Below are 71,518 nucleotides of genomic sequence, written 5' to 3' on the forward strand. Positions count from 1 at the left end.
ACGAAGCCGCTGACTTTCATGAGCAGCTGGTGACAGCGCCGACAGCCGTAGAGCCTGCTTCCCTCCAGCATTAGTTGTAGATGGGTTTACAGCCGGAGTATAAGAACAAACGAATAGAACAATCCTGTACCCAACACGGTGACGGAAAACATAAGGCTCACATCATCCCAGCACGCAGGAACTGGCTCTCAGTTTTGGCACAAAGGACAAACTAAGCTCCAGAGTAAGTCTGAGCACTGGATCTGCCCAGTGCTGCCCACCTGCAGGATTTACCAAATGCAGGCACACAGGCCAGGTACATAGGGCCACACAGGTGTCTGCTGGAGCTGGAGGGCTGACAAAAGAAAATCACGGAATGAAGTCTGTTGTTTCTCAGAAATCCTGGTAGTAAGTACAGCATAAACTCTATAGTGTTAGAAACAGGTGGAGCCCTGCACAGTAACACAGCACACAATGTACCACACCACCTCTACTACAGCAGTCTTTCCTGTTTTGTTCATAAGGGGAAGAACCCAATACAAGAGGCTGAAGTCTTACCCCACCCTGTACCCCCTTACTAGATGCTCACCTTGCAGATGGATTAGGAAGCTGTCTTCTGCTCCCTCCTGCCCTTTGTTTCCAGGTCTGTCTGCTCACTGCATTCCCATCTGCTTCTCTCCTTTTAAGACTTGCTCCCTGGGAAGGAGAAGCTCATCTCAAGCAACAGCCAGAGCTAAGAGCCTGCTCTCAGGGCACTTCATAAAAACCTATGCTCAGGTCCTGCTTCCATTACAGTGCATCACTCCTTAACAGCCGCATGGCAACACCCACCAGTCATCAGCAGGATTCAAGCTCCGTGTTAATGCACAGAATTAAGAGCCAACACGTTCCAGATCTCCTGTTAAGGTCAACCTTCACAAAACAGAGAGCCAATGAGGAACTCCAATAACTGACTCTTAGCTTTCTTTCAAGAGAAAAGCAAGGGGGAGGGGGGGGGGGAGAGAAAAACAAAAACAAACCAACCAGATGGTAAAGACAAATTGATTTTTTAAAATACATTAGTGACCTGCTCTAATATGAGTTGGCTGAAGCAGTAATGTAGGTAGCAAGTAGCTCATATGTTTTACGAAGGAAAGGAAAAAAGAAAATACAATACAGGATACGAATGCTTTGTGATTGCATTATAGAAATTAAACCTGAAAAGCAATAAGAATGGTGTTTTCTACATTCCTGTGGTTGATAATAAGTACCCTGACTCCTTAAGGACTCTCTCACAAAGAAGCCTTTACCTAGTCACACTCAGGTCAGTAAGGAGAAGCTCCAGTCAAGAGTTAGTTCTGATTCAGACAGATCACTTCCTCTTAGCAGCCTCTTCCAGCTGCTGGATCTGAGCACTCCAAAAGCCTAAATATGGCAACAGGCACTGGGCATAGCCAGTAGAGACCCAGTGCTGGCCAACAACAGGACAGTTACAGTCTCAGAGACAGGTGACAGCCATCTCAAACAAGGCCTTACAGACATCTCAACATGCTTTTTGTTGTTCTGTTTGTAGAAACATGCAGGATAGCAGAAACAATTGCTAACCAGCTTACAGGTGTGGCTAGATCTAATGCTTCAACACATATATCCAATGCTTCCATCCACTGAAGTCCTACATGAGGTTTTTGCTGGTTATTCCCGACCACGGAAACAGGCATACAGCAGTTGTGACTCCTTGGTGCAAGGAAGGGTACACAGAAAGATGCAACCTCCTTTACAACACAATGGGCATCTTTCCTGGTTTCCATCAGATGACAAACAAGTAACAAATTTTTCTGGATATGAGAAGTGAGGAGGAATAACTCACGCTGCTGCTTGTCCATATAATTGCTCTCAGGCTTTGTGTTCAACCACATGCTAGAACAAATAAGTGTATTGAGATCTATACCAGACAAAAGCTGTCACACAGCGAGAATTAAGCTCCTGTTCAGCCTGAAGCTGCCTTTTCTTTCCACAGGGCAGGAGTAACAGCAGCCCTATTTCCAAGGCAGCTGCTGGGCTTTTTGCTTCAGTTCTTACCCAGCCCCAGTGGCACACCTAGACCTCAGGATCCAGCTCTTGCAGGGCAAGCATTTCCCTCTCCCTTCTGATACTCACTTCAAAGATAAGACCATCTGAAGGCCAACACTAAAGGCCAAGTTCTGCTCTTGGACATACAATTTCTGTATTGGTACTCAGTAGAAACTGAACCTGTACAAGAACTGCTGGCTCTTAGATGACAGCAAACCAGTCTGTTTACAGATGGAAGGCCTTACACATGCCAACACAGGCACACAAACTCAAAACACATAGGAAACAAATATCAGTGTCACTGGATCACAGCCTGCATAGCCAACTACAATAACATTCTCCATCAGGCCTCTAACCTTTCTCCCTAAAGTACACAAACAGTAGTGCCATTATCCAGCCCAGAAAACCATCCAAAAAGCTTATGCATTCTAAAGCCTCAATTGTTTTCAGAATTTTACAACATGCTTTCCTGCTTTAGACAGTGATGCACAAATTACCTTCTCTTGCCTATTTTTAATCAAGTCCTGGCCAGTGTACAGTACAACCAAAGATCACATTTTTAGAGCTCAGAGGTGATTACAGCTGAGAAGGCAGCAGGTGGGTTTGATTCTTCCATCATATGCCCATTATAGGCTTCATAGGAGCACTACTGAATGGATAAGGCAATGACCTCCTAAGCCAGCAATTGTGACTCTGTGGCCCTTCCAGGGTGCCAGACAGTATCAAGTGAAATTATCAAGTGAAATGTTACTGAACTTCTCATACCTTTGCTCAAAGGCAGCAAGTCTGACTTTTATGTGTAGGGCCTTACCTACTGCAAGTAGACCAGTAGTGCTGTCCACAAGAGCAGAAGCTTTGGACAACACCATTAGCAACTTTTTACTTTTCAGCCATTGTGTTTTAGCATGCCAATAACATAGCATGAATTTACCAAATTCTATTTAGTCGCTGTTATCTTAGTACATGACAAGCTCCCAGCAAGTCCTCTCTAATCTCTTCTTCCTGCCAGAGGGCAAGGGTGAACATGGCAGTATTTTTGAGGATAAGTCTTCTGTAAGAAGCTGTCAGTAAGATCAGGATCTTGTACAAGTTCTGCCAGCAACATTTCTCTTTTTTCCTAAACCAAGCTGCCACCAACCCTACTCACAAAAGTAAAACATCATTAATTTTTCACAAGAAAATTGAAGTGCTATTTTCATCATTCTTTAAGTTATGCTTACCATAGAATTTTTTAACTATGAAAAAGAGCCAACCTGTAATGAAAGCAGTAATTTTAATTTAGACATAATATACATCAAATACTGTGGGCAGAACAGCACAATAAAGAAACCTCACAACAACAAAAAACACAAAAACAACAAATTGCTTTTTAGTAAAAACTTTTAAGAAAATACTGTGTTCAATAAATGACCTATATTAAAACAGATTTACAAAAGGGAGAACAACAAAACAATTATTTTGCACTTCTGTGCAGCTCTGGAGCTTTACATAAGTTGATTTCAAGATAATGAATGGTGCTAATTACAGCCTCAATGCTAGATGCATTGTTTAAAGTGAAGTGAATGCTGCCTCCCTTCTTACCAATAGTTGTAGTTGCCAATAATCCACTTTTTATCTGTGGGATTTTTTTGTTGTTGTTCACTTGATTTTGTTTATTTATTTCCAAGGAATTACTTTTAAATGTCGTTCATATATTTCTTACGAAGAAGAACTTTTGGTTCCACAACACTTCACTTCCTCCCAGAGGTGATTAGCAAACAGAGCTCCCACAGATACTTCTCAAGGAAGAGTCATCTTGAACATGACGTAACTCAGGGCACAAACAATTCTTGACAGCTCTCCTCCAAACAAAGCTTTTGAGCTCTCCTCCTGGTCAGCCAGCTGATCTCATATTAGCAGCTTTTCTTCCCCCAACATCTCAGTCAGGTAAGATCTGTCTGTTTACAAAAACGCAGGTCCAGATTACAGATTTCATTGCAATTTGGAGAATTATTTTTCTCCACATAACTATGCTTTCTTTGCACATACTAGTGGTAAGTTTCAATGCATAATCATCAGTTGATAAGTATTAAGTTGTCATCACTTTGTTGTCTGCAAAACAAAAATTCAGTTTTTCACTCAGTAAGGAATAGGAAGCATTTACCCCATGCAAAAAGTCAAGATGAGTTTTGCTTGTCCTGACTTGCACTCTTCCAGTTTTAGGATACAGCTCTCAACACACATAGTGTGTTGGCAGTCAAACAAAACCGTTACAATAGTAAAAGCTACTTGCATTCCAGCTATCAAACTTCTACCTTTACCACACTCCATAGCATATTACAGCAAAGCACATTTATTATGCACAAGTAGATAATAATCTTGCACAGCAAATTGGATGTGAAATTTGAAGCCATATCTTGCTACCATTCTGACAGAGTACATGAAAAGTATAAAGCTGTACTTCACAAAAGCTTCAGTATGTGAGCAGAAGGATTTGTTACACTAGATAGGACTCAAAAAGCTTTTATATTCAGCACTATTCCTTCTATAGTCTTGGCTTCTCTGCCAGGTGGACTGTGCCCATAGCCATTCTGCACAGAAGTAGTCTGGCACTCAGAGGTATATTCAATTTCCTCAAAACTGAATCAAAGAACAGATTTCCAAAACTGATGAGTTTTAGAGGAGACCTTCATATCTTACCAACACCACCTTAAGAAGGACCATCACTAAGATCTCCAAAGGCTTAAATTCAGTGTTTCCAATAGTTTGGTATTATAGTGGACTGGTTTGTCTCACAAACATAACAGAGCTTTGGAAGCAAGTACAGGTCCCTTGCTGAATCACATCCTCTTGCTGTCTGCTACTTCCCCTAGCCTAGTAAAAAAAGCTGTTTAGAAACAGAAGACTCACAAAACTCTAAGCTGCAAACAATTAATTTGCTCCTGACTTCATGGTCACTCCAGATTATGCTCTGCCATCCTGTGATCAACTTCCACTGGTTTCTGCACAGCAATTTATGTATGAACAGAACACTTCAAATGTGTTCAAACTTGATCAGCTCCCTTGCGCCATTAGCATTCTAAAGATCTAATACCAAGTAGAACACGAGGAATAATAGAGTCCAAGTACTCCATGGGTAGAATTGCAAGTGCTCCAACAGTTGTGTAAAAGAGCTTGGTAGTGACAAGCTAACTGGTGTACTTCTGAGAATAACAGATCAAAAACACCATACTGACCTTCTACAGCAGCAGATAAAAGGTGCAGAAGTCTGTTCTTTTCTGTAAGAAACACTGTCACAGTCTTTCAGAAATTCATGTAGATCTGTTGCTAGAAATCCATTCTGTTGATATTTCTGGAAAACATAAAACATGTTGCTTATAACACATGAGAAATTATCAGGCATTAAATGTTCTAAAGTCTCCTCTAGAATATGAAAGCCAGAAGCTATTTGGTTCATTAGTTCAGTATTGCTGTGAGAAGGAAAAAACATGCAATTTCATAAACACCACATATATATACACACACACACATATATATATAGTAGAAACAGAGCAACATAACAGTCATCATAAATAGTGCTGAATGTTACGGTGTTGAATGGTGAACAAGAATAAATACAAAGATGGTTAGAAATGCAATAAAATACTGATGTTTTACCTTTATGGTGTCATAGGCATCAGTGATGAGTGCAATGAAGAGACTGAGGATCATATATATAAACAGAATAATGAAGGAATACAGATATAACCGACTGAAAGTCCACACCAACATGCTTTTCTGCTGAATTTGAGCAAACGTTGCAAACATGTCATCACCATTGACCAAAGAAAACAAACACTCAGCTACTGTGTTCAAGTCTTCGAACTAGAAGATAGTGAAAACAAAGTCATATTAGAATTTGACAGTCACCCATCTAGATTAAAGGGAAAAGGAAAGTATTGTTACAAAAGTTTTTTGGTTTTTTTTTTTTTTTTAAGCAAAAAAAAGAGCCAGCCAAAACATTCCAATGCTGATATACTTTGTTTCTTTTCTGCACATTCAGAATAAAACATACACATCAGCAATAGTCATGATTATATTGCTACACAATTCTGAGCACTTTAACAACAAGAAATATACAGAAGACATATACCAGAAATATAAGATTTATTCTCAAGAAACACCCTGATACTCATCAGGTAAAGCAGCCAATAAGTTTTCTCTGTAATAAATTATATAGATTTTGCAATAACACCATCAGTCATTCGGAAAGACCTCTGAGCTATAGCTAGAAGACACAGCTACTGAATTACTGTCTGGATAAAATTATGGCTTCATTTCAAACATTCTCTCAAATATCTGATTCTTGTTCCTGAAGCTCAGAAGCTAAACTGTATGCAACAACCAGAGAAGTATACTTCCCCCTCTGCAAATAACTGAGTCTGTTATCAGTACCTTGTGAACTAAGACGAGTTATTGCACAGCGTTAAAATATTGCCATTGTCAATGAAGTAACATTGCTACAGTCACTTCAGTTGCAGTGCTATACTGAAACAAAGATGTCAAGATGCACGTGCTTGTAAGGAAAACATACTATTGCACAGGAACAACAGGTCTGGTTTACCTATTGGTCATTTTTATTCTTTTTAATTCTTTATTTTTAAACACATTACAAGACCCAGAAGCACATTACTATCTAGGAAGAGAAGGGGCATGGCATGGGTAATTCTTGAGCAACCACTGGAGTACTGATGCCAGAAAGAAGCCTGCTAAGCAGAGCTCCACTGTAAGCCCTCCAGATTGTCACAGCAAGCAAGCTTTTTGCTCTTTCTTCAAATCCAGTAACTGAAGGGAAGGAGCTACTGCAAAGAAAACCCTACCACGCTTGTATTTTTAAACTAAGGTTTTTGGGATCTCTAGGAACACGTGTAGAATGTCTCTCCTCTGTACATACACAGCTTGCAAAGGACAGGTTGCTCCACGAGCACACCCCACCAGACTCTGCACAGCACCACACTGCCTTCCAGTGGAGCACTGTAGAAGCATTCATAACCACCACCCAAAATCCTGCAGAACTACAGCTGCTTCCCTTGACAAAGGCCTGCGTAAGAGTTAACTTTCCATGGATAAGTATATTTTTAACTGTGCTTCCTTTTGCTCAGGCAACCAGCATTCTTGTTGCAGAGGACTGCAGGGAAGTAGGAAGAACAGCATTCGTGCTGTGTTTCTCATAGAGAAGTTAGTCTCTGTTGGGGCAAAGAATTCTACAACATATAGCATGTCAGAAATGCATTGCTAGCAACTTGAAATACATGCAGACTGAACATCTACATTTCTCAAAAGAGAAAATTACATCAAGTTTTAGGAATTCAAACTTGGGGTACAGGAAGCTGTAGCAAGCACTGCAACGTGCATCATTGTTACTACACAGTGTGCGTAATCAGAAAAAAAAATAAGATGTCATACATTTGTTACTCATTAACATAATTAGAATTTATCATGCTAGCAATCTGGTGTTCTTTTTTGCCCCATAAAGAGTTACACTGAGCATCGACCACAAAAATCCCAAATTTACAGTTGTTTTTTGCATACATTTTGAAATATATAAGCTTTGATACTGTACTCAGGTTTCTGACAAGAATAAATCCCTAGGCAAGCACTGTTTGTTTAAACTTGATATCAAACAAAACATACCCTCACAGGAAGCAAAGCAAACACAGAAAAGAAGTCATTCCTCCATTTGAGTCAAAATTTAGTGGCTGAAGTTACATTGCTTGTGAAAAGTTTAGAAAAGTCTGTGAGATTCCCAGAAATAACAGTGAATTTCATCCCAATTGCACTGGAATTGCCAGAAGAGGGCGAAAGAGAACACAGTAATCCAGCTCCAGCCTGAGCCAGATCCCACATAGATAACCCACCCAGGCACCACCACAAACGTTGCTTTGCAGATTACAGGTCAGTACAGTTTAGATACAGTGAAAGAAATAGTACAGACGCTTTGTCAGAAGCGGGTGACAGGACGTGCACATGGAAGGAGAAACTCAACAATGTTTTTTCATGTTGGAGCTTCTAAAAAAAATATATGTATACACATCTACACACACACACGAAAGAAACAGGTCTTAAATTCCTAACTAGAAGCAGTAGACAGAAATATACACATTTAGACCAGAAAGGAAATAATACTGCTGACATACCTTTTCATGATATGGTCCCAATACAATCCAACCACAGAAAGTATAGCCAAGATAAATCATCCCAGCACAACAACAAAACCTTAGCACTTTGGGCAATGATGCTTGCATAGTTAAAATGAGCACCTACAAGTTAGGGTGGAAGAAAGAAGGAGAAAAAAGCTACATGTGAAAGAGTCTTGAATTAGAGAAATGGATGTGAATACACATTTTAACCATTGAGTATTTTATTTCAGCCTTACATTGTAAGTTTGAAAATATCCCAGGTATCTGATGACTCCAACCCAGACAAATAAAGTTGATGTTCCAAGTAAAATGCTGCAGATATCGTAACTTGTGAGATTCTGAGGGATCCAAAGAGAGCAGGTGGTAAAGTTACAACAGGTATGTCAACTTGATGACTAGTCAAATTTCAGCAGGTCAGACAAATAAAGCAGGGCAGTCCAATATTGAAAAGATATTGCCACATCACAAAAAAAAAAAAATCAGACCAGAACAAGTTGCATTTTATTTAGTAAGATCACCCAAATACAGTAGTCCTGTACACAGAAGCACGACCACACCAACATTCTTGAAGTTTTGCCTAACGAAGCCTAGGGCCCATACTTCAGTTTTTGGCCCATACTTCATTTCTAAAACGAACTGAATATCTCAAATTTTCATTTTTAAAAAAGGTTAATGTGCACTGTTGTTAGGTGAACAAGTTTTAATTTCCTATTTAGAAATATATGAGCCAACATTTAAGTGAGATGTGAACTTCAGCTAACAGCTTTGAACAGCTTGCCAGCTGTTTCAAACTAGAACATCACTTTCACTACCAGCAACGTTTATAACCAATTCTAGTTGGTTTTAGCAGAAGGCTAGAATTGGTGACAATGAACTCGATGAGTATTTTGTGCTTAAGATTTCCCACCCTCATCCCCCACCTCACCAAAAAGCTGGACGTTGATACATGCTTCCTCTGAAAGCCACTCTGAGCATTTGCCCTTTGAGCATTAGTACACGAGGCAGCAACAGCACACTACCTCTGCTGTTTTTCCCAGAATACAGAGTTCTGTAAACACATGAATTGTTGACACACACTTTTTGCAATAAAGCTAGGAGCTGCTAGCTGGATAAAACACATCAATATCATCAAGCTCAGAGCAGGAGGGCAAAGACTAGCAGCTGACAGTGGCTGTATCTGTAGTTTGGGCAGACCATGTATCTAGCCCCAGGAATCAGACCTGTTCTATCTAAGGAGCTGACTTCCCTAGGTAATATGCACAACTACTTCTATAATTTTCTTTGGGTGCCCCATCCCTGGAGGCATTCAACACCAGGTTGGATGGGGCTCTGGGCAGCTTGATTTAGTGGGTGGCAACTAAATGATCTTTAAGGTCCCCTCCAACCTAAGTCATTCAATGATACAGAGAAAATAGAAAGCAAGGCTTTTAGTTAGGAACTGCCTACCCACAAGTTCTAAATCAGGGATTAGGGGATTTAGCACTGTGAAAATAAGATGTTTAGAAAGTTTAGATAGTCTTACTGAAAGAATTTGGGGAAAGGGAACTAAAAGCAGTTATTAGTCAGAATAGCACAAGACAGCATGCATTCTAATGGTTTTAATGCTCGCATATCCTTTTTGATGGATACAAGAATCCCACCATCACCCATAAAAAAGGAGCTCAGAGAAAAAAAAAGAGTAAGTCCATGGATTTGATGCTACATACAAATGTCTCAAATTATAAACACAAAGTCCCAGACAGCTGTCTGTGTTCCATTACAGCTATCAATGATGTAAGAGCTAACAAAAAGTAAACAAGATCACAAGTGACTACTGCAGCTCACTTTCAGTTGTCCTCAATTTTAAATATGTTACACTTGATTCTAGTGAGTCTAGTACTTTACCTAAAGCACCTCTCACCTTGGCTTTTATCTCCATTTTTAGGACTGACCCAGTGATTGTCATCACATCACTGATGATTACCAGGACATACCATCCATTTATGAACTCCATGCGATCAGTGTAACTGACACAACGGTTGTATTTCTCCAAGAAGAAGTTAACAAATCTCTGTTGAGAAGCATTTAGATGTTCAGTTACAGGTCTCCTCAGAAGAAAAATACAGACAAATGCCCCAGTAGCCATATTCAGTATTCACATACCCACTTTTGCCCACACTATTTGCTGGAAAAATAGCCTAAAAATCATCAGCAATAGAAACAGAAATGAACAAGGGAGAAAAAAATATTAAAATTGGTTCAGAATAATTAACCACAGCTTCAAATACAGCTATAAGGCAAGCAAGAGTCTCACTTGCAGAGCCAGTCTCAACTCCTGTGCCATACTATCTCATGCTCTCACATGCTTATTTTGGTCAAGAATAAATGCAATGAAATAGTTCACATTACAGTACTTCACAATCTGAAATAAAACCCCTTTCTGCCATTAACTGTTCATCACAGACACTAACACATTATTTCTAGAGGCAGAGATACAGTAAAAGCAAAGTTTTGCCATAGACATGCTAGCTGATAGTTCAAAGCATTATTTCACAAAACTAGCAAATACGATAGAGAAAAAAATGGACATTGTGATTATGAGCATTATACTTACTTGTCGTAGTTTCAAGGCAAGAACAACAGATCGTGAGCAGAGGATAAGAGATGCCAAGCAATTTAAGATGACAAATCCATCAAAAACTAGAATATACAGACTGTTTTTCTGGAGAACTGTAAAACGTCAAGGAAATAAAACACATTTTGTTTTGTCACATCTCTTTGAGCATATATTGTTACAAAACATCACCTATTTTGCATTTAAACATGCTTATCCCATGAAGCCATGAGGCTTAAAGACATTCCTTCCTAAACAAATAGGTCTGGAGCACAGTTTACCAGAGAATTATATGGGTCATGAAAATGAAAAGCACGTTTGGAATTTTTAAAAAATTAAAACAAGGATAATAAAACTATATATATATTAATACAGACATCCTCCTTTTCCATTAAGGTCATCTGTCCATCTGTGTGCCAAGTACTCACAGTGATTTCTTAGCAGCTCTTCCAGTGTACATGGATACACACCAGAACACTTGGTGGTTATTCAGAACATACTACAGGATACCACTCTAATATCAGTTCAACATGCATTATCAGAGAAACATTGGCTTTGGCCAAGCAAAATAGCAATCTTTTTGACATTTGCATTAACTGAGACCCTACATAGGACATAGGAATACTATTACTTTGCCACAGTACTTTATAGCAAGTTTACAGGAGAAGTAGCTCCAGAAAGTACAATACAGTGACTATTCCTGTGAAGAAGGCTTTAAAACCCAAATCTCAGCCATCAGGTAAAGCCTCAACAATAAAAATACAATGTATATTAGCAAGGATGGTATTGACATCATTAAATTTAACCACAGCAGAGGGAAAAACAGTAGTAAATACTTTCAGAAATAGCATGCTTAAATTACTCTAAGAGAAATACTTTTGAAAACTGTACAAGGCTTTAGTTGGGAATTTACCATTAAAAATGGTACATTAAAATGAATTATTCAAGTAATCTCAGAGCAACAAAACAATTAAAACCCTCCTTCCAGACAAAGCCTGCTGCTGACACATACCACTATACAGAGATGATTTATCTAAATACCCTTATAGAAAGGAATTATTTTCCAAGACCTAATTACAAAGATGTAATGAGTTGTATTAGGCAAGGTTTTTTGTTGTAGGGGCAGTGGGTAGGCAAGATGAACAGTATAGAGAATCATACTAGACTGATTCTTTCAAAGCAAGGAAAATGATGGGAAAAGGATGCACAACGCTGCTATCACAAACAAGTGTGCACCACGCTTACCAGAACCAAGTATGTGCCAGTCTTTGCATTCTTGAATATTGGTATCACTATTAAAATAGATTTTGATTTTTCCACTGTGAGCTCTATTGTTGAAAGTAATCTGGAAACACAAAACTCTATCAGAAGGTAGACTAGCAAAATTTCATTTATAAAACAAATCTTACTAAATGCTTTGACATAATATACACCAGTACTTGTTAGTCAAGTTGGTTTTAAGAAAGCTGTCACCATAAACAGTGTAGACAATTTGACACTGCACAGGAAAAAAAAAGCAGTACCATAAATGAAAAAAACCCAAAAACAACAAAAACAAAACAAAATAGTATTTCAAGAAGTCAAATATCAGATTTAACCTTAGAAAGCTAATGAGGCTATGAAATTACTGGCTGGCAATAATATTGGCCCATGGAAACACCTTGAAGAGCGTTTGGTAAGAAGAGGTAAGGACCAGGACACCACTTTTCCCTTGCAGTCTAGACATAATGGTGGTGGTTGTGAGCCCCTAAACTCTGATTGTATATACAGTGTTGGAGGTGTCATACTCCATACTCACAGTATTTTGAAATGCATAGCAGTCAGGCAACTCACGGGCATGGATTGTTTGTAGGGCAACACCTTTCAGCTTGAAGGAGATTTTAACCTGTATGAGCCTGAATGTTTTTAAGAAGTGTATAAATATACACACAAATATACATATGCACAAAGCATAGAAACCACAAACAAACAAAACATCCAAATCCATCACATTCATAACAGAAAAAAAAAAAAAAAAAAAAACCTAAACCTTAAAACATTTCCCTCCTCTCTTCCCCTCCAAACCAGTTTACCTGTAAAATTCGAGGTTGAAGAATGAAGAGTTCAACTTCACTTCAGTGTTCTTACTGGCCAAATCCTGGGGCTTTAAGATAATACAGTCTGTGGGTAAAAAAAGCTGCAATGTTAAAAATTTCACCTAGAAAATAGCATAAAACTGAGACAATCAGATTCAATCACAAGTCCTAATTGAACAAATACTCATACAGAGTCCCAGTTAGGAGCATCACACAGCAGCTGGAGAGAAGCTCCGGTGAGGACCCTGCACTGTGAAGCAGTAGAGACACCCACCCACTGAAGTTACATCCTTGCCTGTGTCCAGAAATCTGTATTAGGGTCCTTCACAGGGGATGGAAATTAAAATAATAATAATAATAAAATCCCAGAAATAGAGAAAAAAAACACTGCCTACTGATGATGACAGCTGAACAGCTTCCTAGAAAGCAAGAGGGAAGGAGGGAAAAAACACGTTTGTTTTCCTGTCATTTTCATGCAAGAAGAGCTATTAGAAGAGCATTAGAACTTAAATACTTCACAATAAGACACTTGTTAGTATAATAGTATCATACCTGTATCTGTAGAAACGTCTATGTTTGGCTTGTCACTGGAAGGAAGCATCTCACCTTTCCTGTACTGTTGTTTACAAATTTTTAAGCCTGATCCATCATGTTCGTAACCAAGTGTCCCCAAGGATATATTCTTTAATTGTCTGTACTAGTTTAAAAGGAACACAGTACCAGAAGTTAACAGAGATGCTTGCCCTTTTGCAAGAGACAATAACTTGCAGTTACTTGTATCAGTGTAACTTTTGCACAGATGAAATAAACAAACAAACCCACCCATTCTCAACTTAAAGACTTATGTGAAAGAATAGATTGTGGAAAGTTAAGACTTTTGATCACTAACAAGTAATACTCGGTATTCCTGGTTATACTGTGGCAAGGTACCTCATACCCACTAGGCTGCCTGCAAATAAAAAAAATAAAGAAAGAAAGAAAGAAAGAAGAGTACCCCTTTTCTGGTAAGCAGTGAAGAGACAAGTTTAATCAATATGTCTGATAGGGACTTCAGTGCAGTCCTGCTACTAAGCACAGACACCAGGGATATTTTATGAACTAAGCTCATGAAAGTGTTTGTTTTCACATCACTTGGAACTTAAAGATCATTAGTTCAAAATTCAATACATTTTAAGATATCTGGTGCCGTATAAATCAGATTATTTTTCTATCTTCAACTCAGATGTTGGTGTGACAGACAGTTAGAAGTACAACAATAAGAAATTTTAAGACTCACATGACCAGCATTAAGGCCTAGTTAACCAGTAAGCAATTTGCAGAGCTCCACTCCTCTTCTTCAGTAATCCCACTCCTAAAGCAACCATCTTACAGTGGGCAGAAGACTAGAGTAAATTACAACAGCCTCTGTGAAGAGGCTGGGGTTGGAAGCACATACAACCCAATTCAGTTTTCATTTTAGTTCATAAAAGACATTCCAAAAGCAAAATCAAAGCTACACCCTGCATGACTACAGAGGACTGAAGCCTTCACTGCACAGCTTGCAACCACTGAGCATGCATAGAGCTTGGGCAACCTCCAGAAACTATTTCATCTGCCCACTTTACACAAGCACAAAAACAACACAAAGCATGCCTGTGAAGAAGGTACTTCTCTTTTTCCCTTATTCTAGATACAGCTCAAGCCACCTGGAAGACATTACTGTTCTAGTTTCTTCACATGAGCTTAAAAACAAGAACTAAAAACACAACCAGATAGAGCAGTGTTAAGCCAAGCACTCTCCATGTGGATATGCTGAAAAACAACAAAAACAATTTTGGAAGCTGAGCCCAGAGCAGCTCAGGGACAAGCCCATGTGCCAGTCCATCTCAGCACCAGCTGACAACATGCAAGAGGAGCCAGTAGGACCTGGGGCCCTTTAAGGAAGGAGGCATAAGCATCTAGTAATTGATTAAGTTTTAATTATTACCTCACCTAGCAAAAGAGCTCAGGGCAGCACACAACCCTGGTTAGTTCTGAAAGACACATTTATCTTCCCAGGAGGCTTAGGATAAATAAACACGCAAAGTTAGACAAGGCTTCCCTTAAGAATTTTGTTCTGCTGGTTTTTATACAAATTATATATATTAATAAAATCGGTGTTTAAGGGGGAAAAATATACATCACTTGCTGCTGCACTTTTTCCTCCTTCCCTTGGGCATTTTTCCCCATTGGCCCATCACATAATACTACTCAGTGGTCACTAACAACTGCACATGACATGTCCAGACTGTCCTCATACAGAGCTCTGCTTTGCATTGCTGCTTCCAATCCTCGGTACATTTGGACAGACAGGAGTAAAAGTCAGAATATGACCATAACTCAAACTGAGGAAGCCAAATTGATTAAGGTAGGCTCAGTGAACAGAAACAGCCACTAACTACTGCTTCACGTCCCTCTCATGGCATCTCCAAATCACTGTATCTAGCAGCTGCCATTCCAATCACACGCTCTCAGGCTCTGCCTTTCTGACAGAGAAACACCCAGCTCTGAGTTGCACACAGACACGCCACTTTCAATAAGCACTATAGAACAATATAAGCAAAATTCCCACTGAAAGATTTCTTAGCAGCCAGAACAGAGCAATGAGCATAACACCCTGTTCCTCCAAACTCACTGTGCTGCTGGGTATGCACAGCCACTCTACTGGCTCCTTAATTGCAGAAGCATCCAAACTGGGCCAAATGCAGGAGCATGGAAAGCTGTGCACTATCCCAAGTACAGATGTCTGTTTTTTTTCTTATGCCTACCAAGTGTGAAAATATCCCAGTAATATATGCATAAGCCTAACATTCACTAAACTTTTACAACTCCAGTCATGGCATTATGGAATATTATAATAACATACAGCTGCTACATTCTCCTACTTGCCCTTGCCTTTCAATGTTCCCTTGAAAACAACTTTTAAAGACTCACACATAATGATAGGCTTTGGGAACTGCACAGGCCACTAAATAACCCAGATCACACAGTTTTTAAGCTCCTCAAACAACTAGTCTACGTTTACACAACAGTCATGAAGAGACCTTTTTCTGATGCCTGTATCACATACTGACACAATCCTGGAGGATATAAAGCTATCCTTTCTCTATTGTCTTCTATCTGGACTTCTAGGCTTTAGTGCCTACAAAAGAAGGAGAGAGAAAGGAAGCAAGGAATTAAGAACAGCATAGTAGAAATAGAAGCAACATTGAGAATTCAAGGGAAGATTGAGAAAACTACTTCAACGCTCATTTTAACACATTAGGAGATGGAGTTTTATCCTTGCCCAGCATGGCAGAAATACCTTGTATCTGCTGATGATTCAGCTGTAGCCTACAGATGTCCAAGAGGCAGTGAGCCCCTATAAGAGGGCATTTAATAAGGAGGCACAGCCTTCACACACAGCATTCCCATGTGCAGCTGGGCCCAGGTCAGGGGAAGGGTGAGGTTGTTTAAAACTACTCAGTGTTCATACCATCTGAACCGGGCCTGGGCCTATGACCATCCCAGATGTAGAAGACTGGTCTCAGTTTATATGTAAGCAGCCTTTTTTACCTCAAAACTCTTGGATGAATGCAAATTAAATATAAAAATATTCACTGAATTTTCACCCTAGATTTATTCACCGAATTTTCACCCTAGATTTATTCACCTTCCTCCCAGAGTTGTGAAGTAGTTGTTCTTCAAAATACTATCCTTAACCAGGGCCAGTCACCCTTCATTCCTGAAAGTACTTTATTTCCCACTTTGAGGCCTCTAGCACTTACTATAAAGCTGTGATTCAGTGTGGCTTTAAGCAGAAAATTTTTGAATATCATGCATAGGTATGCTCAGGCCCATCACTGTTCAAAGTAGGACTTAAACAAAGGTTGCAGTTCATGGAAGATGACAAATTTTCAAGCTTCCTGGATTTCAGCACTGAATGAATAAAACTTTGCACTGGACTCATCTCCAGGAGACAAAAATGCAGAAATTTGCACACAAGCTTTTGTAACATCCACCTAAGAGGGATTCACCAAAACATCAAACTTGAATTTCAAACGGAAACTTAAAAAATTCTACTAGTTTTGTAATCAGCTTTAACACTCTTCATTATAAACAAATACACTTACCTGATCAATAACATAAAAAATGCTGTCGTAAGCATCCTGTTGGGTATATATGCTGCAGCTGTAGTCATCCTCATCAACACCAGAATAGCCTTTCAGGAATAGGTGTTTAAAAGCAATGGTGTTCTCCTCTTTGAATGAAACCACCAACTGGTTACTCAAACCAAAGAAGACAAGCTGACAAGTGAAAGACAAATTGAAGTTTTGAATGCTGTTCAAGCAGCAGCATTTTTGGAGCAACTATAAAGTATATATAATTAATACGAAATAGAAAGGTGTGTGTTACTGTAATCTTGCTACAATGGGAACAGAGAACCTACCTATTTGCAATACTAATTAAAGCCACAAGGCTAATAAAGTCAAGGTTACCACATGCTGAGCAAGAAAAAAGAAATCAAGATCTACTAATTACAAACTTAGAGTGCAGCAGCTAAACAGAGATCTAGGTCACTGCTCTGTTTTATGCATCCATGACCAGCAGCTCTAACTGGAATCTGCTACAATTTTTGTGTATGGTGCAAAGGGCAGAAAAGCTGCATTCCAGCCCAGAAACATCCTGCTTTGCTACAGGACAAGCTGCAGCAGCTCCTTAGCACAGCACATGGCTAGAGGAAAGCTTTATGGGACCCCAGAGCAACAAAAAGCATCACCTCCCTGAGTCTGGCAGTACTTAAGTAAGCTATAAAAGGCAGCAGCAGACAGCAGTTACTCCTCAGGATCTGCGTTGACTAACTGTATAGATGCCCCATTTCCATTCACCATGGAAAATAAACAGTCTAGAAGCTGAAATCAAACAAGAGTTTCTTCATGAACATAGTATCTGGAGGATATCCCAGACTCCAAAAAGCTAATTCTCATCCCAGGCTTAAATCTCTTGCTAGAAGAAGTGAAACTGGCACATTACTGTATGAAGTTTCCAAGAAGCAGAGAAGTAGTAAGAGAAGATTCAAGCAAGGGAACTACAAACTCAGAATTCCCCCAAAGCAAGCAAGCAGGCTTCACTAACACTGAGATGTCTGCACTTAAGACAATGGAAATCAAACAACCCTTCACTGGGATACTTCATCTTTTGTCTTAAGCAGTAAGAACTTAGACTAGGACCAGGCTAAAGGGATAACGTGCAGCAGCACTGTTCAGAGCAAGGCCTTCTAGTTGCCCAGCAAAGCCACGGCCAGGAGAAAGAAAATGGGATGCCAGCAGTCCTGATGTACATATCCTTTTGATTAAAAACAATCTTCACACTAACTAACTACTTCTAAACTAACTACATCTTCAGTTGACTGTAAAATTATCTGAGTGTTACAAATGAGTCTGCAGCACTCTACTTTGGATGACTGGAAAAGGATCAGGGATTTCGCAACAGTAATGCAGAAAACAGCATTCACAGCAGGGTTTGCTCAGGGGGCTCCCCAGGGGTTTTCAGCACAGCTCTGAGTAAAGCTCATTCTCCACATTGGGACAGAAGTAACAGAGCACTGCTCTGCTCAGAGAGGGCCACGAGTAGCTGGGACAGCACCTTCAGTGCATTCCCCAGGACTAGGCCTGTAGGCTAGGACAGGTCTACTGATCCTGAGGGTCCTGTGAAGCTGTGATGTCCCATATCAACTGGCACAGATCTCATATTTCAGCTAGTCATATCAAGAATGGCCAGCCACCACATCCTGTTCCAACCTGTGGCCAGAGCTGCACTGGGACACCAGTCCAACAGCCAGAGACCTCACCCATCTCTCCAGCAGGGCTCTGCAGAGTAGAAACTAACAGCAGAAGGCAGGGTCACATAGGCAGGGTAAGGCTTTGTCCTATTTGGTAAGCCAAACAACAGCCTGAAAACTTCTAACTCAGTTTTAAGGAGTTGTATATTTACTTATACTTCCAAAGTGTCAGGCATCACTGTCCTATGCTTCAAAGGTCCAGAAAAAAAACCTACTGATAGATTTTTCTTTTCACATATTTGTCCTGTTTTGCTTCCCTCTCCCTCCAGTCAGCATTTCTCAGTGGACTACAAGATAACCAACCACACCATGATAGCAGTGTTGTTCAAATACCTGCTCTTCTTTGCCCTTACTTAGGCTGGCCATGGGCTGTTTGAATCACAGAAGCAAGAGGCATCTGAATTCAGCAGCCTAGAAGTCACCAGGCAGATTGTAGCATTTTCTCATTGAACACTTACACTTCTTGTTACTAACTGCATTTTGAGAACCATCCGTTTTGAAATGGCCCAGAGAAACAGTTATATATGAACAAAATAGGAAGCAGAACATGTAGCAGTACTGTGGCAGCAAGCACTTGGTAAGGTCATGCTGGATTTAGTGGAAAGGGTGAGTCATTCGTTTTAAAGCATTACCTTAGAAACAGCAAATTAACAGATCAAACATTGCCCCAAAACTTTCAGGAGGCATTTGTAATTTAGTTTATATTATTCTCCCCCTTCAACACATACCTCCCACAGCACTTCCTTCTTTCAGGACCGAAGCAGCAAGCCCAAGGCAGTGAGGAATACCCATGGATGGCAGAGTGCAGGACTACAGACCTGCTTCTCCTGCATGCCATCACTATGCTTTCTGAGAGTATCAGGGTACAGATTACCTGAGAGGTCACCATAACTATCTTCAAAATCTGCAGGGCCAGCTTCCATGGTATCTGGTGTCTTGCTCTGTATTTGTCACAGGGGTTCATGAAGTAAAACTTCAAATCCTCTTTTAGAGCCGTCTCTTTTAGATCTAAATCTGACTGAGCCATCATATTTCTGCCACACAAACAACATGTTAATTAGAAATCAGCATAATGCTTCAGCAAATAATTTGATTTCTTCATGTTACAGTTCCACCTTAGATATTCACAAGACATTAAGGATCTATGGAGTTTTCAGTGTTTTGTTTTAAAATAGCAAAACTTAAGAAGCATTTCCCTTCACTCACATCATTAAAATAATTCAATTGCAGCAAAATTTAAACAGCTGTTTCTCTGTTTGCCAGGAAGCAGCCACTAAATAGAACACTTAAGAGCAGACTTGGTACTGCTATTATCTGTCTCTTCAAGCTGAAGCTTTGGGACAACCAGAGGCTGCTGTTAGCACCTCTCTGAGCAACCCATGTTCCTCCACCAGAAAGAGGTGCTGGAAAAAGTCAAGCGAAGCACAATGGTGTTACAAATGTATCATTTGAAGGGTTAAAGTCACAGATGTTTATTTATTCAGTTATTTAGGCATGTTGTATTTACACAAATACACCAGAGGAACAAGCATGGAGGACCCTTGTAGAAGCCTAGAACCACAGGAAATTTCTCCCTCCCAACCAAACACCACATTGAAAGGTTCCCCCCCTCTCTCATGTTTCCAAACCCCTTTTCCAGGGCTGCCATTGTCAGAACTTCACCACCTCACACAAAGGTCAGAAACAAACAGTTAACGGTGGGAGGGAGGGGGAATTTAAAGCAGAGCAATTGCATCAGAATCAGCCATTCATGCCAATGACCAGCCCCATTAGCCATCCACCAAAGTACTCCCTGCGTTATGAACTTCCATGAAGTAACTACTTTCTATCCAGCTCAAAACCAGAAGTATAATTCCAAGTTTTCAAATGTGTTTTTACTTCTTTGTTCTCACCTGTCTGAGTATTACTGCCTGAGCTGCAGGCCATGAAGCACAAGCAGTTTGCAGTGGACCAGCAGTCTTCCAGCAAGAGAATGAGTTAAATACAGCCAAGGCAGCATAGGGCTGCTCCCCCACAGGAGGAAGTGAAAACATATCTTAATGCTCCAATCTCAAAGGTTATCTTTATTACACCTTAAATTAATCATTCGCAAAGATGACAGGAGGTGGGCTGCCTTTGATTTGTGAGGCAGGGAAAACACAGGAAGGTTTTTAAAAATAAAGCTTGATGAGTATGGCCCTACCTAGGCTTAAAAAAAAAAAAACCCTAAAACTAACAGTTTAGTAAGAGAGAAACTTGGAAGAAACCAACAGACAGAAAAACATACCATAATTACAGCTGCCAGTACTCTCTAGGGAACAAGGCACATTTGCATTGCAACCCAGCCCTGACACCCCACAACAGCTGCCCGTTTCAGATTCTCCTCAACAAGCAGAAGCAGCACCACTGTGCATGTACAGCAAAGGAGCAAGATTCAACCCAGGCAACAGAAGCAGGTGGGAAGGAAAGAGGGCATAGGCTTAAGCTGGATCTGAGAGTGTGACAAAACTCCTCCAACACATAAAAATCCCCCCCTAAACTTCCAGTCAATGCACATCTGAAGGGACAGCCCTTAATTCAAAAGACAAGTCTTCCAGCAAGGGCTATTTCCTTAGAGATTTACATACATACCATAAAACCAGGGTGGGATTTTCCAAAGCCGACTCTCAAGCCCCCGCAGCTACCCTAACAGCTTACCGAACAGACTTTCACTTCTGCACAGCTTCACGCAGCGCACTGCTGAGAACCACCACCGCTGCTGCTATCACCACCAGCCCCCTCCTCGGATCGGCTGGGGAAGCCCTCAGCAGGATAACAGCTAAGGACAGCAGCGCTCTCGGGACGAAACGACCCGCTATCGCCTCACGCCCTCGCCCCCCGACTCCAGGGCCGCGCTGACCCCACTCACCCACAGCTGGGGGCCCGCCCACCGGGCAGGCACTTGAGGGAGATCTCCATGCGACGTGGGTCACGCTGCCCTCAACGAGACGGGTGAGAGCTGCAACAGAACGACCAACCTCAACCGCACAACCCCATCCCACCGAGCCGCGGCCGCGCCTGCCCCTTAAAGGGCACTGGAGGAGGAGGGCACGTTATGGGCCGGGCCCAAACGACCCGAGCAGCGACTGTCTGCAGGGAGCGGCTGTAATGGGCTCGGTGGCCGAGCACCTGTAAAGCCTTGGTATGGAAGCTGTGGCACAGCCCTTAGCTCGACAACCAGCACGTGATGTATGGAAGTGAAACAAGATTAAAAAGGCCCACCACCCGTACCAGCTTTTGTACATGCACATTCTTACAGTGTGTGTTGTCAAAGATCCAGAAGCAGTTGAATGTGTCAACAGAACACATGGTTGCTTAATGTCTGCTTCTCAAGGCCAGGATGCCGTGAACCTCAGAACCTTCAGAAGTCCACAACCTCAGGCAGCTGTCAGAAAAGTTCTCAGTGCAGAAGCATGTGTAGTGTAAGGCTTTGCACTCACTCATTGGTGTAGACCAGCTCCTCACTGTGGTCCCCAAGAAGGAGCCTGGCTCCAGGCAGTGCACATCTGCACACTATATATAATTTCTGAAGCAGTATGTAATGTACAATAGTGCATATTGTCCTCTATTTATTTTTTTAATCTTACATATTAACCTGGCAAAATATTTGCTCTTGAAATGAACACCCACACACAGAAGTTATCACAAATGCACATCTTTATTTTAGCTCATTTGCAATATGCAAACATTCAGACAAAGGGTGTTTAGTGTCCTCTGTGCTGGTGTGCAGCAGACAGAAATTGCATTACATGATTTCACACACACCTACAGGACTGTTGCTTAAAATGCAAGTTATCCAAAATATGTTTTCCTTTGTTTTTCTATTCTGCTCCCAGAGTGAAGAGATTATAGGAAATAAGGCATCCATTATATGGTATCACAATGAGCAAACTATAGAAGTTGACAAAACTGAACTTGTGTAAGATCAAATGTTTTAGACAGCCACAGAGAGTACCAAGTTATATAGGTTGGTAGGAAACATCAGTTTCTAATGTGTGGTGAGATGTGACTCTCAAGAGTCTGTATTTACCTTAGTTCAAGTTTAAAGACTGCTACACTAAAGGACATTCTCTACTTAAAAGTATATACTTTGAAAGTGCTTCTGCTCAACTATTCCTTAAAAAATATAAGGTCAGCACACTGCCCAGCTGAATGAAGCAAGAGACTCTGGCTGGGACTGGATGGAGGACATCAACGTCGCTCCACTCACCTCGCCCTTCTGACTTCATTTCCAGTCTTTTATGGCCTCCCTATGAGAAGACTACCACATTCCTCATGCAGTGCTTCTGTTCATACAAATATTTAGTTGATGTTCTGAGCCATATTAAATGGCTCATACATCAGTCCACTGTACTGTCTCCAGAAACGAGTTCTACCAAATTTCTAAGTTTTAGTTAATTTTCACTGTTACTACAGATTAAAAACTTGCTGAGAGCACCAGACTGCTTTAATTTGCTCATTGCATGAGAATACCTGCAGTACTGAGGGCTAGCTCAATGCTCAAAATCACTGTTGTTTGACACTATTTCTTCATGTTGAAATTTAATGCCTTCCTAGTCTACCCGTATAGTCTAGTCAAGTCTGAACCCAGACAGCTTATTAATGCCCTTTGCATTCTAGCAAATTTTAACAGAGAAAACAAACAGAACAAAGCTAAAAAAACAAACAAACCTGAGCTAGAAGTGAGAGCACCTAACCAGAAAGGCTGTAAGTATATCACAAGCTTTTGCCACAGATTTACACTAGTTTTGGAGAAAAGTATTTAGACTCAGGGTGTAAGATTTTCCACTATGTATCTACTACCCACTTCCTGCAACATGTGCTGCTTCAGAGCCTCCATGGTACGCTTCCACAGACCATCAGATATGTTCACTAGGACCTGTGTAGAAGAGGGGGAAAAACATCAAGTGCACACACAAAAATAATAGTTCAATTGTACAAGAAGCCTTAAAAATGCCTCTGAGCTATCTAAATACGTATCTGACTGGTAAGAAACTGCTACGAACTGCTGTAAAACATTTTTAACATGTGAAAGTTAGGAGGAGCCCCATGTGTATCACAGGACCACGTGACTATTGAAGGAGCAGAAGCCATATCATCTTCACCACTTAAGATAGTTGTTTGTTCCTACAGATATTTGTTTCAAAGTAAAAGCAGAAGGACACAGTACTGAGCTGAAAAGCAATGTCCACTAATTCTAGGCAGTCCCTGGTCTGGGACTGAAACATGCTACTTCCAGATATCAGTTTGGAGCACTAACATACAGAGAATGAGGAACACACGTGGATCACATTTACTACCACAATAACATAATTAAATAACCAGGCACTTCAATGCCTGCAGCTCCGCTTGCATCCAGGGCTTTGCAGGCTGCCCAGTCCTCCTGAAGAACAAGTTGTTTGAGAGCATTCAGGTTTTCACTTTCAAATGCTTTTCTAGAATCCCAGTCCCTGCCTCACGTTGGGTTTCTTGTCTGACTACACTGAGAGTGTGCACAGAAAAGGAAATATTAACATCAGCGCCCTTTACCCAGGAGCAAATCCTGCTCCATTTCATCCCACACTTTCATCCCAAGTAAGGCAACTGGTCAGCACAAAGGCTCTCAGCTCTAGGTGGTGTCACTGCAGGCTCTGCTCTGTCCTGGCTCCAAAACGTGCCCCCATCTCCTCTCCTTCATGGGTCCATGACAATTGACAACACATCACACTCAGAAAAGCCCATAACAAGGAGATACAAGTGCCTTGGATCTTTTTAGGAAGCTGCAGGTGTTAAAGACTCCCACACCAAGGGGCCCTTCTGCAAGCAAGGTACAGAGCTGCAGCCAGCCAGGTTAAATATAAACCCCATATCCTGCATTTGGTAGTCCTGAGGAAACAAAGTGTTTGAGTAACTGAAACATTAAGCTTTCCATAGTGGAAGTTAAGCAGTCCTTCTCTAACTGATGTGATAATAATACTTAGGGTGTGTGCCATTTTAAAACCTTTGCAACCTATTTTTTCCAAAAGTTTCAGGCCTGCTACCATCTACATTTGGAAACCTCTGGATAAAGTATAATTGAAAAGTGGATAAGAAGGCACAGAATGAGTTCATTAAGTCGTGATTGTCAAGTCCTTAAGACAGGACTAATCTTTGCACATGATACATACAAGGTTCCCAAGTTACTGTGTGTATTTACAGGGGCTACTCCAAAAATAATACCTTCTATTTTATAATGTTGGCCCACAGTGCCAGTTGGATGTTGGTGGGATGGCAGTAGAGTTTGAACCTTCCCACCAGTATGCCATCACATTTTGTTTGTGTGTGATAGATGGCAGTGGAGGGGTCGTCTGACAGAGTGGTGTCTGACATGAAAATGTGTATAAAGCAAAAGTGCATCACTGAATTCCTCCATGAAGAAAAATTGGCACCCACTGACATTAATCAATGCTTACTGGATGTTTATGGGGACCAAACAGTGGATGTGAGCACAGTGAAGCAGTGGGTGGTATGTTTCAGCAGTGGCAACAGCAGCAGACTTTTTGCCCAAGTGTTTCATTATAGAGCATTACGAATAGTTTCTTATTTTTGCGAAGTTTTATTTTTATCTTCTTCCCGCCAAAACAGGTATGCTTTAAAACATTGCACCAAGAATATTTTGTCATATGTTGCATTTGCATATACATTAATGGATAATTTTAACATAGGTACTTACCATTACAACAACAGAAAAGAGATAGAGAGCCTTCCTCTTCTAACCTGTACCTTCCAGAGTTCGGTAAGTCTTTGCACTGCGATATAAATCTCTGAAGTTCTGTCTCTGGAAAGCCATCTCGTTGGTAGTGCTAAAAATTGATGTTTAGTTAAACCTTTAACAAGGCTAAAACACAGAATAGCCTAAAGCAATACGGTAAGAACATAAAGCAAGACTTGCCTCCTCCCCAGATCACTTTTCAAGCATGAAATTAGAAGATTCAGACAACTGAATAAGAATTTTCTACTTTTTAGTTGATAATAAGCTTCCACTGAGAGAGGAAATCAGATAGGCTTATAAGAAAACCAAAATAGGGAGGAATTAAAAATTCCTTACAATCACTCAAAAATATAAACTCATAAAAACCTCAAAAATAGCTATTACGTTCATTCATAAAACTGGCTTGTACTGCAAGCCAAACTATCAAGAGAAATGAGAGTCTGAATAGCAGCAGTCTTGTCTTTTTTATTCCAAACAAATTGTAAGAATTCATGCTTACCTTGATAGTTTCATACGTGTCTGTAATGAGTGCAATGAAGAGACTTAGCACCATGTAGATGAACAGACTTATGAAGGAATAGAGGTAGATCCTACTGAATAACCAAACCAAGTAACTTTTCTGCTGCATTTTTGCAAAAGTGGCAAACATGTCATCTCCATTTATCAATGAAAAGAGGCATTCAGAAACCACATTCAGAGAACGGAACTGGAAAAAAGACAGGGACATCTGTTTCCATTGTATTTGGGACCCTAGACTATATATAACCTGAAAGAGATATATGGCTGTTGACTGGCTCTTCTGAGCATTTGTATGCCCAGAGCATGACAATATGCAGTGCTAACCGTAAAGCACCTACAGAATGAGCAAAGTTTGTCCTCTCCTTTACACAAAAGAATTCAATTTGTTCTCCTGTAAACTCTTACTTTTTGATAAGCCAATTTCACATTAAAAAAGAATAACATCTCCAAAGCTTTAGGCTGATAGCAGTTTTCTGAGAGATCAAAATTGTTTCTAAAAATACCACAAAGGACTCCCAGCACATGACTGGGAGTCACAGCAACTTCCACTCCTGACTCAGAGCTTTCACAACCAGAGGGAAGTCTGACCATGATGTGACAGTCAGGCTGCTCAAACAGTAACATCATGTTGAAGAAGAATGATTATTATATTAAGAGAAGACTTGACATGGAAACTTAGAAGGCAACAGTAGTAAACTCTCATTTGTTTAGAATCTTCTATTCACATCGTATTTTTAATCTTGAGTATATTACCTTCACATGGTATGGCCCCAGTACAATCCATCCACAGAAACAATAGCCTAGATAGATCATAGCAGCACAACAGCAGAACCTCATGACGTTGGGTAACGCTGCTCGCAGCGTTAGAATGAGAAGCTGCAGAAAGCAATGCAAACAGTAAGAATTCAACCGGGCATTTCTTCCTGTCATCTTATAGCAGCAAACAGAATAAATACCAACAGCATGACGATCTCAGGAAATCCTTACATTATACTTCTGAAAGAAACCTAGGTAGCGAATGACTCCAAGCCACACCAGCATAGTGGATGTTCCTAGGAGTATGCTACAGACGTCGTAACTTGTCAGACTCTAAAAGAAAATAAATAAATAAAGAAAAATAATCAAGTATTATAACCAATAATGGCTTTAAATTGCAACTCTTGTTACTACAAAGATCTAATAAGAAACTTTCTTTTCCTTAGAAATCTCTAGAAATTACTTTGGGGAAATATTCTGTAGAGAGCAGAAGCATCACCGAAGAGTAAGGGAATTTTCAAGTGTTACTCATTCCATATGCCTTTAAATATAAGTGTTGATGAAACAGATTCTCCCCATGAGATAAGCTTTATTTGCTAGGCTAAGAGCACAGCTGGACTGCAGCTCCAGAGACCCCCATTCAGTGCAGATCTTGACAGGTCCTGTCATGTGGCCCTGAAAACACCTCGAGCTGCTCCCAGACCTGCAGCATCTGCTGCTGCTATCTGCAGCAACTGCATTTTTATCATCAGATTCCCCATATGAGCTTGGGAATCTCTCTGCCACATCTCAATGTACAGTGTAAATCTGATTTTAGAACTACAAAGTAAAAACAGTTCTTCCAGTATGTAGATAAAGCTTTTTTTTTTTTTAATACTGTGAGGTGTCAGCAGAGTTCAGATAAAACTAAAGAGGATTTTGCTACATAGCAAGGACCTGTGAGGTGTAGAAAGATGTCAAAGAGAAGAATAATTAATTTTAAATTAGTTCTAACAAGAGCTTCATGTATATTTTATCAGCACTTGGCGGAATTTTTTTTCCATCTATACATACTGGCCCATTTTCATCAAAGTTACCCTACCTAATACCCAGTCCCTTGATCTGTAGTTCTCCAAAATTCTCACATCTGAACAGCTGACAAACACAAAGTATTCACTATTCTCTGTGAGAGAATGGACCTCTTCTGAGTGAGCATGGACCTCTTTCTCATCTTAGCTCCTTTCTACTTTTAAGTTTACAGCTCCTAAATTAAGCCAGAACAATGTGTGATAATCAAGCTGTCACCAGATTGATTTCTGTCCTTTCATCACTACTGTCCAAAGTCTGTCGTGTTGCAATGTCATGCTTCAAAGGCTGACACAGATTCAATAAAAAACAACATGATCTAAATACTAGAATGCTCCAGCATAACATATTGCAACTTTTGTTGCCCAACATTTCATATTTGCTTATTTATTTTCTATTGAAGGCATAAAACCACAGTGGAAACCAGATGCTGGGAAAGCAGCAAAGTGATGCTTAAGAAGAAAATCTCTATGCCAGTTAAACACTTTAAAAATGTAGTATAGAAAGTCAAATGCTAAATTTAAATAAATAAATAAATGAAAGAGCAGATCTAACTGGTCCTAAATGGGGCTCAGAGGAAGTCAACGGTCTTAAACATTCAGAGATGAAATAATTCTATTACTTTGAGACACCTGAAAGGAGCAAAGAATATTAGAACAATAATATACAGTGATATTTGAAAATAATACACCTGAGTTATAATTCCAGACAAGAAGACAGAGTTTTAAAATATTGTGCCAGTATGAATCAAGTATAGCCAGCCTAAGTTTTTGAAATCTAAACCTAGGTGAGACAGAAATAATCAGCGTTGCTTCTCCCTAACGGTATAAGTATCTTACCTTGGCCTGTATCTCCATTTTGAGAGTTGATCCAACGATAGTCAGGACATCACTAACCATAATGAGGATATACCAGCCATTGACAAATTCCAGCTGATCGTTGAAAGATACTTCTTTCTTGTAATAATACAGGAAAAAGTGTACAAATTCCTAGGGGAAAGGAAGAGAGGGAAAAGTTCATTAGACTTAGGCAGAACATGAAGATTTTCCAAAGCAGGAGTCATACCCACCCTTTGGAGCCTAATTCCTTTGACTACTGATCGTGTGCAAAGGATCAATGAGCTCAGACAAATCAGTATGACAAAAGCATCGAAGATCATCATGTAATGTGTATTCTTCTGTACTGCAGGAACAAAAACGTGTTTATATTCAGATGCATTTCATCTTGAGTATTGAAGTAAGAATCAATTTCTTATATTAGCGATGTTTGTGTGATTTGAGACAAACCCTTGCTTTTTTCCCCACAAATACTTGTCTGACATTTTCAAGAGACACACAAGTATATACGTACCACTAATATCACTTCAATTAATTTAGAAAGGTTGACTCCAAATCAAAAAAGTCATACATCAGAATGTGAATGTCTCTTACAAGGCTGCAGAATAGGAGGTAGGACTTGTTTATTTTGCAAGCACTGGAATGGCCCCTCAAGCCACAATTTTTGTATTAAAAAATAAATAAAAAAACAATCTCAGGAATTTTGTAATACCTATCTCCTCTTCCAAAACAGAATTTGACTATCATATTGTTTTTCTGTCATAGAGTAATGCAGTTAATTTGCACTTTTGCTCAGATAACTATGACCAACACTGAGCCAGACATGAGCTCTGCATATCTTCAGTTACTAAAAATAACATTGTTGATCAATTAAAATCAATTTTTGCACCAACACTACCACCATACATCTTTTTAATTTTTTTTTCCTTTTTATCCTTATCATACAGCAGAATCTAGATGGAGTTAGTATAAGGATTTGATTTTTAATGCTAGGAGAGTTAATACATTTGAGAAAAAAATTGAAGAAAATTACTGCTAAAGTAGAAAGAATAGGCAGCAAATCTCCAAATTGGCAAGTGGCATTGTAGTTGATACCACACTGATATCAGCTATCCAGAAAAAAGCCCACCTTCTTCTTGTTTAGAAGTCTCTTAACACATTCACTGGTGCCATTTAAAATGGTTCTGCAGCCTAGTTCAGAACAGAAGCATTTGCCATCACTGCCTTCATATTTTTCCTTGGCTTCCAAAAAATAATATAGGGTGCTTCAGGAGATTATATTGAAAACTGTAACAGAGGCAATCTACATCAATGTCAAATGTGGATTATTACAGAGACCTGCTATCAAAACCTTATCCTACTGCGCAAGTAATCTGTTAGAGATAGCATGCCATCTGGTGTACGCATATAAGACAGCATCTAGGAAAGCCTGCTGGTACACTGTTCAGCAAATTATGTGTTTGCTTAAACAGCATGTTTCATTCTCTGTGATGCATTTAATTCAATTAACAAAATTAATTCCAGTCAGGATCTTTAAAAAATAACTCTCCCTTTCTTAATACCCTCAATGCCAGGTGTTCAGAAGGAATTTCCTAATGCAGGCATAGCAAAAGAGAAAGCAATAGAATAGGAAAAATACCCATGAAAAAAAAGTGGAATTTAAAGTCCTGCTAAGCTTATGGTGTAGATTAAAGAATCTCTTTGAACAAAGATCTCTGGCAAAGTTGTTTTCACTGGAAATAGTAGCTCACAACAAAGTATGCTCCTATTATCAACTATTTAAGATAGATATTCAACCACACTGCACATCTCAGTTACACTCAGATACATGCCAAAGTATGTTCAAGCAGCAATCAGAAATATTTCTAGCTATTGCACTCTAGCAGCCCTTAGCAATGGTGCTTCCTTATCTGCCTGCTGTTAAGTCCTGAAATAAGAGTGAATGTGTTTCAAAACTTTTCACCACTATCGCATGTCCTTCTGTTGCCAGGTGCTAGAGCAATGCTTCACAGCCTGCCCTAATCAGTGAGCAGCTTAAGCTCAGTAGCCCAGACCAAAATGATGGAAACATCTCGTGCAACAGTATCAATGTACAAGGTTTCACAGATGTTTAAGAACAAAACTTCAGGGGAAATAAAAATAAAAAAGAAGAAACAAACAGGATTTAGAATGTACATATTATAGTGCCTCATCTTTAAATAAAGAGAAGTTAACAAACATCTTGCTAATTTAACATGAAAGTTTGAAGTTATGTCACTTACTGGATCCAGAAACATGCCAGTCTTTACATTCCCTGATCTCTATATCATTGTCTAAACTTATTTTAATTCTTCCACTGTGGGCTTTATTATCAAACACTATCTGTAGTAACAAAAACAAAACAAAAAAAAAAAGTGACTGTTAAAACATTATATATTTAGTGTATTGTACTGCTACATTTGCACAATAATTCAGAACAATTTTCATAAGGCAGAAGTTAAGCAAGTTGTTTAAGATTAAAGTAATTCTTGTTTATTCAAGTAAAGTCTTGACAAAATGAAAAACAAATCTGGTATTGCTTGATCAAGTAGATACTGAAATAGAGGTGGAATTCTTTTAAGTATAGCCCCATATCCTCATGGTCTGGAAAAAAATAAAAAATAAAAAGCACAACACATTCCTAGAAGCATCTCTCTAAAGAGAAGAGGTTCATGTACTTCCCATACTTGAATGGGATTAGATTATGAAAGCTGTAAACTGAACAAGCACATGAAGTCTGTTTCAGATGTCTCCAAAGCTTCACCTACAGTAACATCTGGCAGTAGTTTACAGGGTTTCATGGCAGAGTATTCCAGACTCCACTGAGGACACTGAATGGTGCCCAGCACTCCTCAGAAAGCATCTGCACTGACTGCATATAGTAAATAAGTGTGAATCATTTCTCATTTTTGAGTTGAAAGACACAGGGCAGACATCCATGTACCGTCAGGGTGAAATCGTAACAGTCAGGGAGCTCGTGGTGACGAACGGTCTGGAGGTTGATTGCCTTCAGATTGAACATGAGTTGCACTGCCACTAGCCTGGAACAGGGTGTCACGTTAGTTTTTTTTTATGCAATGAAAATGCACAAAAACAGCAGTGTAGGAAGTATTTACTCCTCCTTACCTGTGGAAATCCAGAGTGAAATTCAAATTGTGCTTTCCCACTGTTCCATTGTCTAAAGACATTATCGGCTCAATGTACAAGCAGTCTGCAATGGATAAGTACTGACAATAATATCTCAGGGGTTATCACGCTCTAATTGTAATCTGCCCTTCCCACTCCTAAGGCTGTGAAGTGCAGTCGACTAGTGTAGTAAAGATAGCACACTTAAGTGATGAGTCATTATGCAGTCTTGGTTACAAATATGTTGGCTTTCTGAATATCAGCCAAGTTTTCAGCATGAATTTACTAGCCTTATATTAAATGCTAATTGTGCTAACAGCATTTTTGTGCAGTAGATATAAAGAACTCCCTGGAAGGGAGGTTAGTTACATAGTAGTTTTCTTACCAGTTTTGGCTAGTAGCAAGTTCAGTACTTATCACCTGATACAAATATAAAATACTGGATGTTCACTAAGAATGTATCTTAAGTGTATGGTCCCTCCTCCCAAATAAATATTACAATAGATTAGATTCATCACCAGTCACAATCTCTGGGTCTATATCAAAGGTGTCATTTCCAGGGCAGATGGTTCCTCGCTTGTAGAACTGCTGGCATACAGCCAGAGCTGTCTCTTCTGCTCCTCTCTTCTCATAAGCATGGTTTCCAACGGAAATGTTGGGCAACTGTAAATACTAACATTCAGAACAAAGAAATTAACCAAGTTAGATGGCACAGAAACTATTAGCCTCTTGGGAATCAAACTAACAAATACACACACACACATTCAAAACAAACAAACAAATAATAACAAGAGCTTAGATCTGTGCCATAACTCTTCTTTTTATATAAAAGGTCACCTGAAGAACTTGGAAATGTTCACCACACAGCTGAGTCTTGAAGACTTTTCCCTTATACCCAACCTAAATATACCCTCTTTGAGCCGTATCCCCCTGTTCTACCACCACAGACCCTGCTAAATAGTGTCCTTTTCTTTGCCCTTTAGATACTGAATGGCTGCTATCAGGTCATCTCAGAGCCTTCTCTTCTCCAGACTGAACAGCCCATGATCTCTCAGTCTCTTCTCATAGGATAGGTGTTCCATCTCTGGGATCATTTTTGTGGTCTCCCTCTGCATGCGTTCCAACAGGTCCATGTCTCCTGCAAGGGCATATTGCTGGCTGATGTTCAGCTTCCCATCCACCAGTACCCCCCATATCTTTTTTTTTTTTTTTTTTTTGGTCAGGGCTGCACCTAATCCTTTCATCCCCCAGTTTTTATTGATAGTGGTGATTGCCTCAACCCAGGTGCGAGATCTTGCATTTTTCTGCATGAAGGAATGGAATGACTTCTATGCCAGACACCATTCTGTCAGACTGCCCCTCTGCTGCGATCTCTCACATGGCAACAACATGTAGTGGGATACTGGTGGGAATGTTCAGCTTCTACTGCCATCCCACTAAAATCTGCAGCTGAAGTCTTGGGCCAACGTAATAAAACAGAAGGCATTACTTGCAGATATAATACAGTTAAAGTATGTAAGCAAAGCAACAAAAATATAAAACTAGTGGGGTATTATACAATATTTAATATTGTACTGGTGTTCAGTTGGGGCTGAGTGATGGTTGTGCAGAGTGGTGGGGCAGAGCTACTGTCATTCTGGCACAGGACAGGGGCACCCGCAGTGGCAGCTGTGCCTGGCCACATGCTGCTTGAGGGCCATGAGTTGGACACATCTTCTTGAAGGTATTTGACAAAAGAAAGAAGCACAGGATTTGGGCCTAACTGCTTTCTCGCTTCTTTTTGCAATCTTTATTGAAAATGCAACTTATTATTTGCAAAGCACTCTGGTTAAAATCCAAGCAGCTCACTGAGAAGAAGATCTACTGATTAGCTCCAGGGAGGTCTGCACAAATCCAGTGCTCTGGCAGTGAGAGGTAGTCTGTTTCTTTTCCTGAAAATATCTGTGGATTTCTCCACCAATTTGTTCCAGAAATTGCTTTGCTTAAGATGTTAACACTACTTAACAAAGTTACCAACCAATACAGCAATGTTTTTTTTCTTCTTCTTAATGATTTGTGGTATAGGAAGAGCATTGAGATCTGGGTCTTTTCAGGTTTTTCCTAGTCTTCAATTCCTATTCCATTTAACTCCATGACAGTTTAATGCCAGCATAGAAATATGCCTCCCATAAAAAGAAAAACTGAAGAGCAGATGTACATTGACTCTGGATGGGGACTGACCCATGAAAGTTCACCTGCAAGCAGTAATATGCAACTGTGCTTGAATCAGTACCTCAGCCTTTACACAAGACTCAAAGCCATGGATGTGCCAGAGAGCCAGCCCTCTTCAGAGCACTGGGCTGTGCTCAGCATTTACTTCAGTATGATTGGGTATAGCTTTTTTTTTTTCCCAAAAAAACTGTTATTGAATCCACTACAAAAAAAAAAAAAAAAGAGAGAGAGAGAGAGAGAGAGAACAAAAAGAAACCAAAACCAACCAAACAAAAAAATAAAACAAACAAACAAACAAACAAACAAAACCCCACTCAGGTATGTAAGCAAGTCAGTATTCAAGTATTAAGCAACAGGTGCACACATTCAATCTTGGAAACAATCCAGGAAAAAAGAGAAGGGAAGTGCACTCAGGTAAAGAGCATGTATTTTGTATACATTGCAGTGACAACTCTTACCTGGTTGATGGCAAAGAATATTTGGTCATAGACATCTGTCTGTGTGTATACCGCATAGGTATCATCCATTCTGTCCATGTACCCTTTCAAGAAGAGATGTTTGAATGCTACAGTGTTCTCTTCCTTGAAGGCAACCACCATTTGATTGCTCAATCCAAAAAGCACCAGCTGAAAAAGACATTTATATTTCCTGTTCAAAGACAATCTTGACTTCTTCATTAATAGACAAATTCTGTCCTACAAGCTGCTAGTTATTCTCATCATGCTGATAAACACAGCACTTACATACAAGCTATTTCATTTCAGAGCTGATCAAAAGAAAGCTTGACTTTAAGGAAACAATGGGTTTTAAGAACGTTCATTTAATACAATGACCAGCTTCTTGGCTAAGGACTTGCATTTTCACAAAGAAAAGGACACTATCTCCAATTCGATCTACTCATATACTGTTACAAGTGATTGTTACTTCAGCCAGACACTTATATAACTTGCCTTGGAAACCTTTGCCTTGTTTCTCAGAGAAAAAGGCAGGACAGGACATAACCAGACCTCACTTTGAAGTCCTGACTTCAGTGCAGAAAGTGCAAATTAAGGACAACTTAAATAAATAAATAAATAAATAAATTTTACTCTCAGGTTTGAGTAAAAGGTGCCTTTACAGCAATGGGTGAAAACTGTGCTTGTAACAGGGTAACTTGAGAGCTGTCACATCCTGCAACAGCTAATCAAGTTAGCATAAAACCCTGATAGCTGCTATCCAGACTGGGAAAGGTTCCCAGAAGTATGTGCTCTATTGCTTGCAGGAGCTCAAAATTCCCTCCAGTGCCTATTGTTTCACAACTAGTGTCAGCAGTACTGTGAGGAAACTCATCAGAGATAAGTCTGAACCAGAAGTCCCTGGTTCAGCATTATGGCCATGAGGCAAACTGGATATTTAGTTTTTGATAAGGATAACTCAGTTGTTACAAAGACACTAAGCAGCCTGTGGGCAAGCTGGGTGCTGAAGACACAAAGGATGGGGAGCAAGTAGCAAATCAATAGCACAAAGATTTATAATCTATTGGCAGATTTTCTCTGAGAGGTCTAAATCTTATTTAGATTCTTCCACCATAAATGTTATTTCTAATTGCAAAATGGGACAGATGACAACCCAGGGGACTAAAAAAGGGTGGGGGGAGGGGTGTGACATTCCTTAAAAAAGATTATTCCTTTCCACTCTTAGGAATTCCATTTTTCAGTCAGTAGTTTAAGAGAACAATATATCACCCAAGATCCTGAGATCTACACTACATCTGTGTGATGAAGAAAGTTTTTTGGTCTGTCTGTCCTCCTTTAGTCTCCACACTAGGCTATGGAAAACTGACATCTTCACCCCTCATTTGAATTCATTGCATTAAGATGAATCCCTAGTTCCACAGTACTCACCTGAATGGTAACCATTGCTATTTTGAGGAGCTGAATCCCAAGTTTCCAAGGTTTTCTGCCCCGGGCCCAGAATTTTTCACATGGGTTCATGAAGAAGAACTTCAGCTTTCTCCTGAGCTGGTCTTCTGCCAGCAGCTCCTGTGGCAGTGACAGGTGTTGTCTGTAGCTGCAGAGCCCTTCATCATCTGGAATACTGCAGCTACTTACAGTCACTTCAGGAGTCTCCATTGCTGAAACGACAAATGTCTGTGGCAGCTGGAAAACATGCAAGCATCAACACAGCAGCATCAGATCAGCCTGAGCTGACAAGCTGGGTCCCAGAGCTGTTGGTCTTCTGTGAAGATACCCACACGTTACACTGAGCTTAAGAGCTGACTCATAATACTGCACACACTCTAAAGGCAGAACTCATTCAGGTAACTTAATATTCAATTACAAATGGAATTTCTGTCCCTTTGGAATGATGCAGTCATTTGTGGAAAATCTCTTCCCCCCTCATTTCCCAGCTCCAGTACCGCATATGCAGGACACTGTGACTCACTTCCTCCTGTCTAGAAGAGCACCAAAGCCTCTATGCAGCGCCCTGGGCACGTGTCTCCTTCTGTAGCTGGTGCTCCTCACAGCTACCCATCAGCTGTCCAGTACCCGAAAGAAATGCAGTTTTCAAGACAAACATCGCTTTTCTCAGACGCCAGTGACAGCATCATTGGATCACTGCAATCATAGCATCGCTGGAAACAAAGCCCCAGCGTGCCAAGTGCAATTCAGAAACATTACCTGAGCAACTAACTGGCACTTAGCACTATTATGTACTTCTACTGCCATAAAAGCCTGAATGCAAAACACGGGTGATTATGAATCAGGCAATAAAATCGAAGGTAATGGTAAGCATCACGATGAGCTCAGCTGTTAGGTGGCGACAAGTTCAGAACCGGCGGTCACAGAATCACACAATGGTAGGGGTAGAAAGGGACCTCCAGAGATCACCTAGTCGGACACCAACATCAGGCACGGGGGCAGGTGAGCCCCGCACAGCCCCGCTCCGGCTTCCCAGGGCCGCACCGCCCGAGGGATGCAGCACGGCGGTGCTGCCGGATACCTTCCTCTCAGCACACCGGCTCTTTCCGCACCGATATGCTCTGGCACCGCCGCGCTGCTGCCAGTGCGCGCGCCTGATAACAAAAACGTACTTCTTGACCTCACGGTATCAGCTGCAGAAGGCACTCGAGGCGAAAAGCAACGCACTGTTTCCAGCCAGCCTGCGCCCTGAGACAACGCGGGCTCCGATCGCGGGCTCCGATCCCACGGGGGTATCGCCGCACGCAGCGCGTCCCCTCCTCGCGGCACCGCCCCGCCCCGCCGCCGGCTGAGCGACGCGGGGTCTCCTCCCCTCACCCAACCGGGAGAAGAGAGCGGGGCTCCCCGGGCTCGGCCCCCGCGTCCCGCCCTGCAGTTCGGGGCGGGGGCTTTGACGCAAATACCTGCGCTGCGCTGCGCTGCCGCTGCGGGCACGGCTCTCGGGCGGTGCGGTGCGGTGCGGTGCGGTGCGGTGCGGTGCGGTGCAGCGGCACGCGGAGCTCCCGGCCCCTACCGCCGCCTGCAAGCACCGCCCGCGGCTCGGCACCGCCCTGCCCGGCTGTGGTCCGGGCTGCTGCGGCGGACGGGAATGCCGAGTCAGTCGTCCTACAATTTGCTGTGCCAAGTCTTTAATTAAACAAAACAAAGCAAAACACAACGCCGGGCAATGGTGCCTTCCGGTTACGGAGCTGCAGTTGCAAAAGGCAGGCGGCGGGACGGGGCACCCCGCCCGACAGGCGTCCAGCGCATCCGCAGCCAGCTTCCCGCTGGGACGCGCAGCTTTCCTGCTCCTCCGCGGATCAGCCAATAGCAACGTCCGCCCGTGGGGCGGGCTCTAAAAGCAGCGCGCTTATTGCCCGTCGGGAACGTCAATCCCACCCCGCCGCGTTGCCATGACAACCTCACGCCGCGCAGGTAAGCGCGGCTCTGCGTTGGATGGCTCAGCTCATTCCTCCTCGCCTTCGCTGCAGACAAAAATCTCAGCGGATTTCTGCCAAATAACGAAATCTGCACCTGGCTTACGTAGGCTCAGTTCCTCCAAGATCTGTGTGTTCGCGACAGGATCCGTCCACGTGCAGGGTTGATGTGGCAATTGCCAAAACTTCAGCTTTACTGCCCAGGCTCATGGAATGAAACTGCATTCAAGTACGTACAGCCATTCCTTGCAGTACAAACCTCAGGTGTGTTGTTTGCTGTCCGTGAGAAGCAAAGTAGATTAAACAAAGTAAATGCTGCATGTGAACTTACATGGCAAGTAGGTCATTATTGAGATGGTATTTTTAGTAAGGGCCTAAATATTTACAGACAGAAATGTGGGCTTTACCTGGACAGCGACACCACCAGAAGGAAAAAAAAAGCAGAGCATGTTTTTAATAACTAACTTGTAGTCCTTCTGTTAAACTGACCCCATTTTTGTCACTTCAAATTGGAGTAAATTGGTCTTAGATTAGTAACGCACACAAACTAAAATGTAAATCATTCAATTAAGCAAGTAATGAATCACCCTGTGTCCTCTGTTCAGGCAGCAGCAATTGTGTGGCTGACAGCTGAGGCACGTCCTGTGCAGCAGCACCTAGCAACATCACACCTCTCTTCTACAGCTGTCAGTGTCTGGGTCCATTAACCACAGGGGAGAACATTCTGATCTTTATTTTACTCTTTATGATATTATAAAGTTCAGAATGTTACATCCAGCTACAGCTAAATGAGTCTACATAACATCAAGCGTTCTCATCTTCACCTGTTCCTTCACAATTAAATACTGTTGTATCCCTCTGAAAATTTGCTGAGAAATTAGACTGAGAACATGTACTGAAAAATGTAACACAATGTGTTGCTGCATATATAAAGTAGCGAGCAGTGTGTATATATATATATATATTTCAATATATTTTTTTCTTTTTAGTTTTTGCACTCCTAAATTCTCCAAATTGTGTTACTGTAAATGTTGATTCTTTTTCAGAAGAGGTGGCAAGTGAAAGACTGCTGTCCAGCTCTTGTTTTAAAGTTCCCAGTGGGTGCCAGCTTTCTGCAGGGAGCACCTAGAGGTTAGTAGCATTATCCTGTTTAAACAACAAAAAACAAGCCCAAACCTTTATATATATTGTCTGCAAGTAGATGTGGGCTCAATTATCCTTCAGATCAGTTTTCAAAAGTCCCACCTTTGCTCTCTTTGGAGGCCTTACATGTTTCCTGACAGATGACATTGAGGTGCCCACAGAACGACAGGTGGGCAGATGCAGTAAGTAATTAAGGATATTGTGAAGGGAGGTAATTACTCTGTGCCTACTAACTGCTCTGGATGTAGCACCTTCCCAGTCAGTGAGGTTCTGCACACCACAGATGGAGCTATAAACAGTCCTCACTGATTGCTGTATTACTTGTTTGCAATACTGTCAGAGGGACACTTCTGATGTTAACATTTGCCTACAGAGGTTCTCCCCATCTGTGTAATACAGCTGAATCTGTTAGTTAAAGGGTAAAGAACCACATTACTTAGAGACAACATTTTAGTTGTTTTTATATGTATAATATTTCTGTCAGAGTCAAAGGAGAAAGGTTGTTTTTATTTGCAAGTTATCCTGCTAAAAATAGTCACGTGATTTATCACAACCCTTTCAGTGTTTCCTCTGTTCATGTGACTTAGAGTTTCAGTTACTCAGCAGAACTTATATTTTCCAAATTGGCTTTATCTCAGTGTATAATTATGAAATGGCCAAGTAAGTCAATGTGACTGTAACATACAGAACATGGTTCATGCTGTCATTCAACTAACTTCCAAATCAACTGGCCTCTCCTTCTAACCATGGACACCACCATCTCCTTTGTTCAGAGGCAGCAATGATGGTCACAAATTTTACTTTAAGCATACAAATAGATGGATAGGAAACACCTTAACAATAAAAATAAAAGACAAAGAGAGAGAAAATCAGCTTTTTTTAACCTATCTGAAATAAGATGTATGGTAGGTTAAGGTAGCCCAAAGCATTTTAGAACTGCAAAACTAGGCATTACTCAGTGTAGAGGTAGCTTTGAAAGATTATAATTGGGAAAATGTCGAATGTTAAACATAACATATATATCATCAGAATTTGTAGTCCTGTGCTTCACAGAATTACTGTGAATGAGGGCAGAATAGAACTAACTTCCTCCTTACAGTCATGTCCTTATAGCACATGATTTATTTGCCTTGACCTATGTTTGTTTTTTAAATCTTCCAAAACTGTCAACTCTTGCAAGGCAAAAGTTTCATAATTCTGAGACATTACTCTGTTGGTGCTTGTGTCATAGCACCCAAATTCTATAAGTGTTTTGTACACATAAAAAAAACCACCACCACCAACAAAAAAACAAACAGTTCCTGTGCCATTCAACTTACAGTCCTAACAAAAATCGGTGAAATGCAACAGAGGGAGGGAGGCTGGCTTCATATTTCTTTCCTACTGCTAAGGATAATTGTAGCACAAACACGGTGAGTCTCACTGTCCTTATCCCAGCTGGATATCTCTAACCGTCCAATAGTAACATCAAACAAGTTTCAGTACTTTTCATTACGACTTGTGGACTGTTCCACTGTGGTTTAGTTGTGCTGGATGCTATGTGTACCTCTTCCACGTGGTGGTGCTGGGACTGTATTTGCTGGTGGTGTACTGACCAGTGGGCAGGCTGGGTTACATTTCCTTTGCAACGGAACTGAGACTTTATTATATTGTGTTATGGTTTTATGATTTTTGTTGTATTATTGATATTCCACATCATAACATCATGTGGTGTATTGGGAGTTAAAAAAAAGCTAATGCTCTTGGGTTAGTGGTTAGGAGCCGGTGTTCTCACCCTCGCGACCGGGGCTCGATTCCCAGACAAAAATACCCAGAACGCAGCTGGAGCATTAACTCTTTAACTCCCAGTACACCACACGATGTCATGATGTGGAATATCAATAATACAACAAAAATCATAAAACCATAACACATTGCTGTGCTTATCCTTATAGTGGATACTGGGAAGAAGGGGAGTAAATGAAAGAGGAGTATCTTTCTGCACAATGTAGTCTCCAGCTGTGTAATTGTTGCATGCAATTATGCACTGTTTTTTTACAAATCCGTCCTTCACAGAACTACGCTGAAAAATTAAATGGAAATGCAAAAGCACAGAAATGCTTTGTGCAGCTGTGTGATGATTTACACTTTCAGGAGGTTGGGATAACTATGTACAGATGTGGAATCTTCACCTAAACTTTACACACTGTAGCTCAGGTTCTTCATCTTTAAGGGAAATGAATGTTCTAACAACCTTTCACTGCTTTTGATAATCACCACGTGTATTTAGTGACCCTGGACGAGTAAATTTCCAACCGTTACAGCCCATGTCAAAAATAATTACATTTTTAATTCTGAAGCTTTGGCTGTGGATGAAAATTAGACTATAATAACAAACTATATGAAGTCAAGGGCCAAATTTTCACTCCTGAACACTCCACTGTTTTCTCTTTGTTGATTATATGTATTTTCTCTAGAGAATCTGAAAAAATGCCAAAAAATCTCAAATCCAGCAAGACCACCCTGAAAGGTCCAAAAACCTCAGCAAAGAAACAGAGAAGTGGGAAAGCCAAACAAGCCTCAAAAGGAAAACGAAAACAGCCTGGTACGTTAAGTATGGCAGATAGGAAGAATGCAGTTACCTGGTCTCACATGACTGCTACATTAATTAATTCGGGCCCAAGCATTTAAGTAAACATGAGATAAATCAGAATATGGTATTTTATAAAGATAACTTAGTTTTCTGTGATTACTGGTTGTGTTTCTGTAACCAGAATATGGAATATATCAAAGTTACATTGTAATATTTACACTTTGTCTTGGTAGATCAGATTTAGTAGTTTGTGATGTTCTAATAACATTACTGAATGGGAAAAATGAGAGACTTAACTCATAGAAATAGAGAGAGCTGTAAGAGCTAAACTTAGTTCAGGGCAATCATCAGGCAGAAGGAGATGGCTCCTGAGCAGCAGTTTAGGTGCTCAGGATTATACTGTAAAGTTACAATAGAAGAGTCTGAAAATATACCAAAATCTCACAGTTTAATTGCAGTCTGTTTGCTTTTGCAGTTTTCTGGGATACAGTGAGAGATTCTTATTTGTGTCATATATAGTACAGTTACTGAGACTTAGCTAAAAACAAGCAGTTTGTTTGTGGAAGTTTTGGCCATGATATCCAATTTCCTAAAGTCAGATTTTAAATATTGCCTTAACGAGGGAGAGACTGTTTTTTCATAGTTACTTTGTTAAGGAAATAAATTCTCATAACACCTTGCTATATTTCAGAGAAAAAGGATGAAGTTGATCTTTCTATGGCTGGTATAGGTAAGTGCTACAATGACTGGGATGTAAAATAATGGTCTGGGGCTATTTTAAACATTTTGAAGCTTCCATGCTAATAATGCCATGGAACAAAAAGAGAAAAAAAATATGAATAGGAAAATTAGAAATTAGGTACATCTGTTACAGTAATGATTACAGACAGTATCACTCTGAGTAGCAGGCTGCACAGCAGGAGGCATGAAACAGATATGGCTTTGCAGAAGGTGTTTTTATCTTTGGTTGAGAAGAGCTGGGATCAGGAGAAATAAAGAGCATTACAACAAAATTACAGGATAAAAAAATGTTTGCATTTCATAACAGCTACACAATTTGACATTTTTATCATTTTTAAAATCTTTGATTTGTCAAATAATTATTAAATCCACTGAGATGATTTTAGCAGATCATCTTTGTTTTTAACCATGGGTCTCAACTGAATTTGACTAATGTCTTTTTCTTTACAGAACAGAATACCATCTGCCACTTACAAGTCATAAGGTTTTGAGCACTTCCCTTGGTTTTTGAGCAAGAAAAAGTGCAGTTTTGTGCTGTTCTAAGGGCAGTCACAGTTATGAATTTAAACATGAAATTATAAAATAGAAAATACATTTTTTTTAAACTGTATGTATTTTACAACACCAAATAATCTTTTAATGTCGTTTCTCATGTCCAGTTAGATTTTTCTTCTGACCAGATTTGTACAGTTCTTTCTTGGATATAAGTTAAATTGATATCTATGTAAGATTTATTTACAGAAACAGCCCAAAGGGTTATTTTCTCTATTAGTTCATAAGTTCATAAGGTTGGAAAGGACCTATAAGATCATCTAGTCCAACCATCCTCCTATCACTATCTCTACCCAACTACTAAATTAAGTCCTTTAGCACCTCATCTAAACGCTTCTTGAACAGCGCTAGGGATGGTGCCTCAACCACCTCCCTAGGCAGGCCATTCCAGTGCCTGACCACTCTTTCAGAAAAGAAAAGAAATAGTTTTTAATAGTACAGCTTTTACTTCTAAAAGCTAAGACATAATGGGACAAGCTAGGAATATGAAAACCAGGTAATTTTTAAAGACATCATATATCTCTTGCTTTTCTGCATAACCCTGTGCAAACATGCAAGAAAGTGAAATTTGTGCTCTGATTAGCTGTAGGAAAATAGGTAATTAATGAAAATGGAGAAGTGATTATTCAAACTATAAAAGCATTGCTTTTAAAATGCTGAACATTGTGTTCCTTGAAATACTTCATTTTGTCATTAGCAGAGGATTTTCATCTCCACCTGGTGGCGAGTCAGGTTAGATATGCAGTGTCTAATCTGTTGCCGAAAGCAGGAAACAATACTGTTGTGTTTTTAACATCTGTGCAGACCCTAAGCTGTCTATGTGGTATCTGCTTCGTATAAGGCTTACAAATGTTCCTCACTTCTACTCGAGTTTTTTGCACTTTGTGAAGTGCTGATAGAGCTACAGATTTTCACTAATTACATGAATACATTTATCTATTGGAACATGATATAAAGTCTCTTTTTAGATGCTACATATTTTTTTACTAGAAAACAGCACTCTAAAAATGCTCATTGTAGTAAGAGTTTCAATAGCAGCTCCTAATGAATCTACAATATAGGTCCTACCTGCAACATAGGACACTCTAAGATACAATTCTAAAATACAGAACATTGGTACTTTAGACTAAAAGATGTACATATTTTGAATCTGATGATTACTTTGTTTTTAACTTGGACCTACAGCAACCGAGCATAAAAAAATAAAATAATAGACTATCTGTCCTACTCTTCCCTCTCTTGTAACACTATTGTTTTTTGCTTAACTTTAATGTATGCTTGTATAGTTCCATTTGACACTGAAACTTACATCTCTTAGAGTGTTTTTTTAGCATTAGCTGACAAGACTCTATGCATCTGATTCAACGCTTTTAAGAAACTTATCATAGAAACTATTTAAAACTAAAAAAAAACCAAGTTATTCCAAATTTCACGTTTTTTATTTATTGAAAAAAAAAATCCAAACCCCACCCGTAATTGTAGTTGTTGGGTTTTTTTTTTAATTTACTTCAATCCATAGGAATAATCTTATGCAAAAATTACACATATGAATCAGTAAATTATGTTTATAGACTTCCTTTAGATTCCAACTCTCCTAACTGTGTTAGCCACTGTGATACACACTTGCAATTCCTTTGCCTTTCCTGTCCATTCTGTCCTGAGCCAGTTGTGTATGGCAAAGGATACAGAATATCAGAAACATAAAACAGAAATAGCTGTCTTGTTCATCGTGGATACAACTAAACCTAACAGAGGTCATCTCCATAGTAATCAGCAGCTCTTCTCCAGCTAACATGAAAATGAAGTTTTGCACCTGGTTTGAATCTTAGTGACCTCACTTCAGTCTCATTTATTAGTTCAAATATACTCAATGATACTCTAAACTGATGAGAAAAACATGTAGATAAAAAAAAAAACCAGAAAACTATCCTTATTTAAGATGGCATTGAAGCCATATTTAGATTAAATGTTGTCTTAACGTGGCACTGCTTTAAACAGAAGAATGAGAGTATATATTCAAGGGCTGTTTTAAATAAAAGCCATGCAGTTGTGGCCCTAATGTATTCAACCAATCCATGAATGACTTTTCAAAAAAGTTCATAACCAACTGTTGATCAAGAGAAAAAAGATCTCTCATACTAATAGTGACATATACTCACTAATTAACAAAAAAAACCAAAACCCAAAAAACAAAAAAAAACCTCAGTAGAGTCTCTTCCAAGATAAGCCAAATGTAATATAATTTGTAATCCACACTTCCCAGAGTACCAAAAACTAAGCAGAAAGATTCAAGGACATTCTGCTAGGAAACAGTAAAGTCCTAGAGTTATTAAGGGATACATTTATGTTTAAAGATCACTCTATATTATTTTAGCATGTGATTTTTCTTTCTTTCATAGGCCACCCAGAAATCTTTCCTTTAGTTTTCACTACAAGGACCCAAGAAATTTTTAATTGCCGAGTGTACGAGGACGTCACAGAACAAAATTGTTTCAAGATTATTAAAAAAGATGACATCATTCAGGACCTAAAAACAAGAGCTGCTGTTTCAGATTTCCACCCTGTCAAAAACATTGTCCTAGTACGTAGCTTATTTTGTTCTCACTTTAAGATTTGGTATTCTCAGTGTATATAGTTTTTCACTGGTAATGTCTGTTCCTGTTTGACTCTATTGTAAATACACCAATGCTGTAATAGCCAAAGGTAATAGATCACAGCCTAGAAGTTTCTCATGGATCACCATACACCTTAAAAAAAATAATATATATGTATAAATTATATATAAATATACATATAATTATATATATAATTATATATAAATATACATATATATTTATGTGTATAATATATATATGTATAATTTATATAAGTTTTTAAGTTGTATCTTTAAGTTGTAAATATACTAAAAGTAACATGTCTGTTCACAGAATCAAACCTGGTAACATACAGAGCTGCATGTCTTTCACTTTCACTGACTAACTGCCTACTTTTCGAGAATCATTGGAACAGTTGCTCTGTTTAATTCTGTATAAGAACAGATTAGTTCTGTTCCACGCATTCTGATTACAAAATGAAATCCATCTGTGCTGTTCAATTAGCACATGATTTTCCCTGCTAAGATCATGAGATTAACCGAGATACTGATTTTACACAACATTGTTAGTCAGAGTTTTGCCAGTCATAAGCTTATATCTTTTTGGATGTTATTTATTTATTTATTCAGTCTTCCACTAATAGTTTTAATTGAAATAGGAATACCCAGGGGAAGAACTTCTGATAGTTTTTGATGCAAACTTCCAGTATGGACAGAACTTCTACCTTGTTGCTTCTGAGGAAGCCAAAGAAAACCTTCTGAAGGTAAGGAAAAATACCACAGCGTTACTCTATTCTGTGAACATTTCAGAATCATGTCTCAAAAATATTTCAAGATTACTATCGTGTTCATTGATACCCGATGTGCTTCGCAAGCCAGAATGTTTATCTGAAGGATAAACTAATAATGAAATATAGATACATTGCTGTAAAACCTGATAATGAAAGATAGATATATCACTGTAAAAATACCTTCTGCACTAAGAAAAACTGAATTTAAGTTCTACTTCATAGGGCTAGTATCGCTGCATTTCTTATTATGTGTTAATTTTATCTTCCAACATCCATGTTTTTGATTAAGACATACACTGAAGAAATTATAATAGATTGGGAACCTCCAAATAAGTACTGTATTTATTTTTTACTATATGCAATTTTATACATCCTTCAAGTAATACATTCATATATATTTTATAGACACATACATATATATATACACATATATGGAGAGATTATACTGTTCTTCAACATGAGTTTCTTATCCAGCAGGAGAAGCAACTATTAATAGAAAAGCAAATTGCAATTCTGGACAGAAAGGCCTACTGTAGAAACTCAAAATCACTATAAATTCTTTCTATAGAGCACTGATTTCCTTCTGAGACAACTCTTGAGTATAATATAATGTTCTTTTTATATTAAATATGTAACATTTACTGTCAAATTCTAAATTATAAATGGGTGAATGGGTCCTAACCCCATTGAATGCAAGGGCACATTATAGCCAGATTCATTGTGTTGAAACAAAATACATGAATGAAAACTGAAATCTGAGTTTCTAGTTCATACTTACATTTCAGTAGCTACATTAAAAAAAAAAAACTCTATTCACTGTTTGATGTCTCAGCCTCCAGAAACTGCAGAAGAAACAGTCACAGAAGAAGAAAAAGAGTTAACTCTGGAAGTCTGTGCTTTTAAGCATCCTGTATCCAAACCATGGGTTTCTCTTGGCAGTGAAAAGGAAGTAGAAGAAGAATCTGTTAAAAATCGTGTTAAAAAGGTGAGAATTAGCAGACTTACCTACATAAAATATCATAAAAACAAATTTATGTTAAGTTCCTTAAAAAGCTAAAGTCAGAAAATTGAAAGCTGATTTTCTTGAATTTAAAATAAATAAAAAAATAAATATAGAGAAAATCAAACACTATCAAACACAAATGAATATGAAGTGCTGCAGAAAAACTCTGTTCCCTTCAAGCCCTGCAAATAAAGCATGTGAGGCTGCATTAGGGTTATTTACTTTTTAAACTGTATGTGCAGAAGTCCTGATCCTCTTTGGTTGTTATCACCTCTGCCACTTTTTGCTAAGTTTACTATCTGGACAGATTATGAATCATTGTAACTACATTCTAAGAACCTCGTTTAGTTTCCACTATGCTGTATTCTACCTTGATGGCAAGGCCTGCTCAGAAGCATTCTCAGAGTGTGCTTCGTCACCAAGGCTTTGTACAAAATGAGGTTTGAGGCAGCAGTGATACTCTTGTGAAAATCCCACAGATAAATAACACAGTAGGAAATAATTTTTTTTCTGCTATTTACAGAATCTTAGATACCCAGTTGGAATGAACTTCTGTGCAACTAACACCACCTTCTTGCCAGACCCTCCCTCCAGTGTTCTGCTGACTATTTTCATCTGCACTCAGTCTTGTATTATTCTTGACATTCAACCATTGTCTTTTTCCCCCTCACAGTTTTCATTTCTTCTCCATCTCTGCCCTGACTCAGCAGCCCTTGCTCCTGACCTGCCATTATTTTGCACATAGGCTGTGAGGAATTTACACTGTAGCCTACTGGTCTGGGAAAAGGCAGAGGAGAAAGTGTGAAGTCCTCAATTTTACTTCCTACTACAACATAATATAAAAAAAAATGACTAATTTGTCCTAAGTAGAAACTTCCCAGATTTATAACAGTGGGTTGTTGAATAAAATGGAAATATTAGTCCACATTCCAGTTCTCTGTGAAGCGCTGGGAAGAAGTATCTTGAACATGAGAAACACTTCACTGGAGAACTGAACTTTGAAAGATGTGCTGAAGAGTTAGGTCCTTTCAAGTCCAACTCAGTGTTACAGGGCTATCCCTGCAAACTTAACCTGAAGTGCAAACCCACCTCGAGTTGCGTGGCCTCTATCTTCAGAACTGCCATACAACTCACTTCAGAAGATTACACTGCTGGGGGGAGTTTTGGCAAAAAGTTCCTCCTCAGTCCTGTAAAGGTGCAGTTAACTTTTCTGTCAGTTAACAGAATGGACCTTACAAAAACTCTCTACTCTGATAACTTCGTAAATGTTTTTTTTTTCTCCAGATTAAGTACATGTTTTCTCGAGCACACAGGAAGTTCGGTGCATCAATTAGATTTACGGACAGGAATGCTTCACATGTAAAGGACAGTTATGTTGAATACACTTCCTATCAAGACAAAACTTTCAGTATTAAAGTGCTGGAAAAAGATGTAGGTGTACAAATGGTTCCCAAACTAAGAGAGGCTAGTATTCAGACAGAATGGTAAGTGTATGAAATATATATATCAGCTCATTTATTAAGGTACAAACTGTTTCTCATTTCACCTGAAGTTATGTATATTAACACCTCTGGACTTACTCAGTTATAATTTAAGAGAATGGAATTGGATGCTGTTTGCTCTCTCACTTTTTCAAAGACATTCTAGAAAACTGGATATACTTTGCTTTTAATATTATGCATTACATGGGTTACTGTCTTCAAAATCTCTGTCTTTAAAATAAATGTGTACGTATTCATATTCAAACCTATTCCAATTTGTTAGGACCTATCCAAAAAATGCAGCCACACAGTATTTCCCTAGACAGCTGTCAAACGAGGAGAAAGAACAGATTCTGTCATCTGAGAAGCTGAAACAATTTATCACTTCAGTACGTTTAAGGTAAAGTGTTACTGCCACTATACACTTCAAAGCCTGTATGAAATACTGTAGAATGTAAGTGTGTGTGGACCATCAGCCTGGTCAAACATCGATTTTTTTAATCTATATACTTCCACTTGTTTATTATCTTAATATTATCAAATATTTACTTGATATTTGTTTCTATTAAAATGAACATGAAATCTATGCCACATTCATTTGAGTGGTGACTTAGCAAAACTTAGACCTGTTGCAGTTCGTAGTGATCTTTCCAAAGAAACTACAAAACCAGTCTTTCAAACACTGCCCACTCTAGCAGAAGCTTAAACAGAAGAGCAGAGGTGCTGTCTGACAGCCCTCAGTCATTGGGCAAGTCCCACTTAGTCATGACTTTTGCACAAGTATTGGACAATTTTACTGTACCTGATATCCACAGAAGTGGAGTTAAATTCTCAAATTCTTTCCCATATTTTTCATGGGGAAGAATTTCCTTACAGCTGTGATACATCAATGAGGAATTCACAACTTCTTTCAATAGCATTATCCTAATATTTGCAAAAAGAAATTTAAAAAAAGCTGTATATTTACAGAAATATTTTGTGATTCTACTGCTGAGTAGTCATATTGGGATTCTTGAAAATGTTAACTGTTCTTTCACAAAACAGAATGGAAGTTGCATTGCAGCAAAATGAAATTATGGATGCTTTTTTTGATGACTGGAAAGCCCTAGAAGAAGACAAAAGCTGTTCTGGTGGCAAGTCAGACGCTTATCTTAAAGCATACCAAACATTTACACATCTGCACTATCTGAAGGACAAAAGCATTAGCTGTGTTTGTTGGCACCCAACCATCTATGGTAAAGATCGAGTCTTGAATGATATTTTGTATGACAGATATAAAACATGCATCTTTCATAAAATCATCAGAATTTAAATAGTAATAATGTTAATTAAAAAAAAAACCAACAACTTAGTATGTCTGCCCATACTGCATTACAGCCAACATCGCTTCCTGTGTAAATTACTTCAACTACAAAATATTTGATTTCATGATGAGTGGTTTAGAACTGTAAGCCTATCATATGATTTCAGCTTCTTATTTTACTTATTCCTATATTACACCAATAAGGAGCAGAAGGAGAAAAGTTTTGTCCTTGTCCATAGCTTCTATAATACACTGACAAAATCTTAATGGAAGTAATCTCTACAAAGCTGATTAACAACAAAAAATATATATAAATAAAAGGGTTTTTTTGTTTGTTTGTTTCATCCAGTTCTCAGGGATAAATAAGTCACTTAGCATAAGTAATAGTACTTAGAAATTTGATTTGTCTCTGAGAAGGTTTATTTTCTCTCAATCAGGGATTATAGCAGAATCAGCAAAAAACCATCCCTCTGAAGAAGAGAGAACTAAGCTACAGCATGACTCAGTAATTATTTTTTGGAGCTTTTTTGACCCTAACCACCCTCAGGTATACAATCGAGACTTGCTCATACTCCAAGTGTTCATATAACAAGGGGAAATAAATGTGACTATTTAACTACTTGTTTTTCCTTCTTCTTAGTTAATATTGGAGTGTCTTGATGAAATTTACTGCTTTCAGTTCAGTCCAAGTGATCCAAATATTATTGCTGCTGGCTGCTTCAGTGGACAGGTATTTTCTGCTTAAGAATAAAATTAGATATTTCTGTATTTTCTTACAGTATAAAAAAGTTCAAAAAGATGTACTCAACATTTCTAACAACTGTCACAAAAAAATTAGTCTCAAGAATTCAGAACTCAAGTAACAGAACTAGTCACTCCTATCGGTAAGGAAGTTTTCTCTCCAGTTTTGCAGTTGACAGAAAATTTCAAGTTCCCTGTATTTTCCTTGTGAAGTGAATTATAGAAATCCTGCTATGTTCTGATTAGTCCAAAATTGAGACATTACTTCAAGATGGCTGTTTGCATTATGTCATTAAAATACACTAAAAATGAAAATGTGTCAAACCATACAGGCTTTTTCCTTTTTGTTGTTGTTGACATAAGTGTAGCATTTCAACTTATGATATCACAATGCCTTAAAAATCTTCATATTTTCAAGTACAGAGAGTGAATTTATTTTTGTTTCCCCCAAGAAAAAAAATATATATATATTTGGAAGTGTATTGATACAAAGAATAAAGTAATTCACAACATACTCCTTTCTCATTGGTAGGTTGTACTGTGGGATATTTCTCAATATGAAGAAAAACTGCAAAAACATACTAGAAGTGCTACTGTTGGAATGAAGAAGACAGTTGTTAATATGGATAACGTTTCAATTCTGAATCTACTGGAGGACAATGATTTGTCTGAGGTAAAGTGGAAGATGGAAAGTTAGAACACAGGTTAGAGAGAAAAACAGGTGAATGTACCCTGGCTCTTTGCAGCATGAGACTAGATAGGCTAAGAAATCTGATGAGTTCATGAAATACATCCCTTATGGCAGCAACACTTCTACTTGATTAGTGAAACTTTGGCTTCTAACAAATGGGCATCAACATTTACACAACTCTTACCATATGAAGGCTATCAAATATATATAACAACAACTGCTATGCATAAAATACTAAAAATGATTCTGGAAAGGATGGATATAAAAATGGTAGATTGGAAGATGAAAAGCAGACTTTAGTGGAAGCAAACTACAGAAGAGAGACATAAAAGCAGAGAAGGAACTAATAACTTAACTGGATGTGTGCCCATGGAAGCAAGTTGGAATTCTTTTCAGAGCTTCATATCCAAAGACCTAATTCAAGGCTTTCCATGTAGGCTGTTGTGAATATGCATTATCAGCATATAATCTTTTTCCTTGGACGAGTTTAAAATTTGATTTTGGAAATAGACATTTTTTTTTTAAATGTGTCTAGCTATTTCCTATGGAAGATGATGAGAATGACAACGGACAAATTTTAGTGAGATATTGCACATCCTCCTCCATAAATCATAGCCATAAAAAAAAGATAACAGATATACATTGGCTGCCAGATTATTTTGAGGTGAGTTTAAGGTGGTTGGTTTTTTTTTTTTACTGTTTTCCTAATCTATCACTTCAGACATCACTGTGTAAACTCAAGGAAAAAAAAGTTAACAGTTCAATTATTTGTAACAGACCTCACTATTTCTGACTACAATTTAGAATGTTAATTAACCTGGTACCACTTCTATTCATTGTGCTTTACAACTGTGCTATATTCTCTCCTGATATAATTGATTCTGTTATTAGGGGGGGGGGGGGGGGGAGGGAATCTGTAGTTTTACTCAAAATGTAGTTCAGAATTTGAATAAGATTTCTGTGTTTAAACCGTGTTGAATTTAAGGTGTTTACAAGAGAGAGCTGATATACTTCAAATGAATTGATAATTGTAAAACTCCTTCGATATTATTATAACCACAAGTTCCTAAGTGACTTTATTTCTAGAAGACCATTTTATGTGTTGAAGCGTTCATTTAGAGCAATATTTTCATCCACTTGTTTTCCTCTCCCCTTTAATTGTTATTATTTTTAGGTCAACGGAACGGGTGAGATTTTTGAAAACAGAGCTGGAATTTGCACTCAGCTTGTAACCTGCTCCCCTGATAGGTATATGCAATACATAATTTATGTCCAACTTCCTTCAGAAAGCTATATGAAGCATAACCCCATGATAGCAGAACAATTCTGGATTCCTGCCAGCCTGGCCTACAGAGCTGAAGTTCTGTACACAGAAATCAGGCACATTTTCAAATACAACTGTCCCTAAGTTAGCACTGTTTTCCTAGTAACGCACATAGAAGAAATCATTCTGAACTACTCACACACCAGGGGCTCTACTTTCATAGCATACACTCAAGGAGCAAGGTAGTCACTGTGACATGGTGCTTGAATAGCATGGGTACCTCTGCAACTCCTGTCAGCAAAACAAAGAAAGACGTTTGTGATGAACCAACTTATTTTTGGCCATGTCAGTTTTGTGAAAAAACACATAGAGTTGCACAACAGGAACAATTACAGGGCTGAAAACTCCGATGACAAGACAAATTCAAGAAAGCAGTACTGTTTGTCTTAAATGACAGCAAATAAACACACAACTAAACACAAGGTTTAATTTGAATTACTACATTACCTGCTATAGGATGCTATCCAATTCTTTGAGCATCCAATAGTGGCCATGGCCAGAAAAAGAATATTGACTTAGATCAGATAAGAGAACATTTCCTGTATTTCTAGGTTGTATTAACATGTGTCTGCTACTGTAGTAGGTTATGCTCATTGCAGTTGCATAATGGTCTCAGATTCTAATCCAGGAGTTGATTACTGCTCTCAAACTACTCAACTAACTGTGGAGAGCCCAGGCAATCATACTGATCACAGAAAACTTCACCCAGGCAGTGCCAGTAACTTTTCATAAGCAAACTGTGAATGCTGTTTGATGAATGGGTAGAGTTAAAACTGATAAAATGATGAATAAATGATTATAAGCCATCATTTACAAAAGAAGCAAATAAATACTTGCATTTGCCAGTATTTGAGGGTTCTGTTGCTATATAAAATTTGAAGAGGAAGAATTAAGAAAACAATTTTAAAATGGAATGAAAACTGCATCTGACTTGGAAAGTAAAACAGAGAATAGTAACATACAGTTATTTTACAGCTTAATATTATTTTGGGATATTCGAGACACCAAACCTCCTGCCCAGCATTCATCTGAAAAAGTAAAAGAGAAAAGCAGTTCTGATGTGTTCCCTGAAGTTTCAGATGCTTCTAAGAATCCAGGTCTCATCTGGAAACCTTTCATGAAGGTACTGCACACAAATATGGAAGACAAGGACCAAGCGAAATTGTAAATATAGACAGAGCCCCATAGGAACTTGTTCTCCTGCTTCTCAGCCCTTTAATTTTCCCATAAAATTGCAACTTTCTTGTGGATTTCCCCCTAATGATGAAACATTTCATAGAGCTTGCAGAGGAACTTTGAAATGTATTTTGAGATGCCAGCAGAACAGTTGCTTCTTAGAAACTGCAGCACAACAAAAGCAGATGTAGTAATAGGGTGGAATGGTTGACGACAACACGGTCCATCTCAGTTCCCAAAAAGTGAAATAATCAAGATCAACAGAACTATTGGCAATCCAAACAGTCAGTGTAATTGAAATAGTCACAAGATGCATTTGGTTGCTTGGGTTTTTTTGTGTGTAGTGTTTTTTGCAGGGATTGGGAAAGGAGGGAGGGGTTGAAAATAAAAAGTTAAAAAACAAAAATTAAAACTTAATCTGCCCAGAATGGCTGCAGCTAGTACAGATGTTAAAAAAGCATGACCACTGGAACTATTGCTTTTTGTCATTAGAAACACAGCGTAAGTCACATAGTTAACACTAGAAACTATGAATTTACACCTCTACTTTCAAATGAGGCAGCAAAAGCTTCTTGTGGAGTATTGCAAACATGCTCTAGACTGAAAAGACCTCTTCTGTTACAGCAGAAAGTAGTGTAGTCTTGCAGGTACAAAAGATCAAACAACGATCTGAGAAAATAAGTTATCAGATGCATTTTTACTGAACAGATAAGCCTGTGCAACAAGGAAGAAGAACACAGTGTGAAATGCAGTCCCACCAAGATTAGTTTACAGGAACAGCAGTATCATTACAAAATCACAGGTAATTTTTCTATTACACCCTATTGGGAAAAATATTCTCAATAAGTTTATATTTCAGTATATACACGTACTGAAAGCTAAGCAACAAAATGTCCAAAGCTGAACACAGCTGGAGAAGAATGTTTCTTATATATACACCAGTACTTTAAAGTGCAATATAAAAATAATGACTACAGCAGTACAAAAAGAGCTGTGCTATATCCACTTACTTAGAGGTAGGGACCCACTACCAATCCATCTCCAAAGCTGGCATGCTGACACCACGTGAGACCGACCACCTTCCATTGGGGTGGCACACGCCAGCCAGCACCTTAACAACGGTCAGGCCGTTCCCATGTTGACTGAGGGAACTGGTCCATTCCAGGATTCCTATCAGCAAACAGGAAACTTGCCCAGGGAAGCAGTTACACCACCAATAAAGCTGCAGTCCTAAAGGCTTTCTTCATCTCTGTTCTTGAAACTCCCCTTCAGACAGAGGAATTGTTTGATTTGGTAACTTTTGGTGTATAATATGTAAACGTATCTGTATCGTTTCCCAGATGAGGCGCAATCTCTGAAGAAATCACAAGTGCTTGTCAAAGACAGCCCACATGCACAGATGAGTATTTCTTCAAATAAAACACTGAATGTGCTAGAGAACATCTCCAACAACTTTTTTGTTGGAACTGAAGTAAGTTAAAATAATAGGCTACTAAGAAAATGTTAATCAAATATCTCTGAAAGACTGAACAATTAAATCATACACTCTCCACAAAAGTATGCACTTACATGTTTTCTTTAGGTGCCAAATAAAAAAAACTAGAAATCATTCAGGACATGCTGTATTTTACCCTAATTTTAATGCATTTAACAACGTGCTTCAATTATTAATAAAAGCCACTATTTGCTAAACTACGAACCCTTAACTTCAAGAGTGGTTAGAAAACACTTCCAAAATATCTTGAACTTATCTACCTGCCATTAGAAACAGAGCAGTACTGCCTTACTGCAAGAGCCATGTTTTTTTAGTATTTCCACAAATAGAGTGAAAACTACAATTTCCTCCACAACTTATTTTTATACTAAGAAATCCCAGCTACTCATAGCCCTCTATGTATCCTACACATCAAAAATCCCAAGATCTTCACCAGCTTTGAGTAGGTATTAAAACAAATATTTATCTTTCAGCTGCTTTTCATGTTTCTGCCACCCTTTCCCCACCTACATCAGGATAAGTAAAGCAGTTTTTGCAATAAAAAACAAGAGGCAGTGATCCAAAATACCCGTGCTTTTTTAGTCGTGGGTTGCAAACTTTTGTTTTAATTTACCCAGAACAAAGTTAATAATGGTTGTAATTAAGTCACAACTTTAACATAAGCCACATTGCTGTACGCTGTCAAACTCCAGTATTAACTTTTACATGATTTTTCTGGCATCACAGGATGGAGAAATTATTTATTCTGACTGGGAGATGAAGACCAATAGAAACACAGAAAAAATAGCTAGTAAGTTCAAGATTCTCCGTACCTGTTTAAACTGTAATATACTGCTAATTTTAAAATAATTGCAACTCTACTCTGTATTTTTAATGTGCTTGCTAATCTGTTCTTATAAGTCTGTCTCACCAATGACATCAGGATTCAGCAGTACGTGCTCAAGGTAGCATGCAGTTTAGCTGCCATGGCAGAACAGCAAACTCCAGTGTTACAGATGTATCACTGGGTACTTAATAACACAAACCACAGAAGTCATGCTCCACAGCAACTCCAATACCTTGCAAGCAAAAGAGGCTGGTATCTTTGAATACCACACCCCTATTTCCCTCCGTGCATCTCCCATTGTGAGGACACCCAGTGAAAGCACTAGTCACAAGCAACTGTCCTTTCCATTCTGTTAGGTGAGAAATACACAATCCACAAAGAAGCTGTAAACACTGTCCAGAGATCTCCATTTTTTAAAGACATCATTCTCAGTGTTGGAGGTTGGAATTTTGCCATTTGGAAAGAAGGTGTTACAGTAAGTTACTTCAAAACAGTAAAATAATAAACAGATAACTAGAATAATAGCCTCACAGCCTATTTCCAGAACTGTTTGTAAATCTAAGCTGTCAAGCTTTGTGAAATAAAGTATAAAGAAAACTTTTCTTTTTTCTTCACATCAAAAAAGTTGTTTTAGAAATGACTTTGTAATCTTGTAACCAGCAGAAAGAATGGTGCAGCCCTCTTTAGTACTGCCTTTGTAAGAGCCACAGTTCCTCATCAAACTATTTATTCTGCTCTGGAAAGTGAGGAACAAGGACAGTGTGTGCTAAGCAGGTCTGCAGAACTCTTACCAATGATGCAATCTTCTCAATAGCTGAAATTATAAAACCTAGGGGATTTGTTTGTTTTTGTTACAGTTCCTGTTTGGTAGGGACCCAGGTTAGCTGCATATCTCAAAGTCTCAAGGACATAGATTTTAACAGCAGGTAGACGGATTAGCTTTGCAGACTGGAAGTGAGATATCAGGGTTGTTTTAACCCCATTCACTTCTACTCGCAGAGGGTGATACTGAGCCTGTTGACTATGTTACATTATAACGGGGTCATTCAAATAGTGAATGCTCACAAAAATAAAATTTGATGCTGTGAATGGACATTACTGTTTATCTAATGTATATCTACTGTTTATCTAATGTATATCTACATTAAGAATGGACCGATCCTCCAGTCAAACTGCACAGCACAAAGATACACTGCAGGACATTGGTCTTTAACGAGACCAGGAGTTTTCTACATTGCCACAGAGGATGGAAATATAGAAGTTTGGGACTTACTGATGGAAACTCACAAGCCATCCCATATCCAGAACATCTCTAAAGCAGCAATTACATGCATCAGCCCCTGGATTGCCTCACGTAAGTAAATGGTGATCACACTTCACTGCGTTTTACTTTCTGATTGTAAAATGGGCCATTTCTGCAAAGCTCAATGACTGATTGCTGCACACTAGCTTATATAAAGGATGGGTACAGTACTCCACCAGTTTAGTACTGTACTACATAGAGAAGCTCATGCATCATATTCTAAGTCTATTAAATTTATTCCTAAGGCAATAAACAACTGAAAATTTATTTTAAAATTAAAAAGATCTTAAAAAACCATAAACCTCAAAGAGAATTTCATTTGCTAAATATGAGTCCAAAAGAGCTTCTTGCTGCAGTCAACAGTAAACCAAAAAGACACCAACCAAACCCTTCGTGCCTCTCTACGCTGTCCATATTAAGAGGCAGTCATATCCCATATCAGAACAAGGACATTTCATGTTTAAGCAGAACACATTACTATTGGAATTCAGATTTTTTTAATACATTTTTGTTAAATGCTTTTCAGCAAAGCAGCAATTTCTAGCTGTTTCTGACGCATCTGGAGTACTCTGCGTTTTAGAGATCTGTCAGATCTTAAGTCACCCTTCCACCAATGAGGTTGGTAAGCTTTCATTCATCTCTGACACATTATCCTGAAAACTCCAAAATAGAAGCAGGTAAAAACCTCCCTTCCAATGGGTACTGATGAATTTGAGACCAATATACCACACTGTCCAAAGATCACTCACAGGAAAGCTGACTGCCCAGTTCTCATAAGAGGCACCTAAAGGAAGCCTAAACGACAGCTGCCAGAATTCCACTGTCCTAACCTACCTAATTGAAAATGCAGTTTCATAAATGAAAATACTGTTTTGCAGTCCACAGTTAACTTAAACACTCCAAGTTCCCCTTTTGTTATACCTACCCCCCAGAAATCTGGCACTTCTATTTACAAATCTGAGTATCTGGTTCTCAGTTAATTAAACTACATTAGTAGTCTCTAGATTTGTAACAAGACTTGTTGTGTTAACAGCAGGCCAACATACTTGATTACTTCAAAAGAAAAGTCCAATACCTAAAAAACTATGAAAAAGACCAACAGTTTGAAACTAAAGAGAATGGAAACGGAGCTGGAGATACAGATGGGACTAACACAGTAAGTTATATTCGATGTTAAGCAAACTTCCTATATTTCTTTAGATTTTTAAAACACCCATTTCTACTGGGCTGAATTTCCCAAAGAACTTTTAAGAATATTCGGTAATTCTGACAGTGTGATTTCCCTCTCCTCAAGTGGAGAGAGAGAAAAGTATGAATCACTTGGAAAATATATTCAAAGTATGACTGGCACAGCGTCACAGCAAAAGTGTCAGGTTAACTCACTGCAAAACAGCTTTCTTTATTTCTTGTCTCATTTGCAAGAAAATTCACATTGGATGGAAATGCTTAAAGTGATAATGAATCTCCCTGAATGTTTGAATAGTCGCCATCAACACAAAGATTGCCTTGGGGCTAAAAATAATTCACTGCAGTGTAACAAAAAATAAGTTTGATTTTCCTTTTCACTACATTCAGCATTTTCCACTCCCTGTGTATAAAATGGCTATAGTATTTCCTGGATGCATTGTCTATGGATGACTTGTGCAGTAAGAAGAGACTGCAATTGCTGCTACAAGTCGAACACAGTGAAAAGACAGCCCTTGGGAGCATGATCTCACAGAGAAGTAGATAAAGCTGAATTAACATATACATAACACATGGAGCACTGCAAAAAGCACTTTTACAACTAGGTTATAACAAGACAGAAAACTCACCAGCAATTCAAGGTAGACAAAGACAAAACTAAAGGAATTTTTTTAAGCTTCATGCTTAATAAAAGAAATAGAAACCCACTATGAACCCACTGCCAAGAGTCCTTTAAAGAGCTAGTTACAAACTGCAAGACCGTATTCTATTTTTTTTCCCCCCTCACCATCTCTAACATATTACTCCAAACTTAAGAACACAGAAGGTGGTGAAAACACATTCACTATTAAGTTCAATGATCTGATGGCTTTTTTCCTGAAATAGTTTCACCTATTCATGCCACAGAGTACTTTTTAAATATTGGCTTTAAAATCGCCAGATATTTGTACGCTGAACGGAAATGATACCACATCTAATAAAACCATCAACAATAAAGACAGGAACTAAATACATGCTCAGTGTAACCAGTTATCAACACTGTAGACAACTGCATATTTATCCACTTACTGCTATATTGCAAAACAATTTGCAGCCCTGTTCAGATACAGTGTTTCTCATTCACGTTAATTAAAGTGCTGCAGAATATACACTTCTTTACCCGCCTTTCCACTCTCAAAATGCCTTAGGCATATAGCAATTGTTTCATCAAACCTGTTTCACTTAGAGCAGCTGATTTTGAATAGCTTATTTTAACTCATCATTGAAAATATATGGAAACTATATGCATTTTCAGAAAAGAAAAATATGGTCATTCTCTCATAATTAATATAACAAAGTTTTACAGTTCACAGCTTTTTCAATAGAAATGTTGCGTTATTGTAAAAAAAGGTTAGCACTTTATGCTATAAACAACTAGGAAAAAAGTCTGCTGAAGTTTTAAACAAAAATATGTCCTGCATTTTAAGTGCTAAAATTGCTAAATGGGATTGAGTAATTTTACAGAAGTACATGGATTCAAAATACTCAATAGGGAACGTTGGATATGTTTGAGGAACAAACTCCAACAGCTGTTAAAAGGCAGCCTAATCTAATTCCTCTATAGCTAGAGCCTTGTGACATGTGTGACAGACATACTTGCTAACTGTTGGACCAGCTCAGCTCTGTTAATGAATAAATGAACATGATATGTTAAACACACCTTACTCTCATTTACCATTTCCAGGACTTCATAAACTGCAGTTCCTCACCCAAAACACAGCAGTGAATCAAATGAAGCATGACTTCGAAAATTAACACCACGTCATAAACAGCAAAGCTATCACATCAAAATTCCTACGATTTTTCAAGGACTTCTGGAAGAAGCTGAAATTCCCTACTGATCCTAAAACTCCCAATGGCTGCAATGGTCTACTACTCTATCACACTTACTCATGAATTGTAAAAAGAAAATCCTTACCAAAAAAATACTTATTTTTAACTGATAAACAGATGCTGGAAAAGGGAAACTGTTTAATGTCAATTTTTGAAATGATCTACTTAGCTACCTGGATAATGTCAACTGGCTTAATACAAAATTTGGAAAGAAAGAGGAAAAAAACATCCCAATTTCTTCCAGAAAACACTCGAATTAAAAAAAAAAACTGTAGTAAATGACATCACATAATAAACAAACAAAATGAACAGAATACATATTTTAAAAAGCATTTTTAATAAACACAAAAGGAGACATTTCAAATACTTTTAGCAAATATATTTAATAAACATGTGAATAGCCCAAATGGATGACAGTTAACCACATAAGACAATCAACAGATGCCACACGATACTTGACCCTGCCTCAGTCTTTCCCACGACGATTCTTCGTTCTTCCTTCTGCAGCAGCTCCTGAAACACGAGCACGGACAGCGTTAGTCCCGACAAACAGCAAACCAACCAGCTTAAGGAAACGGGAAACCCAGCATCACAAAGGAATTCTGCGCACACTGCCGCCCACCCAGACAAGGAAGACCTCGCATCCCACCCTCACCACCTCCCCCAAACTCATCCCAGCAGAAACTATTAAGAGCAGCCTTCCTCACCTCTCCGACGCGCCGCTGAGCTCCAGCCGGTGCTGCGGGGGATCACAGAGGCGGGCAGACTGGGCAAAGGGAGCTGGGCACACAACAAGCAGCGGCCAAGGAGTCGGCTTCCCTACTTACAGGGGACTCCCAGCCACTGCCTCCATTTCAAAGGGCCTGGGACTCCGGAGCACAGCCGCTCCCCGACTTACAGGGCAGCCCCGATCCCTACGGCCGAGGGAGGCTCCTTCTCCCACTAGACTGGGGCACCATGACCCGCACCCCGCTAACGGGGCCGGTCGCCCCACACAGGCTGCCAGCAGAGCACAAAGGCTCACGCACCCAGACCCTGATTACAGGCGGGTTGACAACACCCCTGGAGCCACAGAGCTCTGTTTCCCCCACAGCGGCAGGAACGACACTCAGCCGCCAGGCAGCGGGGCGACACGGCCTAATGCCGGGGTTGGGATCCCAGCCCTGGTTTTTCCAGGGAGGGTGCAAGTCCAAACTCAAAACTCACGGCCCCGTGCCTCTGAAAGGCCGGGGCCAGATTCCCGCCTGATTACAGGGGGTCTCTCAGAACACAGCTCACCAAGCACAGGGGGCACGCGCAGCCCTGCCTACAGGACGGTACCCCACATCTCACCATCTCCAAGAAGCCCCACGGAGCGCGCAGCTCCCGCCAACGCCCGAGTTACAGGCTGGCCCGCCCGGCAGCACCAACATCACCACGTCTTTGGGAACCCAGGGGGCAACCTCAACCCACCGAGCAGGGAGGTCACCCCAGCCACAAACAGTACCTCAACCTGCACCCTTTAACGGGAGAGGGAGGGGTCATCCCCACCAACTGGATGGCTAAAGCAGCCGGCTGCAACACTACAGACTCCCCGGCCCTGATTACAGGAGGGGCGGCCGCTACGGGGGCAGAGGGCTACACAGACTGTGACACGCGCCCCAAGTACGGGGTCATCGCGTTGACAGGCCACCAGCAGGCAACAGCGCCGCGGGGCCAAAGGAAGAAGAGGGGCAAGGGAAGCGGCACTCCCCTGCTTACAGGGTGGCCGCGGGGTCCGGAGAGCTCCATTTCCCACTCAGGTGCGGAGAGGTGGCTGTCGCCCTCCGTACAGGGGGCCACGCTCCCCAGGCAGCCAAAGGAGCAACAAGGCAAAAGGCCAACTACTACAGCAAAGACCCGAGCCCTGCTTACAGGGAGGTCGCCCAGCACAAAGCCGGCCTGGTCGCCCAAGGCACCGGCAACGCTTGACTCAAACACGACTATGTCCCCGCTAACCGGGAGCTGCTTTGCCCAGAGAGCCTCTTCTCCTTCCCCCCCGCGTCTGCAGGCCTCCTCTTCCTCTTCCTGCTCGCTCCTTCCTCCCTCTTCCCACGACGATTCTTCGTTCTTCCTTCTTCTGCAGCAGCTCCTGAAACACGAGCACGGACAGCGTTAGTCCCGACAAACAGCAAACCAACCAGCTTAAGGAAACGGGAAACCCAGCATCACAAAGGAATTCTGCGCACACTGCCGCCCACCCAGACAAGGAAGACCTCGCATCCCACCCTCACCACCTCCCCCAAACTCATCCCAGCAGAAACTATTAAGAGCAGCCTTCCTCACCTCTCCGACGCGCCGCTGAGCTCCAGCCGGTGCTGCGGGGGATCACAGAGGCGGGCAGACTGGGCAAAGGGAGCTGGGCACACAACAAGCAGCGGCCAAGGAGTCGGCTTCCCTACTTACAGGGGACTCCCAGCCACTGCCTCCATTTCAAAGGGCCTGGGACTCCGGAGCACAGCCGCTCCCCGACTTACAGGGCAGCCCCGATCCCTACGGCCGAGGGAGGCTCCTTCTCCCACTAGACTGGGGCACCATGACCCGCACCCCGCTAACGGGGCCGGTCGCCCCACACAGGCTGCCAGCAGAGCACAAAGGCTCACGCACCCAGACCCTGATTACAGGCGGGTTGACAACACCCCTGGAGCCACAGAGCTCTGTTTCCCCCACAGCGGCAGGAACGACACTCAGCCGCCAGGCAGCGGGGCGACACGGCCTAATGCCGGGGTTGGGATCCCAGCCCTGGTTTTTCCAGGGAGGGTGCAAGTCCAAACTCAAAACTCACGGCCCCGTGCCTCTGAAAGGCCGGGGCCAGATTCCCGCCTGATTACAGGGGGTCTCTCAGAACACAGCTCACCAAGCACAGGGGGCACGCGCAGCCCTGCCTACAGGACGGTACCCCACATCTCACCATCTCCAAGAAGCCCCACGGAGCGCGCAGCTCCCGCCAACGCCCGAGTTACAGGCTGGCCCGCCTGGCAGCACGAACATCACCACGTCTTTGGGAACCCAGGGGGCAACCTCAACCCACCGAGCAGGGAGGTCACCCCAGCCACAAACAGTACCTCAACCTGAACCCTTTAACGGGAGAGGGAGGGGTCATCCCCACCAACTGGATGGCTAAAGCAGCCGGCTGCAACACTACAGACTCCCCGGCCCTGATTACAGGAGGGGCGGCCGCTTCGGGGGCAGAGGGCTACACAGACTGTGACACGTGCCCCGAGTACGGGGCGGTCACGCCGCCAGCAGAACAGGCGGCCACGCAAGGGCAGGCCCAAGCCCTGGCTACAGGGCGGCCGCAGCCACAGAACTACCACGTGGCTCTCATCTGTACTAAGAAAAAGGGAGAAAGACAGAACACTCGCTGCGCTCGCGGGACTGAGAGGGAACACCCCTTTTTTGCGGCATGCACCAAAGTCCTCCATTCCGCCCTGGGAAGCCAAAGCTAAGCTGCAGCCATCTTTGTGGGGGCCTAAAGGGAAAGCTCAGTCGTTCCACAAACAGTCAAGGAAAGGAAGGGGAACACACACACACAGGCGACTTTCCAGAAGGGAAGGACAAAGCAGCGCAGCCAATCCCTGGGAATAAACCCACACCGACGAGCAACAGACAAGAGACTGTGACCTGTCCCCAGGCGGCACGGAGGTCACAGACCTCAACGTGCCAAGGGGCTTCTCAGGTAAGGTCAAAGGCCAAATGCTAGGACACGCGCCCCGAGTACGGGGTCATCGCGTTGACAGGCCACCAGCAGGCAACAGCGCCGCGGGGCCAAAGGAAGAAGAGGGGCAAGGGAAGCGGCACTCCCCTGCTTACAGGGTGGCCGCGGGGTCCGGAGAGCTCCATTTCCCACTCAGGTGCGGAGAGGTGGCTGTCGCCCTCCGTACAGGGGGCCACGCTCCCCAGGCAGCCAAAGGAGCAACAAGGCAAAAGGCCAACTACTACAGCAAAGACCCGAGCCCTGCTTACAGGGAGGTCGCCCAGCACAAAGCCGGCCTGGTCGCCCAAGGCACCGGCAACGCTTGACTCAAACACGACTATGTCCCCGCTAACCGGGAGCTGCTTTGCCCAGAGAGCCTCTTCTCCTTCCCCCCCGCGTCTGCAGGCCTCCTCTTCCTCTTCCTGCTCGCTCCTTCCTCCCTCTTCCCACGACGATTCTTCGTTCTTCCTTCTTCTGCAGCAGCTCCTGAAACACGAGCACGGACAGCGTTAGTCCCGACAAACAGCAAACCAACCAGCTTAAGGAAACGGGAAACCCAGCATCACAAAGGAATTCTGCGCACACTGCCGCCCACCCAGACAAGGAAGACCTCGCATCCCACCCTCACCACCTCCCCCAAACTCATCCCAGCAGAAACTATTAAGAGCAGCCTTCCTCACCTCTCCGACGCGCCGCTGAGCTCCAGCCGGTGCTGCGGGGGATCACAGAGGCGGGCAGACTGGGCAAAGGGAGCTGGGCACACAACAAGCAGCGGCCAAGGAGTCGGCTTCCCTACTTACAGGGGACTCCCAGCCACTGCCTCCATTTCAAAGGGCCTGGGACTCCGGAGCACAGCCGCTCCCCGACTTACAGGGCAGCCCCGATCCCTACGGCCGAGGGAGGCTCCTTCTCCCACTAGACTGGGGCACCATGACCCGCACCCCGCTAACGGGGCCGGTCGCCCCACACAGGCTGCCAGCAGAGCACAAAGGCTCACGCACCCAGACCCTGATTACAGGCGGGTTGACAACACCCCTGGAGCCACAGAGCTCTGTTTCCCCCACAGCGGCAGGAACGACACTCAGCCGCCAGGCAGCGGGGCGACACGGCCTAATGCCGGGGTTGGGATCCCAGCCCTGGTTTTTCCAGGGAGGGTGCAAGTCCAAACTCAAAACTCACGGCCCCGTGCCTCTGAAAGGCCGGGGCCAGATTCCCGCCTGATTACAGGGGGTCTCTCAGAACACAGCTCACCAAGCACAGGGGGCACGCGCAGCCCTGCCTACAGGACGGTACCCCACATCTCACCATCTCCAAGAAGCCCCACGGAGCGCGCAGCTCCCGCCAACGCCCGAGTTACAGGCTGGCCCGCCCGGCAGCACCAACATCACCACGTCTTTGGGAACCCAGGGGGCAACCTCAACCCACCGAGCAGGGAGGTCACCCCAGCCACAAACAGTACCTCAACCTGCACCCTTTAACGGGAGGGGGAGGGGTCATCCCCACCAACTGGATGGCTAAAGCAGCCGGCTGCAACACTACAGACTCCCCGGCCCTGATTACAGGAGGGGCGGCCGCTACGGGGGCAGAGGGCTACACAGACTGTGACACGCGCCCCAAGTACGGGGTCATCGCGTTGACAGGCCACCAGCAGGCAACAGCGCCGCGGGGCCAAAGGAAGAAGAGGGGCAAGGGAAGCGGCACTCCCCTGCTTACAGGGTGGCCGCGGGGTCCGGAGAGCTCCATTTCCCACTCAGGTGCGGAGAGGTGGCTGTCGCCCTCCGTACAGGGGGCCACGCTCCCCAGGCAGCCAAAGGAGCAACAAGGCAAAAGGCCAACTACTACAGCAAAGACCCGAGCCCTGCTTACAGGGAGGTCGCCCAGCACAAAGCCGGCCTGGTCGCCCAAGGCACCGGCAACGCTTGACTCAAACACGACTATGTCCCCGCTAACCGGGAGCTGCTTTGCCCAGAGAGCCTCTTCTCCTTCCCCCCCGCGTCTGCAGGCCTCCTCTTCCTCTTCCTGCTCGCTCCTTCCTCCCTCTTCCCACGACGATTCTTCGTTCTTCCTTCTTCTGCAGCAGCTCCTGAAACACGAGCACGGACAGCGTTAGTCCCGACAAACAGCAAACCAACCAGCTTAAGGAAACGGGAAACCCAGCATCACAAAGGAATTCTGCGCACACTGCCGCCCACCCAGACAAGGAAGACCTCGCATCCCACCCTCACCACCTCCCCCAAACTCATCCCAGCAGAAACTATTAAGAGCAGCCTTCCTCACCTCTCCGACGCGCCGCTGAGCTCCAGCCGGTGCTGCGGGGGATCACAGAGGCGGGCAGACTGGGCAAAGGGAGCTGGGCACACAACAAGCAGCGGCCAAGGAGTCGGCTTCCCTACTTACAGGGGACTCCCAGCCACTGCCTCCATTTCAAAGGGCCTGGGACTCCGGAGCACAGCCGCTCCCCGACTTACAGGGCAGCCCCGATCCCTACGGCCGAGGGAGGCTCCTTCTCCCACTAGACTGGGGCACCATGACCCGCACCCCGCTAACGGGGCCGGTCGCCCCACACAGGCTGCCAGCAGAGCACAAAGGCTCACGCACCCAGACCCTGATTACAGGCGGGTTGACAACACCCCTGGAGCCACAGAGCTCTGTTTCCCCCACAGCGGCAGGAACGACACTCAGCCGCCAGGCAGCGGGGCGACACGGCCTAATGCCGGGGTTGGGATCCCAGCCCTGGTTTTTCCAGGGAGGGTGCAAGTCCAAACTCAAAACTCACGGCCCCGTGCCTCTGAAAGGCCGGGGCCAGATTCCCGCCTGATTACAGGGGGTCTCTCAGAACACAGCTCACCAAGCACAGGGGGCACGCGCAGCCCTGCCTACAGGACGGTACCCCACATCTCACCATCTCCAAGAAGCCCCACGGAGCGCGCAGCTCCCGCCAACGCCCGAGTTACAGGCTGGCCCGCCCGGCAGCACCAACATCACCACGTCTTTGGGAACCCAGGGGGCAACCTCAACCCACCGAGCAGGGAGGTCACCCCAGCCACAAACAGTACCTCAACCTGCACCCTTTAACGGGAGAGGGAGGGGTCATCCCCACCAACTGGATGGCTAAAGCAGCCGGCTGCAACACTACAGACTCCCCGGCCCTGATTACAGGAGGGGCGGCCGCTACGGGGGCAGAGGGCTACACAGACTGTGACACGCGCCCCAAGTACGGGGTCATCGCGTTGACAGGCCACCAGCAGGCAACAGCGCCGCGGGGCCAAAGGAAGAAGAGGGGCAAGGGAAGCGGCACTCCCCTGCTTACAGGGTGGCCGCGGGGTCCGGAGAGCTCCATTTCCCACTCAGGTGCGGAGAGGTGGCTGTCGCCCTCCGTACAGGGGGCCACGCTCCCCAGGCAGCCAAAGGAGCAACAAGGCAAAAGGCCAACTACTACAGCAAAGACCCGAGCCCTGCTTACAGGGAGGTCGCCCAGCACAAAGCCGGCCTGGTCGCCCAAGGCACCGGCAACGCTTGACTCAAACACGACTATGTCCCCGCTAACCGGGAGCTGCTTTGCCCAGAGAGCCTCTTCTCCTTCCCCCCCGCGTCTGCAGGCCTCCTCTTCCTCTTCCTGCTCGCTCCTTCCTCCCTCTTCCCACGACGATTCTTCGTTCTTCCTTCTTCTGCAGCAGCTCCTGAAACACGAGCACGGACAGCGTTAGTCCCGACAAACAGCAAACCAACCAGCTTAAGGAAACGGGAAACCCAGCATCACAAAGGAATTCTGCGCACACTGCCGCCCACCCAGACAAGGAAGACCTCGCATCCCACCCTCACCACCTCCCCCAAACTCATCCCAGCAGAAACTATTAAGAGCAGCCTTCCTCACCTCTCCGACGCGCCGCTGAGCTCCAGCCGGTGCTGCGGGGGATCACAGAGGCGGGCAGACTGGGCAAAGGGAGCTGGGCACACAACAAGCAGCGGCCAAGGAGTCGGCTTCCCTACTTACAGGGGACTCCCAGCCACTGCCTCCATTTCAAAGGGCCTGGGACTCCGGAGCACAGCCGCTCCCCGACTTACAGGGCAGCCCCGATCCCTACGGCCGAGGGAGGCTCCTTCTCCCACTAGACTGGGGCACCATGACCCGCACCCCGCTAACGGGGCCGGTCGCCCCACACAGGCTGCCAGCAGAGCACAAAGGCTCACGCACCCAGACCCTGATTACAGGCGGGTTGACAACACCCCTGGAGCCACAGAGCTCTGTTTCCCCCACAGCGGCAGGAACGACACTCAGCCGCCAGGCAGCGGGGCGACACGGCCTAATGCCGGGGTTGGGATCCCAGCCCTGGTTTTTCCAGGGAGGGTGCAAGTCCAAACTCAAAACTCACGGCCCCGTGCCTCTGAAAGGCCGGGGCCAGATTCCCGCCTGATTACAGGGGGTCTCTCAGAACACAGCTCACCAAGCACAGGGGGCACGCGCAGCCCTGCCTACAGGACGGTACCCCACATCTCACCATCTCCAAGAAGCCCCACGGAGCGCGCAGCTCCCGCCAACGCCCGAGTTACAGGCTGGCCCGCCCGGCAGCACCAACATCACCACGTCTTTGGGAACCCAGGGGGCAACCTCAACCCACCGAGCAGGGAGGTCACCCCAGCCACAAACAGTACCTCAACCTGCACCCTTTAACGGGAGAGGGAGGGGTCATCCCCACCAACTGGATGGCTAAAGCAGCCGGCTGCAACACTACAGACTCCCCGGCCCTGATTACAGGAGGGGCGGCCGCTACGGGGGCAGAGGGCTACACAGACTGTGACACGCGCCCCAAGTACGGGGTCATCGCGTTGACAGGCCACCAGCAGGCAACAGCGCCGCGGGGCCAAAGGAAGAAGAGGGGCAAGGGAAGCGGCACTCCCCTGCTTACAGGGTGGCCGCGGGGTCCGGAGAGCTCCATTTCCCACTCAGGTGCGGAGAGGTGGCTGTCGCCCTCCGTACAGGGGGCCACGCTCCCCAGGCAGCCAAAGGAGCAACAAGGCAAAAGGCCAACTACTACAGCAAAGACCCGAGCCCTGCTTACAGGGAGGTCGCCCAGCACAAAGCCGGCCTGGTCGCCCAAGGCACCGGCAACGCTTGACTCAAACACGACTATGTCCCCGCTAACCGGGAGCTGCTTTGCCCAGAGAGCCTCTTCTCCTTCCCCCCCGCGTCTGCAGGCCTCCTCTTCCTCTTCCTGCTCGCTCCTTCCTCCCTCTTCCCACGACGATTCTTCGTTCTTCCTTCTTCTGCAGCAGCTCCTGAAACACGAGCACGGACAGCGTTAGTCCCGACAAACAGCAAACCAACCAGCTTAAGGAAACGGGAAACCCAGCATCACAAAGGAATTCTGCGCACACTGCCGCCCACCCAGACAAGGAAGACCTCGCATCCCACCCTCACCACCTCCCCCAAACTCATCCCAGCAGAAACTATTAAGAGCAGCCTTCCTCACCTCTCCAACGCGCCGCTGAGCTCCAGCCGGTGCTGCGGGGGATCACAGAGGCGGGCAGACTGGGCAAAGGGAGCTGGGCACACAACAAGCAGCGGCCAAGGAGTCGGCTTCCCTACTTACAGGGGACTCCCAGCCACTGCCTCCATTTCAAAGGGCCTGGGACTCCGGAGCACAGCCGCTCCCCGACTTACAGGGCAGCCCCGATCCCTACGGCCGAGGGAGGCTCCTTCTCCCACTAGACTGGGGCACCATGACCCGCACCCCGCTAACGGGGCCGGTCGCCCCACACAGGCTGCCAGCAGAGCACAAAGGCTCACGCACCCAGACCCTGATTACAGGCGGGTTGACAACACCCCTGGAGCCACAGAGCTCTGTTTCCCCCACAGCGGCAGGAACGACACTCAGCCGCCAGGCAGCGGGGCGACACGGCCTAATGCCGGGGTTGGGATCCCAGCCCTGGTTTTTCCAGGGAGGGTGCAAGTCCAAACTCAAAACTCACGGCCCCGTGCCTCTGAAAGGCCGGGGCCAGATTCCCGCCTGATTACAGGGGGTCTCTCAGAACACAGCTCACCAAGCACAGGGGGCACGCGCAGCCCTGCCTACAGGACGGTACCCCACATCTCACCATCTCCAAGAAGCCCCACGGAGCGCGCAGCTCCCGCCAACGCCCGAGTTACAGGCTGGCCCGCCCGGCAGCACCAACATCACCACGTCTTTGGGAACCCAGGGGGCAACCTCAACCCACCGAGCAGGGAGGTCACCCCAGCCACAAACAGTACCTCAACCTGAACCCTTTAACGGGAGAGGGAGGGGTCATCCCCACCAACTGGATGGCTAAAGCAGCCGGCTGCAACACTACAGACTCCCCGGCCCTGATTACAGGAGGGGCGGCCGCTTCGGGGGCAGAGGGCTACACAGACTGTGACACGTGCCCCGAGTACGGGGCGGTCACGCCGCCAGCAGAACAGGCGGCCACGCAAGGGCAGGCCCAAGCCCTGGCTACAGGGCGGCCGCAGCCACAGAACTACCACGTGGCTCTCATCTGTACTAAGAAAAAGGGAGAAAGACAGAACACTCGCTGCGCTCGCGGGACTGAGAGGGAACACCCCTTTTTTGCGGCATGCACCAAAGTCCTCCATTCCGCCCTGGGAAGCCAAAGCTAAGCTGCAGCCATCTTTGTGGGGGCCTAAAGGGAAAGCTCAGTCGTTCCACAAACAGTCAAGGAAAGGAAGGGGAACACACACACACAGGCGACTTTCCAGAAGGGAAGGACAACGCAGCGCAGCCAATCCCTGGGAATAAACCCACACCGACGAGCAACAGACAAGAGACTGTGACCTGTCCCCAGGCGGCACGGAGGTCACAGACCTCAACGTGCCAAGGGGCTTCTCAGGTAAGGTCAAAGGCCAAATGCTAGGACACGCGCCCCGAGTACGGGGTCATCGCGTTGACAGGCCACCAGCAGGCAACAGCGCCGCGGGGCCAAAGGAAGAAGAGGGGCAAGGGAAGCGGCACTCCCCTGCTTACAGGGTGGCCGCGGGGTCCGGAGAGCTCCATTTCCCACTCAGGTGCGGAGAGGTGGCTGTCGCCCTCCGTACAGGGGGCCACGCTCCCCAGGCAGCCAAAGGAGCAACAAGGCAAAAGGCCAACTACTACAGCAAAGACCCGAGCCCTGCTTACAGGGAGGTCGC

At 42.4% G+C, this 71,518-nt stretch overlaps 3 protein-coding genes across 4 annotated transcripts; 1 reads left to right on the forward strand and 2 right to left on the reverse strand.

Annotated features, from left to right (window-relative positions):
- Positions 1 to 3,303: 3,303 nt before the first annotated feature.
- Positions 3,304 to 21,801, reverse strand: MCOLN2 (mucolipin TRP cation channel 2). Of its 2 annotated transcripts, none has more exons than XM_065741001.1 (14): positions 21,581 to 21,801; positions 19,568 to 19,727; positions 16,985 to 17,158; positions 13,407 to 13,551; positions 12,852 to 12,939; positions 12,578 to 12,674; positions 12,025 to 12,124; positions 10,780 to 10,895; positions 10,087 to 10,236; positions 8,423 to 8,524; positions 8,184 to 8,306; positions 5,665 to 5,871; positions 5,244 to 5,359; positions 3,304 to 4,119 (listed from the first exon to the last, which is right to left on the reverse strand). In XM_065741001.1, the coding sequence occupies exons 1-14, from the start codon at positions 21,628 to 21,630 to the stop codon at positions 4,083 to 4,085; spliced, it is 1,665 nt and encodes a 554-aa protein (XP_065597073.1). In that variant the 5' UTR covers positions 21,631 to 21,801; the 3' UTR covers positions 3,304 to 4,082. The 2 variants fall into 2 exon arrangements, with proteins under 2 accessions (XP_065597073.1, XP_065597081.1); XM_065741009.1 differs by lacking the exon at positions 21,581 to 21,801 and adding an exon at positions 21,304 to 21,394.
- Positions 21,802 to 22,367: 566 nt separating this feature from the next.
- MCOLN3 (mucolipin TRP cation channel 3) lies at positions 22,368 to 36,656 on the reverse strand. The gene is made up of 15 exons (XM_065741115.1): positions 36,633 to 36,656; positions 36,397 to 36,489; positions 35,856 to 36,110; positions 34,431 to 34,598; positions 32,280 to 32,433; positions 31,762 to 31,846; positions 31,580 to 31,676; positions 30,879 to 30,978; positions 28,851 to 28,963; positions 28,621 to 28,770; positions 26,948 to 27,049; positions 26,714 to 26,836; positions 25,941 to 26,147; positions 25,403 to 25,532; positions 22,368 to 23,590 (listed from the first exon to the last, which is right to left on the reverse strand). Exons 3-15 carry the CDS (start codon positions 36,081 to 36,083, stop codon positions 23,571 to 23,573), a joined length of 1,677 nt encoding a protein of 558 aa, XP_065597187.1. The 5' UTR covers positions 36,084 to 36,110; positions 36,397 to 36,489; positions 36,633 to 36,656; the 3' UTR covers positions 22,368 to 23,570.
- Positions 36,657 to 41,455: 4,799 nt separating this feature from the next.
- Positions 41,456 to 58,361, forward strand: DNAI3 (dynein axonemal intermediate chain 3). The gene is made up of 21 exons (XM_065741092.1): positions 41,456 to 41,576; positions 42,256 to 42,294; positions 45,257 to 45,438; positions 46,110 to 46,214; positions 47,074 to 47,226; positions 48,529 to 48,728; positions 49,009 to 49,125; positions 49,770 to 49,960; positions 50,466 to 50,575; positions 50,669 to 50,758; positions 51,302 to 51,442; positions 51,996 to 52,124; positions 52,635 to 52,708; positions 53,760 to 53,907; positions 54,669 to 54,762; positions 55,301 to 55,431; positions 56,182 to 56,245; positions 56,638 to 56,756; positions 57,431 to 57,635; positions 58,111 to 58,203; positions 58,282 to 58,361. The coding sequence occupies exons 1-21, from the start codon at positions 41,462 to 41,464 to the stop codon at positions 58,359 to 58,361; spliced, it is 2,580 nt and encodes an 859-aa protein (XP_065597164.1). The 5' UTR covers positions 41,456 to 41,461.
- The last annotated feature ends 13,157 nt before the right edge of the window (positions 58,362 to 71,518 follow it).

Source organism: Cyrtonyx montezumae, unplaced genomic scaffold (assembly GCF_038088225.1).
Source record: "Cyrtonyx montezumae isolate F1298 unplaced genomic scaffold, pur_monq_1.0 scaffold_1, whole genome shotgun sequence".
In the NCBI taxonomy this organism is placed as follows: Eukaryota; Metazoa; Chordata; class Aves; order Galliformes; family Odontophoridae; genus Cyrtonyx; species Cyrtonyx montezumae.

What these genes read in the sequence shown, in the direction of transcription:
- MCOLN3 (XM_065741115.1), bottom strand. Translation starts at nt 36,083, where the DNA reads ATGGAGACTCCTGAAGTGACTGTAAGTAGCTGCAGTATTCCAGATGAT. An exon ending in TTCACTCTGGATTTCCACAG is followed by an intron (nt 31,677 to 31,761) that starts GTAAGGAGGAGT and finishes ACCCTGTTCCAG; the next exon opens with GCTAGTGGCAGTGCAACTCA. An exon ending in AAATGGAGATACAGGCCAAG is followed by an intron (nt 27,050 to 28,620) that starts GTAAGATACTTA and finishes ATTTTCTTTTAG; the next exon opens with AGTCTGACAAGTTACGACGT.
- MCOLN2 (XM_065741001.1), bottom strand. Translation starts at nt 21,630, where the DNA reads ATGGAGATCTCCCTCAAGTGCCTGCCCGGTGGGCGGGCCCCCAGCTGT. An exon ending in GGGCGGGCCCCCAGCTGTGG is followed by an intron (nt 19,728 to 21,580) that starts GTGAGTGGGGTC and finishes TTTGTGTGGCAG; the next exon opens with AAATATGATGGCTCAGTCAG. An exon ending in GATATTTTCAAACTTACAAT is followed by an intron (nt 8,307 to 8,422) that starts GTAAGGCTGAAA and finishes CCTAACTTGTAG; the next exon opens with GTGCTCATTTTAACTATGCA.
- DNAI3 (XM_065741092.1), top strand. Translation starts at nt 41,462, where the DNA reads ATGCCAAAAAATCTCAAATCCAGCAAGACCACCCTGAAAGGTCCAAAA. An exon ending in GCTAGTATTCAGACAGAATG is followed by an intron (nt 48,729 to 49,008) that starts GTAAGTGTATGA and finishes CCAATTTGTTAG; the next exon opens with GACCTATCCAAAAAATGCAG. An exon ending in AAACACAGAAAAAATAGCTA is followed by an intron (nt 56,246 to 56,637) that starts GTAAGTTCAAGA and finishes CCATTCTGTTAG; the next exon opens with GTGAGAAATACACAATCCAC.